At 45.8% G+C, this 71,887-nt stretch overlaps 2 protein-coding genes and 1 pseudogene across 3 annotated transcripts; all 3 read right to left on the bottom strand.

Annotated features, from left to right (window-relative positions):
- Window positions 1-34,780: 34,780 nt before the first annotated feature.
- Window positions 34,781-35,933, bottom strand: LOC121048239 (annotated as a pseudogene).
- A 16,064-nt stretch (window positions 35,934-51,997) lies between these two features.
- Window positions 51,998-61,260, bottom strand: LOC115311704. Its single transcript, XM_042289242.1, has 7 exons — window positions 60,584-61,260; window positions 59,684-59,912; window positions 57,343-57,409; window positions 56,078-56,240; window positions 52,578-52,701; window positions 52,408-52,469; window positions 51,998-52,088 (listed from the first exon to the last, which is right to left on the bottom strand). The coding sequence occupies exons 1-7, from the start codon at window positions 61,159-61,161 to the stop codon at window positions 52,046-52,048; spliced, it is 1,266 nt and encodes a 421-aa protein (XP_042145176.1). The 5' UTR covers window positions 61,162-61,260; the 3' UTR covers window positions 51,998-52,045.
- Window positions 61,261-63,450: 2,190 nt separating this feature from the next.
- LOC115322281 lies at window positions 63,451-65,282 on the bottom strand. Of its 2 annotated transcripts, XR_005717517.2 has the most exons (3): window positions 65,193-65,282; window positions 64,514-64,662; window positions 63,451-63,566 (listed from the first exon to the last, which is right to left on the bottom strand). XR_005717517.2 is itself a non-coding variant. In XM_040219871.1 (2 exons), exons 1-2 carry the CDS (start codon window positions 64,845-64,847, stop codon window positions 63,541-63,543), a joined length of 360 nt encoding a protein of 119 aa, XP_040075805.1. In that variant the 5' UTR covers window positions 64,848-64,874; the 3' UTR covers window positions 63,451-63,540. The 2 variants fall into 2 exon arrangements, 1 of the variants encoding a protein (XP_040075805.1); XM_040219871.1 differs by lacking the exon at window positions 65,193-65,282 and having other exon boundaries at window positions 64,514-64,874.
- Between the last annotated feature and the right edge of the window lie 6,605 nt (window positions 65,283-71,887).

Here is a 71,887-nt window from a genome sequence, read left to right as displayed (position 1 = left end):
TTATCAATGCACGTCCAGACATGGGCTCTTGATGGGCGTTGGCATCGCTTCGACACAAAAAGTGAGCCTAAACAAATAGTGGAAGGTGGTTCCAAATGCGATTGAAATTCTGCTCAGTTTGTATACGATATCTCACAAGCGAAAAATACTTTTCGGTATTAAATTAATCTACGCAGAACCCAGAAAAACATAAGTGTTGACTAAGAAGGCTGGGATAATGAGCGACTAATTTAGCAAAATTGATTCATAGTAGTGCCTTGCAGAAAGGTTTTTGGGCACGTTTTCGCCGATGTACCTTCATGAGCCGCACCAAGAGACCGTACTGGGTGACTCGGTCATAAGCAGACTTAGGAAGTAATCCGTTACAACTAACGGATTACTTGTAATCTGTTACTTTTTATGTAATTTTTTTTTGGCCACGTTACTTTTCGGGGAAGTAATTTGTAAAGTCATTTCGTTACATTGGTAAAGGATTACTTTAACTACTCGTTACTTTTTGAAAAAATATATGAGCAGTGCAGCAATACGAGCAGAACATTTAGCAGTATAAAAAGAGCAAGTTTAACAAAATAGACATCATCAGGAAGGAAACAAAACCGAAAAGAAAACACTTTTTTTTTGTATTGTCGGTCACTAGAACCACTAGAAAAACGGTCAGGGTATGTACAAATATACGAAAGACAAAGATCAAGTAAGACTACGCCAAGTAGGCTTTCCGTCGCCTTCCATCGTATTTTCTTCTTCTCCCGGGCAGGAAAAAACTCTTTGTGTTTATTTGTTTTTGTCCTTTACACCGGCTCACCCTCTCCAACTTCTTCGACGTCTCCCGCCACCTGCACAGACGTCAAACGCGGGTCTGTACCCCCTCGATTCGCAGGTTCACGATTTGTGTAACAGGCGATGTAGCCTCGCGCGAGGATGTCTAATTCTCTTCGTTTTGGATGTGCGCTACTGTGTTCTAGCACGTTCTTGAGGCACGGCACGGCTGAAAAGCGCCCGGCGCGAGGCTAAGAGCATCGTCTTCGACCGTATGGATGATACTTCTTTCAGTTTGCTTATCTGAGCATGGTGGTCGAGACCATTCCTTACTTTACAGCCAACTGTCAACATAAAGGAAGAGGGTCGGGGGGGGGGGGGGGGTTAGCTCATCTAAGGAGTGCTGACAGAGAGAGAGGGAGAACGCGTAAAAATTGTGTGATCTTCTATTGCTTTGTGAGACCGATGGCCACCTCTTCTCTCGCTCTCTATTCCTTCCCTTCCCCGGTCCTCCACGAATATTGGTATGAAAGTGAGAACCGATCAACGATTGATAACTCGTAAGCGCCACTATGGTCGTACTGGTCAAGTTTTGTGTCATCGAGTGTTTGTCGTCTTCAGGGCCATCTCTTAATGAGATGTTTCAAAATCAGGCCATTAAGGAGAACGGAAACCTAGTGTTCCAGTGCATAGTTTGCTTGCCAAAAAGCACAAGAAAAAAAAACATTTGTTATAAACATTAACAACAAACTCTAATTTACGGAAACACATCAAGGTAAGGTGGGGCACCTGCGTTCTGCATTGGGCTATACATTGGAACATTAGAACAGGGTTTGTCTTTTCTTGTGAATAACAGACGAAACACCCGAGTCAAACGGGAGCTTTCGTAGATCACTTCTTTAGCTCCGAATCTCGTAGGGGAGGGAGACGCTGCTACTGAGCATGCGCACCGCTAGCTTTGTCTACAAAATTCCAGAGATCATTTCCGGAGGCCTTAAGCTAGCGGGATGGCGGGTATGGTTGCAGTTTTCGGTGCCTTCTCTACTTACAGGTGAATGGAGTGCACCTACACCGTAACTCTTAAATACAATATTTTATATTTTCAACGACTACCATAATACGGGAGTATGAGATGTGAAAAGTAGTGTTGCAAAACGTCTTTCGAAAATTATGAAAACGTTTTCTGTTGCTTTCTGGATAAGTGTACGGAAAAAGCAACGTGAAAATAATTTGTAACGTAACGAGTAAAATAATCCGGTACTTTCCAGCGAAAGTAATTTATAACGGTAATCAATTACGCCTCAGGCTCGGTAATTTGTAATTGTAATTTATTACATTTTTCAAGAACGAACACAAGTCTGGCCATAAGCAAGGTTTATGTTCCTCACACACACAGTTTGCCGTGTGGCGCAGTGGGATTCTGCTTCTGCTCTCGCACGAGCTGGTCGCAGGGTGACAAGCTCTTCCGGAGCGGTGACAGCGGCCCTCGTCGGCCTTGGCACAGGATTTTTCGACACCAATGAAAGGCCGATCAGGCGTGCCTGAAGTCGGTGCTCCTTCACTGTAACCCCAAGCGGCGCCCATACCTCATCGAGGATTTCAGGCATGAATTGAAGCGCCTCGCTGTTGCTGTTGGACGTCGCGGCGTTAGGGGCGTGTCAGATGAGTTACGTCTGGCTCGCAACTCTTCGAACTCCCAAAGCGAAGGAGCAACTACTCGCCGACAAATAATTTGCCGTCAAAAACTTTAGGTGCGCAATCATCGACGCCAGGTGCATGGATATTCGAGTCCGCCTGCACTGGGTGCCCCTACACGTTTCGGACGACGCTGTCTGTTGACTTTTGGAAGCGTACGGCAAGGTTCACGAAGTCGGACGGAGGGCTTTGAGGGCGTCGAATCCACCACCCGATTCGTACGCATGACGCGCAAGACCGGCGTCATCCCTGAAGACGTCTCCCACCGCCCAACTACGGCTGCCCTGTGCTAACACCCTCGACGTAATGCCAGGAAGGGCGCCGGTCTTTTTGCGCTGAAAAATAACGGGGCATATTCGTCGCGTCTGCCGTGTCCCCCAGTGCACCCAGTGCTACCGCTTAGGCCACGACAAAGAGGAGTGCGTGAACACTTACGCTAAGCCACCGGCGCAGCCGCGGCGCTCGACTTTTCGCCGCTGACCATGGAGGTTCACGAAGCTGAGCTCGCTGCCAGGGGATTAGAGCGCGACGAACAGCCGCCCCTGAACCAAGCGCTGAGTGCCGCCGGCGGTTCAGCTCAGGAAGGCACGCCAGCGGTCCAGGACAAGTCGGCCACCCCTATTATAGAACAAGCTCAAGCTCTTCCTGCCACCTTGCACTCTTAGAAAAAAAGGGTATCGATAGTCCTCCCTAAGGGGAGGTACGGTCTGGCAACCTATGTTCCTTTGGAAAGGGAGAACCATTCGTCCCTGAAGCAGGGGAGCAAATAGTTCCTCCGTCGCCTGTATCTCATTATGGCGGCCCTGAATCGAGCAAATCGAGCTCAATAAGACTTAGCGAGGACGCTACGTCTCTTGTAGGGGACAAGACGAGCAGCGAATAAAAGCGTAACACGAGCTTACCGCGAACTGTGTTTATCTCCGAAGCCAGATTCCCCCCGCAGGTACAGAAACTTGCGTTTCGAAACCAGTTGCTCAGTCTTCTCGTTGTCAACACTGCGATGTTAAACGAAGAAAACTAATACCCAGTTACTTCGCGCACTTTACGTCTTACCTTTGCTGTTCCTTAAGTCACAATTCCTTCGTCAACCGCACATCACGGACGAATGGTAATGATGGCAAGCTAATCGGTTAAACCAAAAGCCGTTCTCAAAAGAAAAAAAAATCCAAGCACCTGTTTATCGCGTAGTGTGAAAGAAGGTTAAATCGCTTGCCACCAGATGGCAGGGTCAAGCAGGAAAGCTAGTTAATACAAGTATCGAGGAGTATGGATATATGATGGTGCAGAATATCTCAGTGAGCATGGAAAGTATATAACAAGTAAGGGCAACAGAAATGCAGCTGTAATGAAAAATAGAGCGTTTGGAATTACAACAGATATGAGGTGGTGAGAGAGATTTGGAAAGGGGGTCATGGTGCCTGGGCTTGTCTTTTGGAAACGCAGTGCTATGCATGAAATCCGAAGTGCATGCAAGACTAGAAATAAAACAGCGCGGAGTAGGTAGGCTGGCTTTGGGGGCACATTGCAAAATGCCAAACCAGGGAGTGCAAGGAGACATGGGATGGGCGTCATTTGAGAGCAGGGAAGCAGTAAGCAAGATTGAATTTGAGGATCGGTTGAGGCAAATGGATGGGGAGCAATGGGCACGAAAGGTTTTCAGATATTTATACATGAGGAGCATAGACACAAAGTGAAGACAGCGCTTTAGGAAATTAAGAGGGAAGTTTTTGGGCTATAGTGGAGTTAGGGAAGAGCAGGTCTCAGTTAAGAAAAACGTTAAGGCCACAGAAAGAGATCGGTGGCTAGAGGGAATGCAGGCAAAGACGGCTCTGGAAAGCTATAGATAAAACAAAACAGTTACTGCCAAAGAAAGCATTTATGACAATTCAAGGGGAAGCCCATTGTTGTTTGAGGCGAGGACGGGTGTTCTGCGAACCAGAACATACAGAGCGAAGAACCAGGAAATGGATACAGTGTGCACTGCTTGTGGAGAGGAGGACGAGACGGCTGAGCACTTGATACTCTGCCGTAAAGGGCTTGACCCTATGCCTACCGAAGACAACATCGATTTAATAAAGTCATTAGGTTTTAGAGACAGCGAAGAAAGAGTGGATTTCAAGACAGTAGAGATTATCAAGCAAAGAATAATAGATGGAGGCAGAAAGCGAAAGAGAACTAGGTACTTCCTTATTAACTGATGACAAGGGGGTTTTAGAGCCTCACTTTCTTTGCAGTGCGGAGTGAATATAGTTTTCACATTTAAATATTCTGAGCTTAAATATTAAAACAAAATGGCAAGGTGGCGTAAGCTACCGCCCGATCCAAAGGGCTCAGCCGGATTCATCCATCCATGCATCCATTGCAAGTAGCTAGGCTAGGTAGCGCTAGCTACCGCCCGATTTATCTTCTGGAAAATATTTCTATTTTCTCAGGCCGTTATTGCACTTCGGGCATCGCTACTATAGACACATTCAGACACATTACGCTTACTACAACCATCAGCTGAACATACATTGAGCGCATACACATACATGGCACATACAGTCATCAATGCAACGGCACGCTAACCGGAACACTACACCCGAGCTCTGCGTTTTCGTCTTTTATACTGGTCGTTTTGAACGTACGGAATTTCTCGGTGACTGCCTATGCAGTAAAAAACATTCCCAGCATGTTGATTTTTTTCCAGCAATGTAATACCTCTGAGAGTATTTTGACTGGCTCAGGGGATGAATCTCCCATAAAAAAAGTAAACGCTCGATCATGCCGAAATCATTTGAAAGCCAATAAATCAAGCCCCTCCAATGCGGTTCGGAGCCATGAGTTTGTTTCCCCGCACGGCACGTCGTAGCCTATATTTCTATTGTAGTGTTAGTTTTCTATTTGTGCTGTTCGCGCACGGCTGTAATTGCCGTCTTGAATTAATATCTGTAGAGCGGATATTCACTCGCTCGAAGTGATACTTCAGGAGCAAAGAAATCGCTTTTCGATCAACTTGAATGCAGTCAAAGCCGCGACTTGCGGCAGGTGTTAAGTGTACGGAGCTACGCCGTGGCGAGCTCGAAAACTTTTTGCGCTCACCCCAGCGCGCCACTTGGAGGTAGTTTCTCCAGAAACCGTAGTAGACTATGGGGGGAGGGGGGGGGGGGGGGCCGAGGCCCCCCCCACCGGGTTCGGGCCATGATCCTTACCGAGACGCTGTTTACAAGCCATGTAACGAGCTTCTAGTAGCGGCATGTAAACAAAATAACGCGCACGTTGCCTTTATTGACAAAATACATGGGAAAAGGAATTCCAGCGTGTTTTCGTTAGCTTCAATCTCCAGTTCTGGCAAAAAATTAACGCGAACCCCCCCCCCCCCCCCCCCCCCCCGGGAAAATTGAAAGTCTACGCCGCTGGTAGCATATTTAAACAGCAAAATAAAGTGTAGCTTTTTTTTCTATATCTCCTACTATTATTTTTTATGATAAAATTCCACACTGTAATTATATGTACTTTCCGCCATAATTTCGTACTGGTCAGTCCTCTCCCCAAAGCGCAATCGCTCTCGGGGAGGAGACAAACCTCAGTCACATTGGCCACTGTACGATAGGAGCTTACTCTTCAGACCAGCGTTCCAACATGACTATTCGCACGTCAATCGGTTGCACCTAATCTCTCAAGTAATCTTAAACATTTTATTGTAAAGCGGAATGCCAACCTGTGACACCCCGCCCCCTCCGATCACGGCCCGACCAGCGGAATCAATGCCCGACCAGTTTACGTCATCTCATCCTGTTGTTACACCACTGATACGCGAACACACGGTCACATCGGCGATAATTCCAGTCTTCAGTTCACAACACACAACACTGCCATCACGATGTTGCTGCTATGTTGGTGACACGCAGAAATACAGAACCACGTTGATTGCCGGTTGGCACTCGGCATCGGAAAACAGAACGGAACTCAGCACGGAAGGCACCCAGGTAGCCGGCAGCAAACCCTGCCTGTCTTGGACGCAGTTTCTGCGATTTCCATAACGTCGAAAATGTCGACACAGTTCCGCGTGGTTCCGCTACTGTAGTTCCGTGTGGGTCGCGCAATCCGAAGATGGCCATCTTACCCAGTGTACGTAGCTCTGCTGGCACTGCTCCGGAACTTCGCTGTTAATTGCGGCTTCGTTTGCTCCTTCCATAAAATTAGTGATAAAACCGTCAAAGCAACCGAAATGTTCTGCACGTTTGGACTAGAAGACAGAATTACAGGCGGCCTTTCCTGCCGCTGAAGCTCAATCAACTCAACAACATTTATTAAACAACTTGCGCGACGTGGTCCATAAACGAAACCGAAAGAAGATGAGTCCGGACGGCGAAAGCTTTCTCCCGTCTGCCTGGAGAAGGAGAAAAACCTTTCGTTCCTCCCTTTTTCTCGTGTCCGCTTGGGGGCGCGTCAGTAGAAGGGAGGAAGAGGCACCGTTGCTACCTTTTTCCTTCATTTTTTCTTAAAGTGTGACGTATTCGCTTGAAGGCGGCGGAGTCCCGCCCAGCCACAGACCCGCGTCAAGCGGCAAGGCGCGTTTCAAGTCCCCTGAAGGCGTAAACGAGAGCACGGACTCCCCAAGCAACCCCTCGTCGAGACGCACCTGATGACGGGGATGACTTTCAATCTCAACCCGTGGTTGAGGATGAAGAAGCGCGGCAAGTACAAGCGGTTAGCGAACGTTCCCCGTGCTACATCACGCCCTGCATGATTTGTACGCCCGACAGAGCCATCAAGGTCGCAAGGCTGAGCGTGCGAGGTTTAGTCGCGCGGAAAAGAACACTACCAAGTACAACGCCTGCTAATTAATGAAAGACCCGATTTCTTAGCGTTGCAGGAGACCAAGATGGCTGAGGGGGCGAAGGTAGCCAGCGCGCTGAGAGACCCTTTTTGACATGGTACGGAGTTTCTGTCACGCCTGCTGTCGGTGCTTCGGGAAGGGGAAAGGGGGGGGGGGGGGTGGTTGTTGTTTTTATTATTTGAATAAATCTTTTCCCTTCTTTTTGTTGGCTGTCAGCACCAAACGGTAGGTCGCCTTATTTTGTGCGATATGTTTTGTTTTCAGCAGCTCACTGTCGGCTTATTTGTACACACGTCATCATTTCGGTGAAAGACCAGGTTTGTTGTTGTTGTTTTTTTCCCTTGCGTTCGCCGTTTTTTAGTTCGCAACAGAACCGTCTTGTTGTTTGGGGATCTGAATTGCGCAGTTCGAGGGACAGGCAGATCGATGACTAGTCATCGTACTGATGGAAGTGTGACAGTTTTAGAGGAGTTGCTCAGCGATTTTGACTTGGTTGAGGCAGAGACCCTTTGAACTGACACGTCCGAGATGCACTTCACATATTTTCGAGCTTCATCTCACACCTGCCTGGGTAGGATTTACGCTTCAGCTTGTGCGGCAGCACTGTTCTACAAGTACCGTGTTACGCCAGTCCTTTTTTCCATTTGATCACTGCTTGGTTTCGACAACGATCAGTGATAAAGCGCAGCCGAAGGCGAAATTCGATGGGAGGCTTTTGGAAGCTTAACACTATTCTGCTTGACGATAAAGTTTTCCTTGGAGTAGTAAACAGCACTTTCAGAACGTGTTTTGAAGATGAGAGGAAGGATATTTTTACGAAGTGGGAAATTGCCAAGCGGGAAGTGAAGATGCTAGCGATGGAAAAATCGCCTTGAGGTGCGTGGCGTCGAGCGCTGTTTAAGCGCAGACCGCATGGCGCGTTTTTGCTCGCGATTCAGGCACGTCGGCGTCAAACTGATGTCATTTCCTGCGCGCGGCCGCGCGTTTTCGCGAGAGCGTTGGTTTCTAGCCGACCCTGAACAAGACGCGCGCGCCGAGGCGTCGAAGAGGCTCTCGCCCAATGAGGGTCGGTCGAACCGTCACGTGATCCTGCACAGTAAGCTGTTTCGTATTCAGCACATTTCAAAGTGTTCAGAAGCATTTTTATTTTTCATATAAAAATTGAAAAGGTGTTTCTTTTGACACAGAAACCCGTTATATTTACTTATTTGTTCATTTCATTCTCGTTTTGTAGTATTTGCGTTAACATTTACATCGCGTGTTGAGAATTCTGTTATCTGGCAACGCTGATAACGCGCGGCCGGCGGTGCTTGGCTCTGTCTGCATGCGTGTGCCCCCGCGTCAGCTTCCGCGCGAGCGTTCATACCGCGTCGCGTTTTCGCGTGCAGAAAAACGCGCCATGCGGTCTGCGCTTTAAACGCCAATAGGCGTGCTCTCGACAGCGCAGAGCATGTAACTGTGCCTAGAGGATCTAGATAGCGGTAGAGCAGCTTCATTTGAAGCGCTACTGCGGCGCCGTGTTATAAGTGCGGGCGAACAGGTGTTGGTCGACCAACCGGCTAAGAAGTCTCTGGCAGACGAGAAGCGACACGCGCTTGGGGGTAAAATAGCCGAAATCGAGGTAATGGCATCACCACAACATCTACGAAAATGCTCGAGCAAGCGCTTGTTGCGCATTATAAGCTACTTTTTGGGTCACAAAGTTCAGAAAGGAAGGATCTTATACGTGGAAAGCTTCACGAAGCGCAGCCGCAGTTATCGGGGGATGAGAAAGGAAATATTTCTCAGCTAATAACAATTTGAGAGACTGTTAAAGCAATCTATAATTTGCCAACCTCAGAAACACTGGGACGTGATGGTCTGTGTGCCGAATTTTATAATAAGTTTAAACCCGTTGACGCTAACGTTTTGGTTGTAGTTATCAGTGTCCCGTACTAAAGGCAAGCTTTGCCGTAACATGACGAGAAACTGCGTCATGTTACGGACTTCCGCCCAATTACTCTTTGTAACGTAGGCTACAAGATTTTGGAAAAGGTTCTAGCACGCCGGTTACAGAGTGTCGCGTCTTGATTAGCTGGATAACACTAAACATCCGGGAACCAAAGGAGATAAATTGTGACCAACGTACATGTCGCGTGCAGTGTATTAGAAACATGCTATGGAGGCATCGACAAAACGTTTCGTCGTGTCGGGCACGTTGTTCTTTTTGATGTTTTAATGTAAGCAAACGTAGGTGTTGCCATTTTGGGCGACGTCAATATGGCACATAAATAATGCACTACGAAGCTTGTAGACAACAAAGAGTTCACCAAAGAAAATTGAAGTGCAAGTTTCTGTGAGGAAAGGAGTCATGGCTTTCGTTCAGAAATTTATGAGGTTATGATCCTGAGCTATTTCGAAGACGTATCAGTGTTTTGTGTTGATAAAGCAAGTGTCAGTGCGGTGGTTAGTTTGTAAAATATTTTTGGGAACGCCACTGGCGCAGCAACTAACTGAACTGGGACAAGTTCCGAGGGCTTTGGCACGGGGCATGAGCCATAGCGCCATCAGTGTTTGAAGACGTTCGCTGGGATTACGTTCTCAGCACATTCCTCGGTGTGTCACTCAAGTGTTATTGCGATAACGAAAATTATTAGTCGGGGGTCGCCACCCACCTGGACAACCGTGCTTCCTAATGGAAGTCTCGTCACCTGTCCATCGTTGCAAGGACGACAGTTCGTAATAATGTTTGAGCTTCAAACAGTTGGTATGTTTTGCAAGCAATATGCTGTTCCCGATTGAATGTCTAGAAGTTTTATCGTATGTTTGTTTTGTTTATCTCGAGGTCAAGCTGGGAACGCATGAGGCGTCATAACTTCTTGCATCGGGGCGTCATGGAAGACTAAGGCTATCACACCTGTTTTGTTAAGGAACTTGTGTCTCGTTCATTTGTTTCTGTGAGAACAGCACCACCCTGTGATGCGTGTGTCTATTCAAACCAAGCTGCCACCCCATTTATCTTTTTTCTTTGTTTCTTCTTGTGGAGCGAGCCGACCAGGCTACTTAGCTTTTAAAAAGACGCCGTAGATGCAGTGAAGTTTTTGTCTGCCCGTTTTTCTTTCGAGTATTTGTCTTCATTGAGCACGGACGCGCTAACAAGGAAGTTTGTGGTCAGTTTGTTCCCGACACCGATTTATCGAACCTTTTTTTCTGTATTGGAGGCCAAGATATACTTCTGAGAGTGAAGCGTATGGGTGAACCACTCTCGTTGAAAACCTTTTTCTTTTTTAAGTCACATACTAATACTTTGCCCGTTCAGGTGTGGCTGCAATAAAAGTGTATTGATGTGCTTTGGAGTGTTGACTGTGTATTGTGTAACGTGCCTGAGAGAGTGAAGCATGTTTTTATATTTTGTGCAGATGCCATGTTTTCCATGGACGTGTTCAAACGCACACTGGAAAAAGTATTGTTTTACCCCTTCGGGCATACGTTTTTTGAACGTTAAGAAGAATGAATTTGTTCATCACGATATGTTTTTTTAGAGCGCAGCTCTTAGGCGCCCGTTTCCGGCTTGAGCGGTGTCGGCGTCGGCGTAACCGCAAGGTCACGTAACCCCCCCCCCCCCCAAGTCACGTGACCCCTAAGGTCACGTGACCCTTCCAGGTCACGTTGTGACGTTGCTAGCCGTCACAACACTTGAGTGTGTGTATGTTATAGAGGGTCGTTTCAAATTAGGAGACCTTGTGAATATGAACAAGTTTAACTTTGGGAATGAGAATAAAATTAAGAAATCGGGAAGAAAACCTAGGAAAAATAAGAAAGTAAACTGGAATAAATGAAGAAGGAAAACTATCTGCATGAAGCGAGAGTAAATGTCCGTAGATATCCAGAGATCAACGTAGGTGACTCAGTCAGTGTTCGTCTGCATCCCTCACAGTCAGCCGTCTTCCTTCTGTCTGTGTTCGTCGTCGGGAAGAATGGAGATCGACGTCGATCGGGACCCCTTCGCCAAGTCCCAGGGTCGATGACGGCGCCTGTTCAGACTTCCGAAGGTCGGCTTCCACCGCCTGCCCAACCGGCCTCTTTCGCTCTTTTTCTTCCTTTTTCTCCGCTTCTTCTTTCTTCTCTACCACCACCACCGCACCATTCCCGCGCACCACACACGCTCAACGTAAAAAAAAGATCCCTTCTAGAAAATTAAAAAAAATTGTATTTACTGTTCCAGAAACAAGAATCCCCTTTGTACTTTCAACTAACCGCCTAAGTATTCAATTAAAGCGGCCCTGCAATAACGTTTTGACTGGTTTTTAATTTGGACCGAACCTGAGCGCACTGAACGTAGTACCCCGAAGAAACTTTTCTTTTCTAAAATTTCGCTTTATTTTAAAAGTTATAGGCAAATTAGAATTACAAAAACAAGCAAAAAATAACCTCCTTCATGACGTCGTAGGTCCTGGCTTGCGTGGCCGTGAAGTAGTGAGCTCATCGAGCGCTCACGGCTGCCGCACGCAGTGTCGAAGGCTCGAGAGGGCGCCACTAAAGCACGTGTTGACTAGGCTGTATGAAGCGGGCGGCCAGGGTGGCTCTCATTAGATTTGCCGCGCAATTAAAGACAAATTTGGCATAACACTCCATTGGCCACAAACGACATCAAAAAGAGGGTAAATATCAGTTCAGAACAGGAGCCACTTCGCGCGGCCATACCGCCAAATGGCCAAATCGCCAATCAAGCCCGCTCCGAAAGCCTTCGGAACGCTCAGAATTGGTCGGATCCTCGAGCCGGTATACGACTGCAGCGCCGCCGCGTACACCCGGGACCTTTCTACGCCCGCCGTTCGTCGGAGCCTCATCCCACTAGGCCTTTCTAGTATGCGCTGTTTTTTGCGCCGCTTGGTGGCGGGTTTGTCGACGGGTCTTTTCTGGTTTCCGTGCTTTATAAAATGCATTTGCTTCTTTTCAGATCTAAAATACTGAACAAAAACTACTTTCATTCATTATTGAAACAGTCCGCGACACTTACATTTTGTATCTCGACTAAAAAAAAGCTTTTAGCGGCTCTGACCAGTAGTAAGCCCAGGACCAAAGACGTCACATGTTGCGCGTTTTCGGCAACGCGGGTCGGCCTCGTAGGCGGAGGAGGTTTCCGCGTCGTACGGTTAAAATATGACTCACTGATATTTAGTTATTCTCTCCGTGCCCACTGGCTTGCCCGAACCCAGAGAGACGTGGAAACCGCAAAAGAGGTAGACGCTTAAATGTGATTCCAGGGCCCTCTAAGTTCTGCAGGAAATCAACTTTCACACTCAGAACTCAACACTATGTTGCGCCCTAAAACAACCACCAGTATGAGAGAACTCTGTTCACACTGGTCCCCGACTGCGGAGGGCATAAAAATGGGGCATTCCAGAAGGTTCTGGGGGTGCCAATGGCAACTCTTCTATACGTTCAACCGAAGGCATTGAGGGCATTGACTGCTGTACATTTGTCGCCATTCTCCCGGCCACCTCGAGCTCTTCGAAAATCCACGGTGCGATCAGCCCTCTATCTGGGCACCCTACCGTTGTCTCTTCGTTTCCGGCAGGTCCCCGTGGCGCCAAATTGTGAGGTAAGGATAAGAAAGAGTATCCCTCGTCTGGAGAGGGTTTGTGGTGGTTGTCTGGTAACTCCGGGGTTCGAGTTTCGCCTGCAGTCGCTTTCCTCATCCTGTTCACGTGGAGCACTTTCCGCCCCCCAGTGCGGGCATTCTTGACACAATACGTAACATCAGATAGCTTTTTAATCGCGTGGTGCGGGCCTTCCCACTTAGGAAACAGCTTCTTTGATATTCCTCGTTTAACGGCCTTTACTTCAACGTACACGAGATCGCCTATGTTGTAAGATGCCATTTGCGAATTCCGATCGTACAGTTCTTTTCGGCGTTCAGCTGATTTGGCTAGTTTTTCTCGTGCTGTTTCATGAGTCATTGTAAGTCTGTGACGTAGTTTCATGGCAGTAATTCTGAGGTGTATCGTAATTGACAGGTGGCGGCTCATATGGGAGATCCGGCAAGTCAGCGTTACGTCCGTATAGTAAGTAGAAAGGTGTCTCATCTGTACTCTCATGTTTGGCTGTGTTGTATGCGAACATACAATATGGAATCCATTGGTCTCAGTCTTTTTGGTCAGCGCCCACATAGGGGGATAGCATTGAGACCAAGGTTTGGTTAAGTCGCTCTACGGCTCCGTTGCATTGGGATGATATGCTGTTGTTTGTAGCTTCCGTATCCTTAGCAATGTGCATACATCCTGGACCAATCTTGATGTAAAATTGGGGCTTTGATCTGTCAAGATTTGATGAGGCGCCCCATGGCGAAGGATTACGAGTTCCATAAACTTTTTAGCAACAGTTTCGGCTTTCTGGTTTGGCATCGCGACGACTTCTGCATATTTCGTAAGATGGTCTACAAACACCAGAAGATAACGATTTCCTTCCGTCGTACTTGGAAATGGCCCCACAATGTCCATTCCTGCCCTTTAAAATGGTTGTGCAACCTCTTCGAATACTTGCAGAGGTGCTCGCTTTCTGTTGGGGGACGCTTTGTGACGTATGCACGACACACACTGGGCACAGTAGATCTGTATCTTCTTTTGCATTCCGTGCCAGAAGTACTTCTCTCGAACCCTTTCACTTGTGTTACCCGTCCCTCGGTGTCCAGAGTAAGGTGTATCATGATACAGTTCTATCACGTAATTTTTAAGCGATTCGGGGACAACAATTTAGTTCTTCACAACGCGGTCTTGTTTCAACGTAGTGTGCTCTCTCCGACAAAGAAGGCCTCGAGAGTCGATAACATAGCATCCGGATGTCTTATCAGGTTGCTCTTCGCACTTGGAGATGAGCGTGATTAAATTTCGATCCTCTCGCTGTGCACCAATAAAACGATCGACATCACAATGTGGTTCATATTGAATACCTTTTCTGACTACAGCTCTGCTTAATGCGTCAGCCGTCTGATTCATTTTTCCCACCCGATGTTCCACTTCAAAGTTATATTCTTGCAGCAGTAAGTTCCAGCGTGATAAACGAGAACTGGGGTCACGGGCGTTCATCAGCCACTTGAGTGCACGACAGTCGGATAACACCTCGAACTTTCTTCCGTACAGGTAACACCGGAACTGCTTGACTGCCCAGACTACCGCATAGCATTCTTGTTCCTTTGTTGCATATCTTTGTTCGGCCGGATTCAACTTCCTGCTTGCATATGCAATGGGGTGCTCGTTTCCTTCAAACTCTTCCGTCAACACGGCTCCCAGTGCATTCTGAGAAGCGTCCGTTATCAGAATAAATAATTCGAAAAGTTCGGGAGCCTTAACAGAGGAGCTTGCGTCAGTTCATGCTTCAGAACATCAAAAGCCGCTTCAGCTTCAGTGCTCCAGCTGAAAGATACCTTCTTTGAAGTGAGCGCAGTCAAAGGTTTGGCTTTTTCGGCGAATTCTGGTATGTGACGCCTGTAATATCCAACGAGACGAAGAGATTGGCGAACTTCTTTGACTGTTGTTGGTCTTGGAAATTCATTAACACAGCGCGTATTTCCTGGATCTGGTCCAACCCCGCTCCTTGACAAAATGTGTCCGAGGTACTTCACTTCTTGTTTAAAAAATTGACATTTTGAGGGTTTCAGTTTCAGTCCTGCCGCTCGTAGTCTCCTCAGGACAGTCTCGATATCTTTAAGATGTTGGTCCAAGCTCTGGCTGAGGATGATGATATCATCTAGATAGACGTAGCATGTCTTCCCAAGAATGCCGGCCAAAATTGCATCCGCCGTACGCTAAAAAATTGCGGAACTATTAACCAATCCCATTGGCATCCTTTTCCACTGATAGTGCCCACTCGGTGTATTAAAAGCGGTCTTCTCTTCATCGCTCGGTTCCATCTCTATTTGCCAGTAACCGGCAACCATATCTACGACAGAGAAGTAGTGTTCAGACCCCGGAAGAGCAAGCGTTTCCTCAATATTGTGCAATGGGTAAGGATCAACACGAGTCACTTTGTTCAAATCTCTGTAGTCGGTCACAAACCTGAATGACTCATCTGCCTTCTGTACCAACAAAGCGGGAGCGCCCCACGGAGATGTGAAGTGTTCAATTATGTTCTTCTCCAGCATTTCTCTGACCTGCTGTTCCCTATCTTCTCGCTTTGCTTAAAGGATTCTATAGGCTCTTGTGAATACAGGTCCGTCTACTAAGGTTGGCACGCGGTGCTTTATCACGTCGCAACGTCCAAGGTCTAGTTTATGGAGAGAGAATGTGCTCTTGAACTTTGCAAGAAGATCTAGGACTGACGTTTTAGATGCGGAGAATCTCTTGCTCGGGTCTATGTCCCGCGGCGTCGGCGTCGTAGTCCGCACTCACACTACGCATGCGCAACTTCCTCCTTCCCTCTCTCCAACAGCTGCGCGTTACTCTCTCCGCTCTTTCTCTCTACCAGCTGCGTGCACTTCGCGTGCGTTCGCTTCTACTCACACCGCGCGCATGCGCAACTCTCCTCCTCTAGTCTCCTCACCTTCAAGTGTGAATATAAGCAGCGGTAGCGCGCTGCGCGCGTTCAGTTCACCGCTGTTGACTCCACTTCACTCCGTTCTTCCGATGAAGTGTGATGGAAGTAACAGTCCCGTCAGTTAGTGGGTTGGCGCAAGTAAGCTTCAGCACCACCCCACAAACTAACGTAATAACACGCAAGTTAACAACGTTACTAACAACTTTACTAACACCGTTAATAACACCGTTAATAACGATCCGCGATGCTCCGCATCACGCCATGGCTCCCCTCGTTAAGATGGTGTAATTTTTTTCTTCCTCTTGCAGGTGGTCAAGATCGAATTGCTCAGAAAAATGCCATTCTTCTCTTGCTTCTGCCTGTGCGCTGCAATGCAAGACGGACTCTCCAGTCAACCCTTCGTTCACAATACTTATGAGATATCTAACTAGCTGAATCTTGGCTACACGAAGTACCTGTGATGTCAGGTTGGCCATTCTCACCGGTACCTCGCCATCACTATTGATTCGAACGGCCACATCTGCTCCTAATAGTCCGTGTGTACCTATTTCACGCATCTCTACAACACCATCTCCTGAAATCGGCATCAAATAATTCACTCTGGCGAGTGCCATTGTCTCCGACATCGGTGGTATTACACATTCTCTCGTAAGAAATACAGGAGAACCTATACTTTCGGTTGACGGTACATCAGATAGTGCGTGGTGGTCATCGCGTTTTCTCCAGTTAAGAATAGGAACGCTTTGCCCTCCTATTCTAAGAATGCCCTCCGATGCCAGACTATCGATGCCATCCTTTCGCACAACATCTTGACCGAATATTCCAGCAACTGGAAGCATAACATCGTCCGCGCATGCAAAACAGGGATGTTAAAATGTAGTGGTTCCTATCTTGAAAGGAACGTCAAAACAACCGCTCGTTTTCAATGGCTTCCCCCTAATTCCATTCAGTTCGGTGTGGGCATGCGCTTCTGAAAGGCTGAAAGGGGCACCTCCTTTAAGATTTCGTAACACAGGCTCTTTCATGAGCGTTACCTTAGATCCAGTATCTATAATAAATACGGCCATTGTAGTTCCTACTTGGCACTGAACAAATGGACTGCTCTCACCACATAATCTAACTAACCCCGCTTTTGTATCGGCTTCCTTCTCGATGGGGTCATTTGAGAGGAGCCGTTCGAGTTTTCCTGACGTCTCCCAGTGACTTCCCCATCTTTCCTTTGACCCCGTCCTTTTCCCGTGTTTCCATCACTTCGAAAAATAAAGGCCTGACAATTTCATGCAATGTGGCCTAGTTGTCCACAGTTGAAACACCTGGGAGAGTAACTCCTCTGTGTATAGTTCGAAGTACTCTGGTCCCTAGTCTCCCGAGCTGCCGTTCCTTCTTGCAGCATTGCTTCGATTCGTTCAAGACGGCTTCGCACTTCTTTAAGTTCAGAGTCATTTGCAGTTTCTGTTCGTACCGCTTGGTTTGATGTAACCTGTTGGTCATTCCTCTCCTCCTTATGTGCTACGCTGACAGCCTCCTCAAAGGACTTAGGATCTCTAGAGAGAACAAACCGCCTCACTGGATCTCTTAGGCCATGCACATATTACGTGAGCATTTGTTCTTCCAACAATTCCCTAGCAGCGTCCTCCTTCTGTTTGGCCCGTTTACCTTCGTAAAGGACCAACGTTCACTGCCCCAGTCTTTGCACACGGGTCGCAAAGGCCCTGACATCCTCATCTGATTATTGACGAGCCCCCAGAAACTTCTCAAGTCGAGCGCTTCGTAATTCGCTATCGAATCGTCCAAGGAGCAACTTTTTGAAGTCCGTAAATGATGTGACGTATTTCATCCTCTCTTCATGCCACGCGAACTGGTATGCCCTCCCTGACATTTTGCACTTGGCGATTCCTATTTGCTGCGTATCGTTCCAGCCACCCATCTGTGCGACTTGTTCGAGCACTAAAACAAAATCGTTTACGGAGGTTCCGTTACCATCCCCGGAAAATATGGGCACCATTCTTCCCAAAGTCAGTACAGTTTCCCCCCAGAGATCCTGTCATGGCTTGTCCATTTCCTTCTTCAGGGCCTGAGGTGGCTTGAATCATTTTCACAAGGCTCGCAAATAGGAGGGTTGCTCCCACTACTTTAGGATGTCGAGATTATTCGAAGTATCTCACCGCTGCCACCATTCGTGACGTTACTAGCCGCCACAACACTTGAGTGTGTATATTGCCGCGCGTCAAGTAGGCACCGCGGCCGTAGCCTAACGGTTATCGCGCTTGCCTCCCACGCGGAGGGCCAGGGTTCGATTCCTGTCCGCGGCTACGCATTTTTGTTGACAGTGTAATGTGATGTTCTTGTGAATTCGAGAACCGTCTAGCTGATTCGAGGTTAGAAAGTTCTACGCGCCGAACCTTCTTCGCCGAACGCTCCAGAAGCCCACGCGGCTACAAAAACGGCTCCGCGTGGCAAGCCGGAGTCAGTTTCGCTCCAGCGTTCGACTCTGCTGCTACGCCGACTTCGACGCTCTGCTATTATCTTTTGTACCCCTTTTATTTTTGGCACAAGTTCGCCACATTAAGCGTTTATTTCTTCCTGTTTAGTCATTGTTTTTTTTTTTTGGTCACCACCCGTGACATTCTGGTGGAGGTGCTGGGTAACGCATGTCCCTGCACCGTACCCCTCTGAGGGCCCGCAGTGCAAGTCCGAGAGCAAGCCCCCGACGACCCGACGAAGGCACTACCAAGACCCGATCAAGTTGCCGCATTCAAGGCCTACACCCCGAATTGGGACGTTTGCCACCCAGGACCGAGCAGACAAACAGGACGACGATGAACAACCAGTCGCCGCAGACCTCGACCGCTCCATCCGTCGTCTTCATGCCTGTAGCCCCATGCAACCCGACGCCGTTCCATGGTGAGGCCCATGAGGATGTGGAGGATTGGCTACAGCATTACGAACGAGTGGCCCGCCATAACCAATGAACACCAGAGCAGTGCCTTCAGAACGTCTACTTCGCTCTGGAAGGTACGGCGCGCACCTGGTTCGAGAACCACGAAGCGTCAATTTCGACGTGGGAAGAGTTCCAGGCCGAGCTGCGACGAACCTTTGCCAACCAGCAGCGACGACAGCGTGCCGAAGAACTCCTCGAAGCAAGACACCAAGGGCCAAACGAGAGCGTCACAAGCTTCGTCGAAGACGTTCTCCGCCTCATGAACCGCGCCGACTCAAACGCCCAAACACTCCCGAAGAGAAAAATTTGCGGATCCTAATGCGCGGCGTGAAAGAAAACATCTTCGGGGGCCTCGAGCGGAGCCCGCTTGCCACCGTCTAGTGTTTCATTACTGAGGCCACCAAAATCGAACGTGCCCTTCACGCACGGGCCTCACACTACCAGAGACTTCCCGGCTTCGCTGCCCTCTCGCCGTCCAGCTGCAGCATCCCGGACATCCGCGACATCATCCGGGACGTCGTCCGGGAAGAACTCAGGAAGCTGCTGCCTGCTGCCAACCAGCCGGCTTCGCTGTCGATAGCCGAAGTGGTACGCGAAGAAGTTCAGCGGGCAATTAAACCGGAGACTCCTGCCAGCGTGGCCGTAGGCGATGAGCCGACGCTGACCTACGCCGCAGTGGCCCGACGACCGTCGCCAACTGCTCAACACTACCCGGAGGCGCCACGACGATACCCACCAACGCAGGCGTATCCCCGACGCAATGACGAAGTACGTCAGTACTGCCGCCGAGAACAGCAGGCGCCAAGGAAAACCGACGTGTGGAGGACAGCGGATCGACGGCCCATCTGCTACCACTGTGGGGAGGCCGACCATATCTACCGCCGTTGTCCCTACCGGCAAATGGGCCTGCGTGGGTTCCACCCGAACGATCCACGCCCGAGGTACGGCGAACGCCCTCGCGACGTCGAGGAGTACCTCCGACGCTCGCCCTCCCCAGTGTCGCCTTTCCGCCGCGAAGCCCGCTCCCCATCGCCACAACGTTCAGCCTCCCCCGCGCCACGATCCCGCCGAGAGAGCCTGTCTCCCCTGCGTCGACGGGAAAACTGAGTGCGGCAACGCCTGTGACGTTGCCGAAAACGACGGAAGCAAACAGCCTCCAAGAACGCCGGAGCGCTCCCACTCTCCCAAAGCCCCGCATTGCACCGACGCGCCTGCAACGGTGTCCAGCAACCTAAATGTTGCTATCGATGGTCAGAACGCATCGCCACTCGTTGACACCGGGGCAGACTACTCAGTATTGAGTGGGAAACTCTCCCGCCGCCTTCGAAAAGTCACCACGCCGTGGGATGGACCACAAATACGAACCGCCGGAGGGCACCTCATCACACCAGTCGGGAGATGCACTGCTCGCGTCGAGATCCACGGTAAGACATGCCCTGTGAAGTTCGTCGTTCTGCAAGACTGTTCGAGGGACGTTATCCTCGGAATGGACTTTCTCTGCGAGTATGGCGCCGTCATCGACCTTGGGGCAAACCAGCTGACGCTGCGAAAGCCTGTTTTACCGCCGGTGGAGACCAACACAACGCCAACCGCGATCCGAGTTATCGCCGACCATGTGAACTTACCGCAGCGGTCGAGTGTTTGCGTCACCGTCATAACCGACGCAGCCCTGCACAGTGAAGCTCTTCTGGAAGGCAGCGTCCAACTGCTCCTTGAGAAAGGAATGGGCGTCGCACGAGGCGTAACGGATCTCCAAGGAGGACCTACAACTGTTCTTGTGACAAACTTCCTAGAAGAGCCGCAGCACCTAACGAAGGGTACCACTGTGGGCCACATTGAGGAGCTTCAGGCGCCAGCCCTGGTCACCGCAATCTCCGAAGAAACCTCGTGGTCACAGCAAAACAGCGCGCCGCCGCCGCCGATCGACATCGACCCCGAGCTCCCAGCTCCTAAGCGCCGGCAACTGGTTGATGTCCTCGCCGAATACAGTAACTGTTTTGCCACGTCGTCGAAAGTTCGCCAAACACCAATGGCGAAACATCGCGTTATAACCGACGACGACGCGCTCCCTGTCCACCAGTCGCCGTATCGAGTCTCCTTAAAGGAAAGGAAGGTGATTCAGGATGAAGTCCAAGAAATGCTCGACGACGACATCATTCAATCCTCAAGAAGTCCATGGGCGTCCCCAGTCGTCCTTGTAAAGAAGAAGGACGGAACCCTGCGGTTCTGCGTGGACTATCGTCGACTGAACGCGGTGACGAAGAAGGGCGTCTATCCGCTCCCCCGCATCGACGATACGTTGGACCGACTGCGCCACTCCCGATATTTTCCGTCGACGGACCTGAAGAGTGGTTACAGGCAGATTGAAGTCGACGAACGCGACCGGGAGAAAACTGCCTTCGTCACTCCCTACGGACTGTACGATTTCAAAGTGATGCCGTTCAGGCTTTGTACTGCGCCAGCCACCTTCAGCGTGTCATGGAAACCGTGCTGGCAGGTCTGAAATGGCAGAGCTGCCTCGTCTACCTGGACGACGTCGTGGTATTTTCACGAGATTTCGACGAGCACCTGACACGACTTCGAGCCGTGCTTCAAGCCATCAAGACCGCCGGCCTGTCACTCAAGCCAACAAAGAGTCGATTCGCCTATGGTGAGCTTAAGTTCCTTGGCCACGTCGTGAGCAACAAAGGTGTCCTCCCTGACCCCGAGAAGACCCGCGCCGAAGCTGCATTTACGCCGCCGTCTGACAAGAAGGCCGTGAGAAGATTCCTCGGACTTTGTGCCTACTACAGACGATTTGTTCGGGACTTCGCCAAGCTGTCCGCACCGCTGACGCACCTCGCGAAGGACGCCGTAAAGTTCGAATGGACAAACGAACACCAGCGGTCATTCGATGAGCTGAAACGAAGACCCCAGACGCCCCCGATTCTTGGCCATTTCGACCAGTTCGCTGATAGAGAGATCCACACGGACGCCAGTAACACCGGACTTGGCGCGGTGCTAGTTCAAAGGCAGGACGGGGCAGAGCGAGTCATCGCATACGCGAGTCGGACGCTGTCTAAGGGAGAGGAACTACTCTACAACTGAAAAGGAGTGCCTTGCTGTCGTCTGTTCAATAACAAAGTTTCGCCCATATCTGTATGGAAGTCCTTTTCGCGTGGTCACTGACCACCACTCGCTCTGCTGGCTTGAGAATCTGAAAGATCCCTCCGGACGCCTCGCCCGGTGGAGCCTACGACTGCAGGAGTTCGACATGACCGTTGTGTACAAGTCCGGCCGGAAGCACCATGACGCCGACTGCCTGTCAAGAGCTCCTGTCGAGGCCGGTCCTGCCTGTATCGAAGACGACGACGATGAGTGTTTCCTCGGCGCTTTGGACGTCAGCGACATGGCAGCACTCCAACGAGACGACCCTGAACTGCGAGCGCTCATCGAGCACTTAGAGGGAAAAGCGAGTTCGGTTCCCCGAGCTTTCTTAAGAATCCTACATACATTCTCCATGCGGCAAGGGGTTCTGTACAAGGAGAACTTCGTCAACAACAATACAGCATGGCTGTTGGTTGTTCCTGCCAGCCTTCGAGACGAAATATTCCAAGGATGCCTTGACGACCCAACGGCTGGACACCTTGGCTACAGCAGAACGCTCGCCAGTATTCGACAAAAGTACTACCGAAGACCGTTCACCTATACATTCGATCATGCCACGAGTGTCATCGACGCAAGAAACCGCCGACGAAGCCGTCAGGAGTTGTGCATCCGAATTCTCCCCCGTCTATGCCGTTCCAGCAGATCGGAAAGGATATACTTGGCCCTTTCCCGCCGTCAACGTCGGTAAACCACTGGATTATCGTCGCCACCGATTTTCTCACACGGTACGCCGACACGAAAGCCCTTGCAGCAGACACGGCTGTTGAAGTCTCCAAGTTTTTCATCGAGTCCATTGCCCTCCGGCACGGCGCCTAAGAAGTTTTCATCACAGACCGTGGATCTTCGTTCATGGCCCAGCTGACGCAAGAGATCCTTCGTCTCAGTTAGAGCCACTAAATAAGCTGCGCTTAGAGTATCGGCACTCCGTTCCCCGACATTGTTGTGGGCGCCGCCATTTTGGCTCGTATGCAGAACAGACGCAACGGCCGATCGTCATGATTCAAAAGTGCGACTTCCTCAGCATTAGATTCGGTGTTAGGAAGGTCAAGTAATATTGCTTTGGTCTGTCGCGAACGGTTTAAACATTTGTGGAGGGCGGAAAAGCATTTCCTGTGATGTCAGATAAAGCTTCAGATAACTGGCAACCATGATTTTAAGCCACAATATGGCCAAGTGTCGTTACTCTGAAGCGTAGCTTATTTAGTGACACTAGTCTCAGTGGCACCGGCCATCGTCGAACCACTGCATACCAAACGCAGACTAACGCGCTGACCGAGCGACTCAACAAGACAATCGCCGATATGATCTCTATGTACTGTACGTCGAGGTAGAGCACAAGATGTGGGACGAGGTGTTGCCCTACGTCACGTTCGCCTACAATACGGCGGTTCAGGAGACCACTGGATTCACCCATTTCCAGCTGGTACATGGTCGGAAGGTAACGACCATGCTGGACGCAATGCTGCCCCATAAGCCATCTGACAATGAGAGCGACGACGCCCAGGCGGTTGCTCAACGCGCCGAAGAAGTCCGCCAGCTCGCCCGTCTCATGATTCAAGACCAGCAACGCGTCGACGCGCGCCGCTACAACCTTCGTCGCAGGGACGTTCAGTTCCAGCCCGGAGACAGGGTATGGGTGTGGACGCCCATTCGTCGCCGCGGCCTCAGTGAGAAACTGCTGAAATGGTACTTTGGACCATACAAGGTACTTTGTCGCCTCGGCGAGCTGAACTACGAGGTGATGCCCGACGGAACAAGAACATCATCACGCCGCCCACCACGACCTGAAGTTGTCCACGTCGTGCGCCTGAAACCGTATTACGCTCGATAGGACTGTGGATCTTAGGTGTTTAAGATGAATCTTTAGTTTGCCGTTCTTTTCATGTGCTTCGTTTTGTTTTATGTTGCATCGGGGCGATGCAATTTTTAACGGGGGAGTAATGCCGCGCGCCAAGTAGGCAGCGCGGCCGTAGCCTAACGGTTATCGCGATTGCCTCCCACGCGAAGGGCCAGGGTTCGATTCCTGGCCGCGGCTACGCATTTTTGTTGACAGTGTAATGTGATGTTCTGGTGAATTCGAGAACCGTCTAGCTGATTCGAGGTTAGAAAGTTCTACGCGCCGACCCTTCTACGTCGAACGCTCCAGAAGCCCACGCGGCGACAAAAGCGGCTCCGCGTGGCAGCGTTCGACTCTGCTGCTACGCCGACTTCGACGCCCGCGACGCTCTGTTATTATCTTTTGTACCCCTTTTATTTTTGGCACAAGTTCGCCACATTAAACGTTTATTTCTTCCTGTTTAGTTATTGTTTTTTTTTTTTGGTCACCACCCGTGACAACATGTTATAGAGGCTCGTTTCAAATTAGGAAACATTGTGAATATGAACAAGCTTTACTTTTGGAATTAGAATAAAATTAAGAAATCGGAAAGAAAACGTAGGAAAAATAAGAAAGTAAACTGGAATAAATGAAGAAGGAAAACTATCTGCACGAAGCAAGAGTAATTGTCATAGTGCGTAGATATCCAGAGATCAACGTAGGTGACTCAGTGAGTGTTCGTCTGCATCACTCACAGTCAGCCGTTCGGGACCCTTTCGCCAAGTCCCAGGGTCGATGACGGCGCCTGTTCAGACTTCCGAAGGACGGCTTCCACCGCCTGTTCAACCGGCCTCTTTTCGCTCTTCTTCTTTCTTTTTCTCCTCTTCTTTCTTCTCTACCACCACTGCCGCACCATTCTCGCGCACCACAACATGGCCCCCAAGCCACGTAACCTCCTTCTGAGGTCACGTAATTCCCCAGGTCACGTAGCCCCAGGTCACGTGGCCCTCCAGCTAGTCACATGACCCCCCCTGAGGTCACATGACCTCCCTCCCAGGTCACGTGACCCCCCCCCCCTCCGCGGGGGGGGGGGGGGGGGGTCACGTGAAAGCCGTTTACAACAGGGAGTTGTAAACGGCTTTCATTTTTTTTTTATTCTTGGCTCTTGTATTATCTGGAGTTCACGTGTGGCTGTCAGGCATGACAACCCCCATACCAAAAAGATGCGCTTCTATATATTGTTTCTGTTTATTAAACAGGTTTAAAATGTGTTTGTCCTCCATGAGACCAAAGCCTCAGTGGCTGGGCCTCTGTAAAGCTCTGTTCGAGAAGCAAGTATTTCAATATGTGCTGCAAAAGTGTTGCAGTTTGTTTTAAATGTGAAGTGGCATTTCGTGTTGTCCTGCCATAAAGAAAGAAAAGAAAAAGCGGCGTTGCGCCACGGCTATCGCATTCTGCTTCGGGCGCTCGCAGCGTATGGGGGCAGAATGGCTAGTTCCTTCGAAGAAATAATATAAGCAGAGTCTGGCAGCGGCTTATATGTTTTTGAAGCTACTGATGGGTCTACCGCGTAGTTCTTCCCACTATGCCATCTAAAGTTTTCGCTGCAAATATATTCTTCCTCCGCTGCGCGTTGACCGGCCAACCTTACCGGGTAGACCACTTAGGGCCGAGCTGGAACGACTGGATCTCAAGACAGAAACCGCTGCAATTAAAGCATACCAAATTAATCATTTGTGGAGCTGCGCCTACCAAAAAACAGAGAGTGTGTACGAACCGCTCCGCGTTCTGCACGGCCCTCTCTCGTCCTCCCTCCCCGACCGCGCGCAGTTTCCCTCGCTGCCACGACACGGCTTTGGGGCAAGTTGAACAGCGGGCGCCCGAGTGGCGACGGTGGCGCTGCTGACAAAAAAAAGGTCGAGACGAAGCGCGGACGAAGCAAGATTCTGAGACATTCGGGATTTCGAGGAGTGGGGCGAATCTCGAAGGTCTGGCTGACGGGCGGCCCCGCTGACGCAGGCTCCCAATGTCCCGGGTTTGATGAGAAACCCCGAGGAAGACCGAACGACGCCTCTCCTGGACGGAGGAATCTCCAGAACATTGGTGGAGAATGGCCGGCCGTGTGGGCATTGGTGGCGCAGACCACCACCGGCGGCCCTTCGGACCAGCTTGGCGGCGACGACATCGGGACAAGCGAACGCCGGCCACAGCTCGGCGGTTGACAGCATCCCCCGCACGGACGGGAGACGCAATTAAACAGTTGAACCGAAAGTTGCGTAGCGTGGTCCATTCAGGGACAGAGGGCCGGGAATGATAAACAACCCTTAAGGGGACGCACAAGAACCCTGCGTGAAAGACAGTAAGTGCATTGTGCACGACCCAGACAACTCTGAGGTTCAACTGGAAGTCCACTGGGTGCCTTTAGAGGTTCCCAACGACGCCCTGCGGAGCAGTACGGAAACTGCAAAGAATCGCCCGCAACCCATGGAGGGCGGACGGCTTTCAAGGAATATAGTCATTCACGAGACTGGTTTTTCTTGGCATCAATCATCTTCCACTATAACTAAAAGTATCTGGCGGAAGCGTCGTAGTTGTGGCTCCTCGGTAAGCACCGCTGTGCCTGCGCTCCCAAAAGACTAGTCATATCCCAAAGTATTGTAAAATACCCCGCTGCCAGCAGTGCCGCAGGTTTTGGCAAGTAACCAAGGACTGCATCCGCACTTATGCCGCCGTCACCCAGGGAGCTCCCAGGAATGACCCGTAGGACCTCGACATGAATGAAGACGAGGCCGATGCCACGGCGCCAGGCGTAATTCAGGAATAACCTCCGACTTCCACTGTTAACGAGCAATGAAGCCCTGCAGCCGCCACCCCTGTGCCCCACGCTGAGCGAGACGACGTCGTTCCGCTCCTGTCCGAGCCGGGAACCAAGGGTGCGCCTCACAGAGCAGCAGTCGAGTCGTCTGCTCGGCTGGTTGAAAATCGCGAAGTTCTGATGGTAAGTAAGCACACAAAGAAAGATCGGACAGCGACAACGACAGCCTTCTCACGCCCGACGACTTCCCCGATAATCTACCCTCTGGTTCACCCACGGACTGGCTAAACAGGCCCTTCAAAATCGAACACAAGTTTAGAGGCTTTTCGATATACCTGGAGTGGAAGTCAAAAACAAAAATAGCTGGATTTGCGCGGTGGAAGCGATTCGTCACTGAGAGTCGTTTAAAGTCGTGTATGTATGCGACCTCACTGATCCAGCCGAGCGTAAGCTTTTTTTTCCACTAACCTAAAGTAGTATAGTACCTTGATACGCCTTCAGGGGCCATTGTTGCAGGTGACTTCAACTGCGTTTTAATTATGCAAGACTGCCCTCGCGCTCTTCACTCTGACTTAAGCCGGTCGGGGCTAAAAAAAAAAACTGTGGCGGGACTTCGACCTTGCAGATGGTACCGAAGTGTGATGATGCCCCCTCCTGGATGCACACATTGGCAGGGTAGATGTCATGCACCAGCTGCACTACATGTCCAGCTAGCGCACTCGTGCCGCCACCGCCTATGCGTATCTTTGGTATTTTTCTCCGACCACGCACTGGTCGCAATGCGTCTGAAAAGGGCGGTCAAGCAAAACAAAATCAATTTTGTTGGGGCTCGCGGGTGCTTAACGAAAGTTTGCTGTTATGACGAGGCCTTCTATTCTCGTATAAAACATCCTACAGACGAAACAGCGCTGGAACGGGACGCTGATGCAATAGTTTGGCAAGTCAATAAAGAAATTGTTAAAATTATGTGCTTTGAATACAGCAAAAGAAAGGCTAGAACGAAACAAAAAGAAAATCACGCTTCGATACAAGCCCTCCGAACGCTCATTGCCGAAGAGACCGAAACGCCAGGTATTTTCACTGAGAAATTCGTGACTGTATGTAGCGCTTACTTGCTCTCATGGAACTCGAATACAAAGGTTCCATGATAAGATGCGGGCGTCAAGCACTAGAGAAGGCGGAAGACCCCTGCAAAATCTTTAAATTTAGTGAGCGACTGCGACATCAGTACAACAGAATAGGCATGCTCCACGCGGGCTTGAGGAATGGCTTAACGAGCTTCCCAAAATTCCTGCAAGTGTTAAAAAAACATATGAACAAAGAAATAACTCAATCAAAAATTGCGAGAGCGATCAAAGAGCTACCTTCGAGGAAATCTGGAGATCATGGCCTAGGCTTAGCCTTCAATATAATGTTTCCGGACGTTCTAACTTCCATATTAAAAGTGTGATTGCTGACATTCTCAAATGGAAACTATTACCACCTACGACCCGACATTCAATGACCGTACTAATTCCGAACAAAAAGACAAACTACAGCTTCTTCATATAAAACAGTTTAAGGCCAATTACTTTCATGGCTACAGATTATAAGCTACTTTTCAGAATTAAAACGAATGGAGATTGGAACTAAGTTCGTAGTAGGCGAGCACCAGGCCTACTGGTTCAAAGGGAGGTCTATCACTCCTAACGTCCACACCCTGCGAATACTTTCCAAAGCTGCTGAAGCAGCAGGCATTTCCGCAGTTGTGCTGCACACAGACTTGAGGAATTCTATTGGCAGGTTGTCGCACGCTTTTTTCTTTAACTTGCGTTCTGCCTGCGACGTCGGCGCACGGATTGCTAAAAATGCCAAACTGTGGTGCAAGGACAAACCCACACGCGTTATAAATAGTAAAAGCGTAACTGAAAAACAAATATATATATATATATATATATATATAGACGTGCAATCTTCCGTTAGAAAAGAATGCTTGCCCTCGCTAATACATTTTTGTTTATCGCGAACCTGTGTGCTGAATAATCTTAAAATATTCTAGGATTCAGGTTATCGCTCGTGCTAGAGCTTCTGCAAAGATATTGGAGTATGCCGATGACCTCTCTCTTGTCGCCGCTTCTTGACTAGAAACTGCCATAGCAGTACAGCATTTCGTTTACTTCTGTAATGTATTTAGGGCCCAACTGAGGCCACGCGAAGTCTGTAGGGGGATGGCTTGGGAACTGGTCTGTCAAGCCAGAGAGCTTCATCAACACTACATGGAGCACAACGATTTCTGACCACCTTTGCTTCAGCTTAGAACCTCAATGCGTAAGAACTGGGAGAGGACGCATTCAACTCAACATTTTAAATGCTGAAGTACCCCATACAACTCCGTTTTTATTTTTGTTTTTTTTGCATCCCATGTGGTACGCCGCACAACTTGTAGCGTGCCATTCTAAGGAAATTCATAAGGTGCATTAGTTTTGTGCAACGTTTGTTTAGAACTTTAGTTGTGAGCGCATGAGACATGAAAATATATTCATTGGCCAAGCGAAAGAAGGGTTTGGGGTAGCAAACCTTGAAATTCAACGGAGATTACAGAGGTTTTTATATTTTCGCTATCAGCGGAATTTTCTAATCATGCGGTCATTCATCAATCTTGATGCACGGCTGCTCGCTACCCTGACATGTCGTAGCTCAAGAAGCAGCAACGTCAGAGGATATATTATGGTTCTATAGAAAGAGCGCCGCTGCCATTAAGTGTTTTGAAGCCCGTTTTTTCGCGAATAACTCGGAAGGGTGAAAATAATATCCCTCTACTGGCACACTATAGATACCGTTTTATTTGCCACCCCTTATATGGGACTAATATTCTCTCGACTGTTTCCAAGCACCTGCAAACATATCCTGTCCGGAAAGCCGCAATAGATTTCTTTATATATGTTTTCACGCCGAGGTACTACCAGTAGAGACGTGGCAGGAGAAGAAAGGCGTTTTGTTCCGTGGAATCTGAACTGTGTGTTGTGCCCGACGCCGGAAACTCTCCAGCATGTTATTCTCTTCGGCCCCAACGCGGAAGTTTTATGGGCGTTTTACGATGTAGATTTTATGTACAAGTACATGAACTGGTATAGGGCGAAGTTACTTTAGTTTGGAACACGCCAGAAAAAGTAAATGTTTGGAATTGTTGGCACTGCTTGGGCGGCATCTGATATTGAAGTTCGGCACATATTACCTTCTGACTCTTGAAGCAAATTGGCGTCATTTTAAAAAGAAAATACTCGCAGCTTTCTGAAAATACTAAATATGTTACGATACTTTAAATAGGTCACAGGGAATAGCTGGTCAAACTTTGACAAATATTGTCAAAGGGACACACACTTTGACAATATTCAAAACAAAAGTGAAGATAAATAATTGGAATAAAATTATTCGCCATAAATAATCGCTATTCTGGGAGTGGTCGAAAAAGTTATATTACACTACAAAGAAAAGGCAAAACGTTGAAAGGAATGAAAGATGACACTTTCGACAGGCGAGAGCAAGGTCAGTTTGCGCCTCGGCTGCTTAAAATGTCCGTAACTCGAGAACAGAAAATCGCCTGAACTCGCGGTTTGCACTCCCTGTCACAGAAGGCTTTTCCCTAAAACATAAATGTTTTTTTGTCAAAATTAAGATATCGACCCTAAATTCATGCCTGAATTGTTTGATTTGCTGTTTTGGTTTGAAAACGAGCTTACGTACAATACGAACCTCGTGAAATGCTTTTTTCTCAAATCTAACCTTGCGCAAATCTGAATAATAATTAAAAAAAAATGAAAGTCGTTTACAACTCCCTGTAACGTCGGATTAGAGCACAGCTCTTGAGGAGAAGGAGGGGAAGGGTACTGAGGGGAAGGTATATCCTTCCTCCCTCCTCCTCACCTTCTCATCCTGTCTGCTACTCATCTGTCCCAGCGGCGTCGCCGTCGTCTCACGAGGGTCACATGACGTCACCGGGGACACACGACCTCACGGGCGTCTCATGACCCCTATGAGCTCACGCGACGATGACGATGCCGACGCCGATGACGTCATCAGTGACGATGACGATGACGATGCGGATGCCTATGACGTCATCAGTGACGTCACTGATGACGTCATGAGGGACAATGACGATGCGGATGTCGATGACGTCATCAGTGACGTCACTGATGACGTCACCAGGGGCGATGACGATGACTATGCGGATGGCAATGACGTCATCAGTGACGTTACTGATGACGACGCCAATGACGTTACTGATGGTGTCCCTGATGGCGTCACTGATGACGTCATCAGTGACGTCACGCGTCCCATAATGCACTGCGCGGTTACGCCGACGGCGACGGCGACGCCGACGCCGCTCAAGCCGGGAACGGTCGCCTAAAAGCTGCGCTCTAAAACCTATAGTTTGCTTGTCGGCCGCACACATTGGGCGGCTAACAGGTACAAGGTACACAACAAGCTAACAACTAAAGTTATCGTGGGGTGCCCCATTTTAACTGCCCTACCGTATGCTCCTTTTTGTCACGAATAATCGGCGAAGCCGGCAAAACCAGCTGGAAATAAGAGAAACTTTCTGAAAACGCATGTACACCCGCCAGCAATATGAAGGTGAACACCTTACCTGGTTTCTTGCCTCTTTTACGGCTCCCTAAAGCTAAATCAACTCTCAACGTCTCAAATGGTACGTGGCTTGGGGGTCTAAACGTTGCGTTCTAGCCCTCTTCTGGAACAGAGCTTGTTCGCAAACGTGCAGGAGCTTCAAAAACAAGAAGAAAGCTGTTCACCTTCATATCGCTCACGGGTGTACCTATGAACATAGCAAAAGGAATTCTTCCCATTGTCTTAACAACATTTTGTAGGCGTTTGTGCACAAAACTTTCCGAATATTGTCGTTTAATCTTGGTACTTTTCCTAAACTTAATCCCAGGTATAATTTAAAAAAAAATCATAAACAACCAAACGCATGTAAAAGAAGCATCAGCATTTATGTTCAATATCTAAAATACATTTTCTGGACAAAATGACTTTTATAAAAAGCCCACCTTCTAGTCGAAAGAAGATAAGATATATATTCTGGGCGGGTTAATTCGTAGTTAGAAAAATGTAGAAATCGCATAAAAATCGAAGATGGAAATTAAATAACTGGTCGGATGCCTGTAGTGTTCAGTTGATTATTCTATATCCTCGTTCGTTGCGCCCTCTTCTACTCGAAGTAAAAGGCACAAACGGTATAGATTAAATTTGAAACCCGAACAAAATCTCGCATATTCACCCCCTCTAATCATCTTTCGTAGTGTCTGAGGAGTGCAACGATATTAATTCGCGGTCCTCAGCGCATGTTTTCTACATTCCACCCATCACCTCCAACCCCATTGTGTATAGTCCTGGATTAGAATGCAAGATGCAGTGGCCTTTATCAATACCTCCTAGACAACTTTCAAGCCTGCTTGTCACGTGATTTGACGTCAGCAACCTCACAGCGCGCCGGCCGACCTTGGCGCGGCCGGCCGGCTCGAGTGCGCGCTGTAGCTCTCGTCGCTCGAGCATTTCGTTCGCGTATGGCGGTAACATGTGCCGTAAATTAAACTTGATCGATCACCATGGCTGCATGAATTACCACAGTTATGAAAAGTATACTCGTTATGAAACCAAAAATACATATTACAGCGAAGATGTTTATGGCTAGGGTTCCGGTGGATTTGCTGTGTGCGCGGCCAAAAACTGTACGCTCGCACCGTACCCGCGCGCCGCACTAGCCGGCGTCTGCAGCAGTAACTGCTCTAAAGCAAAAGCCTAAAACAAATGGCACCTTGCATGCACGTTCGTCAACGCTTTATTTTGGTTATTTACTTCGAATCTTTCATACGGGGAAGGCGTGCGCGTGCTACGCGTGGAACACCATACCCTGTGTTCTCCTTGAAGGCAGCGGGCGGCACGTATGTGTGCGTACCATTTCGTCACACCTTTGTTCAAAATTCTGTGTCACATCTGTGTCCTGTGTTAAACAGCCTCGCTGAGTCATCCACCATCACAGAGTGGAATGGCCCCCAATTTTTTGTATCATAGTTATGGAGCAAATAATACATATTGCACACTAATTGTGAAGCAAATAATACATATTTATTTATCATATTAGACACCGGGCATCAATTGAATGGCACAAAACAGAACACTGTAAAGGCAAAGTATGCAAAATAATCACAACAGACAAAACAGATCACCAAATAACTTGTACACAATAGACCATAAGAGGTAACACAGACAGATATTACATGTATTACACTGCCCCAGACAGAAACATGTTAGAAAATCATAACGAACAGACACATCATATCATACAATATCTGTGCGAAAATTGCACAAAACGCAATTATTAGAGTACAATGTACCACCACCGCTACCACCCAAGAATACAAGAAATCATTTTTTGAGAAAGATTTCAGCCTTCCTCTTCTTTGCATTTGTATCTTTTTCTGCACGCAGAAGATCATTTCTTTGTTTGCACAAATTATTCAGGACTATGTTTGCTGCACAGTTCGCAACCAGCCCGACAAGCAGCTCAAAGTTGTGCCCGTTCTCACACGTCGAAATGTCTTCAAGCCTTGACAGAGAGCGTAGTGTCAGTTCTCTAACAACATTCCTTTGGTTGGACCCATGGAAAAACTGTGTGCAGCTGTTTTGTGCGACAAGCTTTTTTACCACAACCTCCGTGTGCATGACCACTGAAATTACTAGGGCTGAGGGAAACTTAAAACCACCTCGGTCTAACTGCTTGATTAGCGAATGAGTGTCTTCTTCGGAGTCGGCGTCATGTCCATTAAAAACTAGGTGATCTCGGCAGCTTTCGCACTTCAGAACTTTTAAAGCAGCATGGGCACAATACCCACCGACATAGGCAATGACTGGCATTCGTGCTCTCAGTTCATCAAGGTCAACATCATTAATAGGAATGCAAAGGGAGCTGCCCACACCTTCGACAGTGTTTGTGTCTTCAATGCCCTTGAGGTCATTGGCACTCATCATTGGTAGAGCACTTTGAAGGCGAATCCTGCCCTCTGTTTCACACAGCTGCCGAACAGATATATGGTACTGTCCACCAGCCATTTGTCTGTACTGTCCAAAACGACTCTCTAGAGGATCCGTCTGGACTTTTCCTAACAGAATGTAGTTGAAGTGAAGCTCATCTATGCAATACTTTGCCAGCGCCAAAAGAGACTGAGCAGACAGCCTCAGGGCGCTCAACGTTTCCGGGGTGAGCACACCAGTGTCATGCCCGTAGAATTCCCAAACGTCGAGCCATGTGATCAATGAACTAAGAAAGGCCAGTTTTGGGTCATCAGTAAGGCATGCCATCGGCTCTTCATAAACATTACGATGGTGGAAGCCTTTCTTTGGTGTTTTCACGTTGACAATACTCCACCAACGTAGAATGATTTTGATGAAGTCTGCTGTTGCTTTAGCATGCTGAAAATCAACTTCACCACTACGGGTTGCCAGGGCTTCGGCTACATGTGGATTAAAAACCTGCAGTACCAGTTTAACATTCTGGCGCTCCAAGCTGCTAGGATTAAGCGCTTTTGATGTCAAACCATAACCAGACTTCAGCAGTTGACCCGACTCCTCTTTATGCAAATCTCTCAAGTGCTTAAATGATGCAGTCATCTTGCACTCAGGACGAACGTTGTTGTCTGAAAGCTCAAAGCATGGGTAGAAAAAGCACGTCCCTGAGTTTTTCTGGTTAATCCAGTTGTTTCTAATGCACTTAAGGAGATCTCGACCACGTAATACAGTGGTCGAGATGGGTCTGCTGGGTGTGGAAAAACAGGGCTGAGTTTCGGCTTTTGCAAAAACGCTTTCATTGCTTTCCTGTTGAGTGCATTATTGTCACAGACGATTGCCACAACTCTGTACCCGATTTCCTCTAAGCGCAAGATAACCTTCAGGATGGTGTGAAGCTCATCGCCATGTAGGGTGTTTACTGGAAGAATGTGCGCCACTTCCTTGAACGAGCTTAATAGACTTTGTATCATGAAAACGTGTACCGACGTTGCTGCCTCGTTGGAATTGACTGCAGTGCCACATATGTTTCCACCTTTATAATCAAGACAAGGCTTGATATGAATTTCATCCAGCATCAATGTCACAGTGTGTTCATGAGGTTCTAGATGCTTGAACCTCTGTGCAATATACTGCAGGAAAGTGAAATCTGAGGACTGGATTTCTGGGCACATTTGAAAAGACGAACATACACTTCTGATCGTGCTTGGATGAGGCAAAGTGAGCGTACTTGTCTTCCTCAAAAACTTATAGGCGTGTGGTGATATGGTGTACAGAATGCATGCAAATACCATCACCTGAGTGCTGTAACGAATGCATCCTTTGCAAAGCAGCAGCAGCTGCTCCTTCAAAAATTTCACGGCCTCTTTCTTGCCTTCACTAACGCTTCCTTCCAGTTTGTCTAGAAGGGCAGTTACCGCACCCAGCAAGTGACGAAAGCTGCAACCCTCATCCGAAAGCATACACAGGTTGTCCAAAATATTCAGCAAGGAACTTACGTCACGCACTGAGTCTGGTACAACACTGCTTGCAAACCTCTTGACCGGTGCTCCTTGATAGCAGGCAGAGACTTGAAGGTTCTCAAACACTGTCAAAGATGCCTTCAGCCAAGGTTCACACTCGTCGACTATGTTTAAAAACATTGTGCACTTTTCTTGATGTATAACAGTCCACTTCACCGACACCGATGCTACTTGCAGGCACGCCTTTAGTTCTTCGAGCGTCGAAAAGCGGTGTCTCTCCTGTTCCACTTCAAAGGACGCCGCTGATTCTTCAAGAGCACGAGCGAGTTGGGATGCTTCTTGTCGGCTCTTTTTGGTATCGGGCGCATCTCTCGTGTTGGTTACGGGCTTCGAAAGATACGAAGGACAGGCGGGAAATATTTTCGGTACAGATCCAGGACGCAAGCGAGGCACTGGCAATGCCGCCTCAAGTACTTTTCCTGTCCTCGGATCCGTGTACGATGTGGTCCGCTCGATGCACGACGGGTCGAAGTGAACCACGCACACCTGCACAAATGTGGAAAACGTTCGTAAACGGCTGAGCACCTAGTTCGTTGGAAAAATACAATGCACTCCCTTTTGTACAGCCATAGTTACCATACGCGTTCGTATACGATAAACACTGCTACGCTTCGGAAGCATAAAAAGAAAGGCGCGGCACAAATATAATACCTAGCAGCATAAGAATATCAGCATAGAGGAAGCATTACCTTGGTGTATGAAGTTGGTACGAAGTCCTTCCTGGGAATAGCACGAATCCATTTCTTCAAAGTGTCGTCGCCTTTCGGAAAAGAGAACACTTGCTCCTTCTTCCCTGTTTTGTAGTTACTGGTGCACCTTGGCACACAACACTTGTTTGGCATCGTAATTTCAGCTCTGCATCACGCACAAGAATGAAATTGCCGCAAAAACAACGACGGCAAACGATACGCGACGACGCGACCACGCCGTTTCCCAGGAGCGATTAGGGCTAGCTGACGTTGGGTCGCTGTCACTGCGGCGTCCTCCTCCGGCCTCCGGTGTCGGCCGGGCGGATGTGACGTCAAAATTATGGGCGCAGGCTTGAAAGCTGTCTAGGAGGTATTGCCTTTATTCTCAGGACCGCTGAAAGGGCACAAACAAGAGTGACTAAAAAATGGATCGCGCTTTTCTTTTAATTTTCTTTGCGATCTCAAATATTGGTTATAATTAAGATGAATTTGAGTAGGATAATGAAATCTTACTTTTGAGTGTTTAAATTATTTTTAGTCAACTTTAACGGAAAACCATGTACACGACTTCTTAGTACCTGAATCCATCAAAAATCGAAAATAGAATGATCCATATAATTTTTAATTTGAAGGAGGAGAAAGAACGTTTTGGGCCGTTTGCTTTTTCTGATACCGTCAAACGCATCGTTAGACAGTACTTGGGATAAAGCCCATAAAGTTGAATTAAGTGTTATCTCGTGCGCATTGAAATGTTCCTTCCCCCTTGCCTGAGAAACCGTGTTTAGCTGGATTTGGAATCATTCCGAGCACGAAACGCATTTGCACGAAGCAATCGCACACACACACACAAAAAGTAATTTACCTCGTTGTTTTTTTTGTTGTTTTTTTTTTTTTAAGCTCTTTCTTATCTTTTAGTTTCAGGCTCCGAGAGAACATGAAAATACGGACGTATTCGTTTTCATCACGTCTGCGAGTTGAGTTCTGTGTTAAAAAGTTATTCGCAAAAGCTAAAACCGTGAAGCGTATAATAAAATCTTCAATGTCTCCTTGTTCTGGTATAACACTTTATTTGTCTAATTTTTCTTTGAGATAAATTTTCTAAATTATTTGAATTTAGTATTTTAATTATTTTGTTCCGACTTGTTTAATGAGCAATGCCCAGGAAAGGAAAAGCGACAAAAAGGCAGACATGGTAATTAGTCTTGGGTAAGTTACTTTTGAAAAGTAATCAGTTACAGTTACACACTTTGTCAAAAATACATTTGAGTTACAGTTACAGTTACTTAAAAAAGTTAAAGGCGTTCACAAATCTCTGTAATTCAAAATTAGGGGCCAGCTCGTGAGGAGGAGGAGGATGGGAGGGTACGGAGAGGCGGGTATGCCCCTCCTCCTCCTTCGTACCGTCCCCTCCTTCTCTCCTCCTCCCCTTCTTCTCACCCTCCTCCCCCTCCTCCTCCAGTTCAGTTTTCGTGCTAAATTTAGCGGAGAAAATGATGTCATATGGCTTGGTGTCACTTCCCCTATGAACAAACTCAGTTTCTCCGCTAGATTTAGGGGGAAAATGTCGCCACGTGACGTGAACACCAACTCATTTCCCTGCTAATTTTAGGGGGAATTGAATTGGTGTTGAAGGTACGTGACGTCAATTTTCCCGCGAAATCTATTGGAGAAACTGAATTTCTCCGCAAAATCTTGCGGAGAAACTGAATTTGTCCGGTAAATTTAGCTGAGAAACTGAATTTCTCCGCTGAATTTAGCGGGGAATTGAATTGGCGTTGATGTCACGTGACGTCAATTTTCCCGCTTTATCTAGCGCGGCTACACCGACGCCGATGCAGCGAAACTCGGAAATGGGCACGTAAGAGCTGTGCTCTAAAATAAAAGTAAGGCCTCGCAGTTACAGTTACTTCGTCATAGTAGCTGACATACTTTCATGATACTTTCGTTTCAGATCGCAGCTTTTAGTCGCCCGTTTCCGGAATAAACGGCGCCGCCGTCCACGTCAGCGTAACTGCGCTAAACTTAGCTGGAAAATTGACGTCGCGCTACATGAACAGCCATTCAATTCCCCCCAAATTTAGCGGGAAAATTGACGTCACGTGACCTCAACACAAATTCAGTTTCACGTTAAATTTAGCGCGGAAAATCACGTCCATCTTGGTGTCCTGTCACCTGTGAACAAGTTTAGTTTCTCCACTAGATTTAGCAGGAAAATCTACGTCACGTGATCTGAACACCAATTCAGTTTCTCCGCTAAATTTCAAGGGGAAAATGACGTCATATAACTTGGTGCCACGTCACCTATGAAGAAGTTCAGTTCCTCCGCATGATGTAGCGGAAGAATGGACGTCACGTAAAATTGACAGCAATTCGATCCCCCTCTAAATTTAGCGGGAAAATTGACGTCACGGGACCTTAACACCAATTCAGTTTTCCCTCTAAATTTGGCGGGGAAAAAGACGTCACATGACTTGGTGTTACGTCACCTATGAACAAATTCAGTTTCTCCGATAGATTTGAGTCACGTGCGGGGGGGGAGGGGAAGGTACGGAGGAGGAGCAGGGGAGAAGGAAAAGAGGCGGAGGAGGAGGAGGAGTACAGCGGAGTACAAGGAGCAGAGGAGGATGTGCATACCCTGCCCTCCGTACCCTCCCCATCTCCTCTTCAAGAGCCGCGCTCCAATTTCGCGTTAAAGAGGTTTGTTAGCGTCGTTATTTTTTGTACTTAATTTACAGCTGAAGACATTGATGATAACACGCAAGGACTACGATTTATATTTATTTTGGAACTCTGAGAAAACACTCCTTTCACTTTCTTGAGAATATATACTTTTTTTGTTTTTTTAAGCTTTACCTTTTTATTTAAAACAGCAGTGGAAGTTACACTGAAGCGGTTGGTGCATGCGAGTTATACGGCCAGGTGGAGATTGTGCGGGCGGCTAATATTTGTGCTAAGTTTGCTAATTAAATAAAATTCGTTAATTAACTTCAAACCTAATGAAACTAGCCATATGGTTCGAATGAAATATTTACTGAGCGTCATCGAAAACCATTAAATCAACTCTTATTAGAACGACTTGAAGCTCGGTGGAAACTCGAGGGCACACCAAAGTTGCCACTCGTGCAGCAGGCGCAGCGCTAACAGTGGCAAAAACCGGATAATTGGATTATCATCGCGTTCCGACACTGCAAGCTTTGCGGGTGCTTAACGAGTGATAACTTTGGCGCTTCTGAGTTTCCTACGATCTTCAAGTTGTTCTAAAAAGCGGTTGAGTTAGTGGTTTTCGATGACGCTCAGTAAGTTTCTAATTGGAACCATATGTATATTTTCACTAAGTAAAAAGTTAATTTATGAGTTTGAATTAATTAGCTGACTTATCGCAAAGGTTAGTCTAGCCGCTTACGTAATATCTCCCTCGCCGCATAATTCACCTGCACAAACCGCATAGGTGTAACCTTCACGCCTTTTTTTTAAACAAATGCGTAAAGCTCATAAAAACACCCTTTTTTTTATTACCGTTGCACGACTTTATTCAGTCAAAGCGTTTGCTGCTTCGATACAAGATTGATCAATCAATCTTGTGTACTACCTGGGAAATGAAAATTTGCCAGGTGTGCTACCTGGCAAATGAAAATAAACTCCAGTAAACCAGGATATTGAAAATGTACCACTATATAAGTACTTAGGTGTCCATTTCACTAACAATTTGTCTGGGAAAACACATATAGAGAGCACAGTCGCCAATGCATCAAGGAAACTGGGTTTCTTGAAACGCCACATTCATTCCGCCCCAAAATCGACAAAACTTCTTGCTTACAAAACTATTATCCTTCCGAAGCTAGAATATGCTAGTGTAATATGGAATCCTCACCAAAACTACTTAACGCTACAATTAGAAGGTCTACAGAATAAAGCTGCGCGCTTTATCAGTCATGAGTATTCGCCCCTAACAAGTGCCACTGGTCTAAAAAGAAATTTGGGTTTATACCCGTTATAAACGCGGCGAAAAATTGCTCGTTTATGTTTTTTTCATCAAATGTATTACGACGAAACACTATTTAGCAAATTCTTATGTTCACCGGAACAGTTCACGTCTGCTAGGCTTGATCACTCGTGCAAAGTGGTACCCATTAAGTCACGCACCAACTTGTCCATGTTTTCTTCACTCGCATTATCTATAAAAGACTGGAATAGTCTTCCTAACGACGTTGTAATTTTATCTGACCCGAATCGATTTAAGCAGAGGTGTGAAGGACTGTTTTGTTAATTTGTTGCTCCCCGATGTCCTTTTGTATTCATAATAATCGCCTTCTATCCCATTGTTATTTTTGTTTTATTTCAGAGTACGGAATTCGCTTATGTTCAACTGGTGGTTTACATTCTGTGTGTATGGCGTTTGCTGTGTTTTCTATGTGAAAACTAGTCCAAGATCATTCTTTATTCATGAAATGTGTGTATCGCGACTTTTCCCCATTTTTTTGCTATCCCCCCTCATGTAATGCATCGCCGGATGCCTTTGAGGACAATAAATGAAATGAAATGAAAAAAATCAATCAATCAATCAATTAATCAATTAATCAATCAATCAATATTTATTTTTCTTTGTGCTAACCCACAACTTGAAAGTCTACTAGGTTAAAGACACACACACACACACTTGAAATACACAATAAACAGCACGCGGAAACTTTTGAGACTCAAACTACAAATACGTATGTAAAATATCACCGTAGAGAGTTGTGTAAGACAGTCATAGACAATCATGTCTATACACCGACTAAAACATGCATAAGAATTACCGTTCCCAAAAAGACAGGCTTGTACTAAAAAAAAGTTCAGCCTTTCCACTCTGGTGAAGAAGGAAGACCAGCGAATCTGTACTATGTTGGGAATGAAGTAATGGCCGGGCCGCAAGTCGACAAGCCAGAGTGGAAAGGCTGGAAAGGTTGCCGCCGTCGTTCATAGATGGCGGTAGCTGTCAAGAGTTTAGGGTCGACATTGGTTTGCCAGCGGACACGATACTGGGGAAACTAGCCCTCAAGAGCCCCGCTGTAAGATCGATGTCATTAAATTGGGGGAGTAAAACATGTTGGATACGGGAAGCCAGTGATATATCTCAAATGACGTCTGGGTAAAATATTTTCAAATTTCTAGATTTCGTTCAAACTGAAATGCGAATGTTAACAGAGGAAAGGAGAGCAGGACTGTTTATTTCATCATGAATTCACCTGTTTAAAAACTGAGCATCCCGAACACACCTTGTTTTACATAACGCGCACAAGGTTAGTTTGGCTCAAATAGAATTATATTCATAAACACATTTTCTACCAAAATATCCGTCGTTAATCATGTGCAGAAATTGCTTTTTAATATGTTATATACTTTCACTTGCTGATATAGAGATGGAGTTTCACACAAAAGGTGCGAATTCTAGCTTCGAGTGCACATGAGTACTCTATCGTCTCAAAAGAGAGTGATAAGCGATAAATGCTCTAGTTAAACAAGACATTATTCCTAGCGTACTTAAAACCTGTCTAGGAATTGAATTTCTATACAAAAGGAAGAAGAGGGGCTCATCCAAATGAACCCCTAAATCCCGCATCAGCGTGGTCCGACTGATAGTTGAACTTTCTAGAACGTATGCATACGATAAATTGATGCGCTTTTTCGACAGGGACATAACTTTTGTTTTTCGAGGATTTAAAAAAGAAGTTGTTAGAACTGGGGAATCGTAGCACTGAACAAAGATCGTCATGCAGCAAAGTACGGTCAGTGATGAGTGACCTGCCGAAAAGCTTGACGTGAACTGCAAACAAAAGTACATCTGATTCTCTTATCATTTATGATCTGATTCCCTTATCATTTATGAAAACAGAGACAACAAAGGTTCAAGCTTTGAGTCCCGAGGCACTCCTGACATGAAAATAAAAGGACGAGACAAGCATCCGAATACCTTTAAGCCGTTCTGTTTTTTTTTAATCTAACTTATGCATCAGGTATTGTACTCAGGAGTCAGGCCATAGTCCCTGAGTTACAGCAATAACAGCTCATGATTGACCTTATCAAAGGCCTTGGTCATATACAGATATATTGTTTCTACTTGACCCCGACTCTAAACAACTGGCAAAGCAATATTGAAAAATATGCACAAATCAGTCTCAACGGATTTGCCTGTAAAAAAAAGTGCTGTAGAGGAAAATTTTTTTATATATATAGTTATATAAACGATTGTACATTACCTTCTCAAACACCTTTGAAAATGCCTTGAGAAGAGATACTGGGCGACAATTACTATCACCACGTGAATCACTTGATTTAAGAATCAAGACGAGTATCCAATAGTTTAATTTATCTGGAATGACATCATTCTGTCTCGATTAGTTAAACACTTTTTCAAGAACAGGTGCAAAGCATTCGCCCCATCCGTTTTACAATAAAGCTGGGAATACCATCTGAACGCTTGGATAGCTTAGAATTCAGCTTTGGAACAGCTAAAAGCACTTGATCAGCCGTAATACTAGTAAGCGGTAAATAGTCATAGAAAGTAATGTTGCATTTCAGGGGTAAGGGGTTGTTGATATTGGAAAAGCATGAACTGAAATGATGCGAAAACAACTAACACTAACAAACAGATTTTGGAAACGTTTCGATAGATGACCTGTTGCGCAACGTTATACTATTAGACTCGTTCGTTTTGTGCTTTTTCACATATCGCCCGAATCCTTCGGGTCATTTGTCTAGATTACGCTCCACCTGTCTGCGTTAGTGATACTGGTCGCTAGCGAGCAGCGTTTTTGCTAGATCTCAACAAATGCTACATGTCAGGGGTGGCCAAGCTGCGGCCGCGTTTTTTTTTTATATATATACCGTGATAAAGTATTTTTAATCTTAAGTAATATCGTAAATCTTTGAAAAACATCTTAGAGATCATCTACGGATTGTTGAGACATCAGTGTATTATAAGACACCAGCCCAGTCATATCGCTCAATATATTTATATAAACCAAAGTAATTGTCAGCGCCGTAAGAGTACCGTAGTGCACAAGACAAGACCCTTGATAAAAAAAAAAGAAAATGAGACTGAAGTGGAGGTTGATAAGCGTCAGCAGTCACCAGCGGGTCGTCCTGACAAGCCACTTCCGAAATAGGAATGGTAGACAAAACCAGATATAAAATATAACCGGAACAGTTCGCGAACATATTGTATTGAGGAAAGCGTTGAAATATATAATGTTTATTATACAAGACGTTTTAGTCGTGTGCAGGAGCTTTCGCTTTTAATACGACCGGAAATCCAGTCAAAGTTCCGTAGATCGAAATGACTGTATAGCTTGTGGGGATTGTGATCCCTCAACATTCTGTCGCGTCAGCATTTTGGCGTGCCATGGCGGCCGCGCTGACGTAGCGAGAGGTGGCGCTGCTTACCACTGTGAGTGGCTTCCTCCTTTCCCCCTTTGGGGCGATTTTCGTAACGAACACCCGCAGAGAGGAAATCGACGTGTCGCTTTTCGATTGGCCACTTCGCCCCCGCCGTTATCTTAAAACCAGCGAACAGCAGTATCTCGCTCGCTCTTCTTCCTGGGATTCGGCGGCGGCGGCGACAACGGGGAACCGTCCGGCGCACCGGTGAACGTTTACCCTGTCCTTTGTACCTTTGTGAACGACCGTTCGGCCGTGGGCGATCTCCACACCGACGGCGTTCACCAGCTTATAGCCGCTGTTTTCTTCTTTTTGTTTCATTGTAAATAAACAGAGTTTATCACCGTTACCAACGTGACTGGTGTCTGTTTGCGCTCAACGAGCAGCATGCCACGCGAGTACGAACCCGCCTTCGCGGTAGAGCGTCTCGCCGCGAACGTGGTACTCCCAAAGGCAGTGGCCCTAAGGAGAACCACAAGCTGCACACGATATTTGGTCGTGTCTATTTCATTTTCAAGAACACTAAAGTGGTCTAAAACGTGAGCAGCATCTGATGCAGGGGGGAAATAATATGCTCCAAATATAAAATTTAACCCATCACCAGACAGCATCTCACCCCGAACGGATTCTTGATACGTGTCCAAATCACTTCGCCTTTGAGCATTCAGTGACAGTTCGCAGGCTATTATTACACCATCTCCATATTTTATGTAAGGAGTATAATAACGATCTCTACGAAACACTGTAAAGTAGGAGGTAAGATATTCACTATTTGCAGTGCCGTCGTGACGCCAAGTTTCTGCACAATATGAGAATTTAATATTTAACGCATAGTAAGTTAGACATAAATTCATCCGATTTTGTTCTAAGTCCACGGACATTTTGATAATACATCTTAAGGTTTCGAGCCATGGGTACCTTGGTTTAAAATTTCCGCTGAAGCCATGCAATGCCGGGAACTTGGCATTTATACCCCAAAAAATGGAGCGAAAAAGAGAGCCATCCGGCGATACATCTGAGTTGTTCAGCCCTTCCAAGGATTCCTCGTCAACACTAAGATGGAAGGAGGGTTACGACGTGCATTTCGTCTTCAGTCGCGTGTAAATCACCGGCTTGTCCCCGTGGTGAACACTTGATACGATAGATTCGACGTCCCTGACTGTGGTGGCTGGCTCTAGACGGGACACAAACAAGCCTTCGGATGGCTGTGGGCGAGGCACCGCTCTGACGGCGGAATTTATGGCTTGATCAAATGAAGCCTAAGGCCTTGGACGGCGTTCCTCGTTAGGGCGCGGGACAGCCGCGTTGTGGACCATGTTGGTAGACTTACAGTTGTCTAGATGTGCCAATGAGAACAGTGTCCTCTGAGTTATGGCATTCGCAGGACCATCACGGGATTGCCATCGGAGCGGGACCTGGGGCCGGGGAGACGAGGCCACATAATAATAAAACGGTTCGGCCGGTGGCGAGCTGGTGGGTGCCGCGTTTGACTACCGCTTGGCGTAGCTCGGCGACTTCCACCCTAAGCGCACTGTTCGCGCGAAACAAAAGGCTCATCAATAAACCTTAAACATCGGACGAAACGGCAGTTTGTGAAGCTATGTCCGATGTGTCCCCTCCGCTGGTGCCGAATCCCGTCTCGCCATAGGAATGCATCGCTACGCTGTCATCGGCATGTTCGCGAATAAGCCTTGTCGACGAAAGATCGCAGCGCCTGGAACAGTCATTGCATTCCTGGCTGTTCTTCTCCGGACTTCAGGAAGACATCGTATTCCTCGGCCTGCTCATTGAGGCACTTGCAGTGGAACCGCGCACCACAGGGACCAGAGCAACGTAGATATGGCTGCCGTCCAAAGAAGGATACGGAGCAGTTGCGGCACATGTCTTTGCTGCCTCCATAGCTGCCGTGAAGTTAATCGGCTAGTACCGATGACGTAGCGAAACCACGGTGGTTGATTTCGTCGACATCCAAATCAGGTCCTGACGAGGGTAGCAACGGAGCGCGTGAGTATGCCATTCCCCTCATTTAGAGCGCAGCTCTGAATATGGGCTGTCGCATGCTCTAGGTAATACATGCTGGGGTTGCAACGCAGCAGCCCAATTGCTTTTCAAAAATCACTTCACTTTCCCCTTCCTTTTGAGGCTAAGCACATTTCGCCCCTTGCTAAAGAGGCGCTCAACGGGTCCGTGGACGGCAGGGCAGTATCCCGTCGTAGGAAAACTTTTCTAGTGGTGGGAAAGCCGTTGAGGTTTCAGCCGTCCATCGTTTAGTCTCCCTGCCCAGCGGTAGTGTCTAGAAATGAAAGTCGAAACTCATCCCGAGGTGCTTCCGAAAGTTGGAGGAAGAGAACATCTCGGCTGCTTATACTTTTCGCAGTTTTTGCAGCGAGCAGTAACGTTGTTGCCGCTACATTATACAAGGTCAAAGAGCAGTCCATAGCCGGGTCATGGTAACACCTGTCTTTCGTCACTTATGAAAGCCTCTCGTTTGGGTTATAATTCAATTATTTGCATTCAACTATTTTCCTTCTTTCTTGAGGCTTTCTCTCTCCCTTCTTTTAAGAGCTGTACTAATTTTCCTTACTCAGGTGACAGGAGAGGAAAATATCGATGAACAGACGGGTACATTACAATAATAGGGAGGGGAGCAGAAGGCTAACCCCTTTGTACAGGGTAAAACAAGGAGACGCCAGGTTCTTTAAATCGACCGGAAAATTCGGTTTCTTCACCTATTGCGCTACGACTTTGTGCAGCTTTGCCAACAGATGGTGCATTTCTTTGTAAAATTTGCGAAGAGCGAGCTTACCTGAGGAAAAAGTAAAGAAAGAAAAAAGGCTTAGCTCCTATGGAAACGCAGCGACGCCACCGGTCTGCGAACAACACGGCGCCGTTTCGCACGGGCGCAAGCGGTTGCGATGCGAACTGCCGCCAACGAACGAGCAGACGACGCCGAAAGCCGGCCCTTTTGCAGACAAGGAATTGCAGTTCCTTGCTGATACCACGCCTGTCTTTTTTGTTTCTGCGACTGTCGCCGCCTGCGGAACGCGCGCCGCTTTTTAGTCGAAAAGATCGTCTGCTAAAAAAGCCTGCTCTCGGTGCCGTATGCTCGTTCGTCGGCGGCGTTTGTTGCGCCATCTCTTGTCTCCCGTGCGAAACGGCGCCGTGTTGTTTGCAGACCGGTAGCGTCGCTACGTTTCCATAGGAGCTAAGCCTTTCTCTTTCTTTACTTTTCCCTCAGGTAAGTTCGCTCTTCGCAAATTTTACAAAAAAAAAAAAAATCACCATTTGTGGGCAACGCTGCACAAAGTCGTACCGCGATAGGTTAAGAAACCGAATTTTCCGGTCGATTTAAAGAGCCTGGCGTCTGCTTGTTTCACCCTGTAGTTGAAATAATTCCGAGAACAATCACGCACGTATTTTGAGTTTTGAATGCGAAAGCATAATTGTCGTTCTTTCGCTCCTTTAGTTGCCCTACTGAAAATAACCATTATAAATGCAAACGGGTGGCAAACTGGTCGACCCGTTTGAATTAAACGGGTGGCAAACTTGTCGATCTGTTTTGATCAAATATGATTATGGGATACGGGTACCCGTTTGAAACGGTTGCCCGTTTGATACGGGTGCCCGTTTCATACGGGTACTCGTTCGATACGAGTGCCCGTTCAACCAGCCACGTGACCACACATTTGAACGCGCCATTCGGATAGGCAGATCATTTGCTAGCCCTAAATGGGTATAGTCCGGAAGGTTGCCCTACTGAAAAAAGCCATTTGAAATTCAAACGGGTGGCAAACTGGTAAATCAAACGGGTGCAAACTTGTCGACCCGTTTGGATCAAACGTGATTATGGGATACGGGTAGCCGTTTGAAACGGTACCCGCTCGAAACGGTACCCATTTGAAACAGGTGCCCGTTCGACCTTGCACGTGACCACACGTTTGAACGTGCCATTCGAATCGGGAAATTATGCGCTAGCCCTAAACAGGGTTGCCAGGTTGTTTCTAGCACAAACCGCCAACTGCCAGACGGTGTAGCCCAAAAGTAGCCAAATGCAAGAGATTTATGTAGCCCAAAAGTAGCCATATTCTGCAGAACCCAAAATATTGTGCGCTGGAATGTGCAAGCTCAATTCGAAGGCACTGAGTCTGTATATCTGGGGTTTAGGGGAAGCTTGCAAGATCTATGACATCTTTAAATGTACTGAACGCTTTATTTCAAGCACAACAGTACAAAAAATATTCCACACGCGTTTTTGCAGTCACATAGTTATGAAGCACTCGCTCGCGCCTCATACACGATTTCCGTCTTAAAACGGGCAAAAACTTCTTTAGGAGAGTTTCTGTCCTTACAGCACTCGTTCTTTCCAAAGAAAGCAAACTTTACATAGAGGACGTTTTGAAGAGTTGGAAGGGACATGTTCTTCCTTAGGCCTGACTTCGTGAGGGATACATGACTGAATACTCTCTCCACGGTGGCATTCGACAGTGTCGGGAGCGCAATGGCAAGCTCGGATAGCAACGGAAACAGGGCTGCTCCTGCGCATCGATCTTGGCCTTGTTCGGAATATACATTGTCCAAAATCTGTTGTCTTTTGTTATGGCTCATTGTGCTATAAGAAACTTCCACGTTTCACGGAAAAGCCTCCTTTGTTATATCCGGTACAGCACGCGTTACCAGGCGACATCACGTTTTGAGTTGCCTTTAGTATAATTTTTCCTCGGATGAGGTGCCTCCTGTTGGAGGATTTTGGGAAACTTAAGAAAATAAGAGACGCCAGTAGGTAGCAGAAAGAACTGGGGAGCATAAAATAAGCCACAATTAATACAAAAGCGATGTCATCGGAGCTGAATCTAGGTCACGGTAGCTCACGCCCAGGAATCTCCACGCAGAAAAACCCTAAAAGCGGGAATCTAGAATGGGTGGACTGTCGCTTTGTGTACGCGCTGAGGGGTTTTTGTACATCTACCCTATTCGCGACTCCAGCAAAACGAACGCCACCAAGCGGGAAAACCGGGAACCAGCCGGAACAGGTCGCTCCGCGCCCCTCCGCGTCTCCGGTGGCTTTCGCGAACAAGTGTTGTCGGCGCGGTGGCGAACAATGTAAATTGACGAGGGTCCGGAAATTTTTTTAACTTTGCCTGAGTGTTCATTAGTGTGGTGAAGCCTCAGTAGATCCTTCCATCACGTGTTTGAAAGCCCGTTTACTCCACAACAGACGGTCGCGTGCTTTCGATTTCTTGGATGGGGAGGAATCACGGAAAAACATTTTGATTTCTTGTCTGTCTCGAATCACATTCAAAGTGACGACTGCTTGGTAACTGATGAATGGTTTCTTTGTAAGGATGTAGAACAGTGGACTGAGGACGACAGACGAGGCACTTCACTGGAGGGAACACCAATGTTGCAGTCAAGTGAATGGGAACGTTCGATAGCTGCTTTTCTTGAGTTTGGTTGTATTCGGTTAGCTTTAAGTTTGAGCCACCCACGCCGGTCGGTGCGTTGGCTATTCATCTTGCCTGCTTTTCGCCGAAAAAGTCTCTGAACCACACAGAAGGAGTTGGGCTGATTTCGCAATTACTTGATTCAGGAAAACCTGCTCGCTGCAAATGATTAATGAGGGAAATTATCTGTTTTCAAAAGGTGGGGGACGAGCCTCGTAACGTTAGAAGCTGTCACGACATTTTGATCTATCGCGCCTCCAATATTCATATTATACCCCCGTCGAAGCCAGCAGCAATATACGTCTACATTGCTCAGATTTTCCGGCCACAAAAAATACTAATTTTCTCCGTTCAGGATTCGAAGCAAAGTTCAATGCCGGAGAGGTTCTGCGTGAATCTCCGATGAAGACTCTCTTCAGTTTGTCTGTGATGCCGGCTAGAACCATTTGGCTAAGTTTAAGTAGTATCTCTTTGTCTGTCAAATATACTTTTATTTAGCAGTTCACATAATAGCTAGTCAATTAAGCCATATTTCAACCCGAAGAATATACTAATATCGCTTTAGTGGGACCATAGTACGTAATTTAATACACAACCCGCTCGTCAAAATGACTTCTCGATTGCTACTAAAACCTGAATTGAAATACGAGTATCAGCTGCTTAGTGGGACGCCGGCGGATTTACGTGCTCCTTGGCTCAAGAAGCGCTTGCTTAATTTTAGTAATTTTCCTGCAGCCTGTGTTGTTGACCGAGCAGACGACTGGAGCTGTTTCTTAAACGCGAATACGCACAAAAGCTCGATTTCGCAGACAGATAAGCCGCATGGTCGAGGCATGCGTGTTAGCTGAAAATTACTCTCGGTTGAACAATTCTGTAGTCATCGCCGTTTTCCTTAGATGACCAAAACTGATTAGTATATCACCGTCTCTCCGGAGCCCATAATTTCGGTTTTGAACAAAATCGCTGAAAGTTTGACATGAAAAGAAAAAAAAAAACACCGGGAAAACAAAACTATGCTTTGCAAGTTTATGTGCACCGGCTACACTTAACCGCCTTAGTTCAAATACCTATAAAATTGGGCATTAAACAAAAGAATATCAGTTAAATTGAACGCGCCACCCGTTCAGGCGGCCCGGCCGAGCCGACGCGACCTGGACTCAGCCGCCATGTTTGTTTGGTGGTGGCGCCCCCTATAGGTCGCTGAAATCGCGAATATCAAGCAAAAAAAAAAAAAAAAAACGAGTTTGCATTAGGATTTAAAATAGCCCAAAAATAGCCACATAGCCATCCTCCAAATTTCGACGCCAAATGCATGACAAAGTAGCCCAATTTGGCTATTAATAGCCCAACCTGGCGACCCTGGCCCTAAATAGGAATCGTCTGGTAGGTTGGTTATCTTAAACTTATTTAAGACGTTCCGAAACTCATAAACTTATTTATAACATGGAGGAAACACGTAGAACAAATGTGCTCACGTAGGTGCTTGCAAATGGACAGGAAAACAGAAACGAAAGATTGTTGTCAATTCTCCTCAAAGTTTATTACGTCTTCTGTAGACAAGTACAAACGTGCAAGTGATCTGTGAAATGTGAGAGGCACTCTAAGCTTTTATACAACTGAGAAGATAGCAAACCAAACAAGAACCGAGGTGATTCTAGACTATGAAGGTAGACTTTCGGGAAATTATTCGCCCGGCTGCCGCGAGAATAGCGGCTGCATAATTATATAGATAATCTGGAAGAGTACGAGTAGAAGAACGGTCAATCGTTGCCAAGAAGTAGGCTGCAGTGCACTTACCATAAAAATTGCGGACTTGAAAGATGTAATCAGTGATATTTGTCGACACGGTCAAAGCAGGACATCACACAAACACAAACGAGAAGGAACGGCTCCTTGGAAGTTTCAACACGATGTGGCGCACAAGCTGTCATTTGCCGAACCCAACCAAACCGCAAGAATTCCTGACTTCTTTGAAGAATCGCTTGTTGCCGATATAGGCGTAGGACTTTTCGAACACTGAGAGCTTTGGTGCACATCAAATACGTTGTCGAGAGACATCCTAATAAGACGGCAGGGTTAGGCGACAGATCGAAGCAGGTGGACGCGTGAAGTTCAAGCTGGAAATGACAACAAGCAGACAAAGAAAAAAGCGGCTGTCAGGCGCACCCTTCCGGATCTCGATTCTTATCAGCGTGTAGCTCGCGCGCGGCTGTGGGTCACGTGACGGGTGACAAAAGAGGAGGGAGGGGGCGAGGACCACAGGGACAGCCCCTCTCCCTCTCCCCAAGCATTCCAGTGAGATGTGCTTTTGTAACCTCGAAAAAGAAACACGCGTGCGCTCGGGCGCATTTTAGCGCGCTCGAACCTTGGAGATGGCTGCGGGGCGGCCAGAAGCTCGGCTTGCGCCCGAGCGAAGAAAGTACTCAGCGCGAGCTCGTAGCTTGACTGCTGCAACGGCGGGCGTGCTCTCGCAATGCTCGATGTTCCTGCAGGCGCGTGTATGCGTGCTACCTTTGCTGCGTCTTGAATTAAAGTGAAACGGACTCTAGACGTACATTCTTTCACGCGGTCGCGTCTTCTGCGAGAGAGATTCAAGCTGAATAAGTAAATTGAGGCAACAAAGATGGACAAGGTTTTAAAGTTCTGTCAAAAATATCGGCTCACCAACGTCGCGCGTTTACGTAAAACAGCAACAAAAATGGGGTTAGTTTTAGTTGCAGTATAATCGAACATCAGCGCAATTGAAATATAAATATACACTGTTAAAAAAAGTGCCGTTATATTACAGAACCGTACTGCGCTAACTCATGATGCCAGACGTTATCTGTAACCCTCCGTAATACCACCAAAGCCGTAGCTGACAGTTTACATTATCATTTCTGTACAGCAGACATACAGCAATAGAAGCGCAGTACGCAAGTACAGGACTAAAGCCGCAAACTTAGCTCGAGGTATCCAAGCCGTCGAGTGTTCAGACGGTATTGAAAGCGTAAGGGAAGGGTACGGTTTCAGTCCCGTATTTTCATACTGCACTTCCATTGCCGTATTGTAACGGTAACAGTTCAGTTACCGTACCCTTCCCTTACGCCTTCAATACTGTCGGAACGCTTGACGGCTTGCATACCTCAAGTTTACTTTGCAGCTTTAATCCCGTACTTGCGTACTGCACTTCTATCGCTGTGTGCTCGCTGTACGGTAACAATAATGTGAACTCTCAGTTACGGCCCTGGTAGTATTACGGAGGGTTACAGATAACGTCTGGCATCATGAGTTAGCGCAGTACAGTTCCGTAATATAACGACAAATCCTTATAAACAAGTGTAGTGTGTCTGAAAAAAGGGACACGACAAAACGGAGGCAGTTTTGAAATTGAAGAACTATATTGTAAACCGTAAAAGAACATAATTATAAAGAAACCTTCATGGCATCCGATCGATCATCAGATGAGCTGAAAATAAAACAAATTCATATTCAGATGATTGAAAAGGCTACGGGAGGACCACAACCACTTGCACAAATTGCAGAGGCGCACGCACATAAAGTCACAAAAACCTGTACAGCGGGGCTCCCAAGCTCACAGAGCGATGCTCTAAGCCTCTGGTAGCAGCGCGCAAAAACACAAGGACAAAGGGAGGAAATGCACAAGGCGAGCGCTGAACTTCAACTAAATGTTTAATGAAAAGGAAACACCGAAGTCCTGTGCATTCGTCCCTTTGTCCGTGCGTTTTTTGCATGCTGCTACCAGTTGTAATCATACACCAACTCGCCTGTGCATTGCCACATTGAGCCACTCAGCACCATGACAGATCAAGGTTGCTGCCCTCGACCCCTGTGAATGCAGTGTCGTGCCGCTATTTGCTTTTCTTTTTAATACAAAACAAGACTGGAAACCTTTTGATACCACATCGTACACATGCCAAATCAAATATGTACTCACACTGTTCCATTTTTTCTCAAAAGCAGCAAGATCTGTGGCGGCTTTGATTGCTCTTGCCCGAGCTCCTTTCGACCTCCCGGCCTCCTGTCGTGACCCATCATGTTGTTTGATACCAACTTGGTATCTGAAACAAATAGCAGATTGGCCCATAAGTATTTGGTCAGAAACCAGACAAGTGAAAAAAAATTGCAGTGAAGGATTTGGGATCAGTACTTGCTGATATTTTACATGCACAACTAATGTCGAAAGCCCCAAGCTTTGCCACCAAAGTCACATAGGTGCACAGTTCAAAAGTATAAGTGTGTTGAAGGTTCCTAAAATAACAATTAAGCCATAACAAGCTGAGCAAAACCTACATTTAGGCCAGCAGACTGTGCACTTAAAGAAAATATGTCAAGGTACAAATTCATGCCTAGATTTTGAGGAAAATAGAACAATGAGGGAACAACAAAAAAAAAAATATTGTAATAAGGTGTCATTTTTCTGCAAGAGGAGAAAATCTGGCACTCAAGGTTTCCCTCACTCAGATGCGATGGGGATACAGAACTCGGAATATTTCAGAAGTTATAAGCCCCATGTGGCACATCTTAAGGGGTAGGATTCATATAATGTAACTTTTAGAACTACAAAACACTAAAAACATGTTGATTTAAAAAGATATTGAACAGACAGCGATGTAATTGATTTGAGTCATTTGGGAGAAGCTTTGGAAGCAAACAAAAGTAAATTTTATAGCAGCGACATAATCAGAAGAACAAGTACATACTTCGCGCCAGGGATGGGCAGTATTTCAAATACAAGTATTTGAACTACGTATTTCAAATACTTTGTGTATTCTGCATTTGTATTTAATTAAAAATTCTGTAATGTATTTGACGTGTGTATTTAAATACTAAAACGTGTGTATTTCAAATACAATTGTAATTAAATACAATTTTGTGGGCGAAAATACATCCCTCAAATTTATTGTCACTGTCCAGAGCAGGAAGAAAACTACGTTCTGCACCGAATGCAGTGTCTCTCAATCAAGCACAAGCGTTTAGTGACTTTGTAATTACGGTGCTAGTCCAGGGAAAGAATAGTGACGAAATCGACGTTCACAGGCAGACTGGCTAAATAAGTGACGGTGACAACTTGTGATGCTTTCCAGCCTGATTTCCATCCATACCTTTGCCTCGAACATTCTAAATGCGCGGGTCATCCAGATGTTTGTAACTGGTGCGAGTTGCAACAATAAAAAAATCTGTAGCTAGAGCTGCGCGTCTTGGTCGTCTCGGTTCTTTGATTGTCTATACCAAAATGTAATCAACAAAAAAAAACTGCTTGAAGCTCTGTACTTTTTTCACCTATTACGTCCAAGCTGATTACATTTGTTTTTTGTGATAATATTTGTATTACGTTACTAGAGCCTCGAGCACTAACTCCCGAGTGTGCGATGCAAAATTAAAATGAGATACCCAGAAACCTGTTGCAGGTGCCCTGAAGTCGTTGACGCAAATTTTAAGGAATGTATTTGGAAAAGTATTTGGAAGAGACCAACTACTTTTCTGTCTGTATTTGTATCTTGTACTTAAATACTTTTTTGAAAAAGTAATTAGATTTGTAATTAAATACATTTTTGACTAAGCATTTCGTATTTGTATTTCGATACATATTTGCATGTATTTTGCCCATCCCTGCTTCGTGCTTATTTCTTTTATTACAATACAGCATTAAAATTTGTCTGTTGTCCTACACAGTCACAAAGCAATTCCTCCTCTGCATTTCTACTCGTAATTAAGCAAGCAGTCATTTGCATAATTAGTATTGCAGACAGTTGAATGACCTAAAATACTCAACTAGCTGTTAATGATTGCTTAAAAGCACCAGACATGGCAAAAGGAATGTTGTAAGAGAATCATTCTCTTTTTTTAGGAAGCCACATTTTGGCCAGCCACTGTCGAAAGAACATACGATTGATAAACATGTATAAAGACGAGAAAAAGGTATTCAGGTACAAAATCAAACATGAACCACATGCTACTAAAACATGCAGAAATAAAGCTTCAAAAAGTTGTGAAAAGGTTGTATATCAGTCAAATTTAGTTATGAATTAGAGATCATCTGCACATATCACTTCTAGACACTTTTAGAGTGATACAGAATAGTGTGGTGCAGTAAAGAAACTCTTAAATAAATAATTAGCTGAGTATATTAAACATATTTTGAAGCTCCAATTTGTTTCCAGCCAAAAATAATTTAATGATGTATACTGCTTATGACTCTGCCTTCTAACTGAATGCCAAATAGAATTATAAGTAAATGACACATTCAGTAAAGATAAAACAATAGGAATAGTAGATATATTGACATATTTATTTGTGATTTCTGGGATAGGATCAAACATAGTCACATTGTAACATTAGGTGAAATTTTTAAATCGAATTATTATGCAAGATATAACAACCTTTAAAGTAACTGAAGAGTGTGTTGGTAAAATTCACAGACCACAGAAAGAACAAAACATACCCGGACGAAGGACGACAAACATTTCTTTTAATTAACAACATGAATGAGCTTAAAAGCACTTCCTTCAATTCAGACCGCCAAGGAAATTGAGAGAAAGGGAGGCAGAAAGAGAGAAAGGTAAGTGTCAAAAATTGTAAGGAAGGAAATAAGAAAAAGAGTGAAGTAACAGCATGAGTTACAATTCTAACTTTACACTTTCCTTTTCATCTTCCTGCCTCCCTTTCTCTCCATTTTCTTGGCAGTCTGAATTGCACGGAGTGCTCTTAAGTTCATTCCTGTTGTTCTTAGTTGAAAGAAATGTTTGTCGTCTCCTTCGTCCCGAGCACGTTTTATTCATTCTGTGGTCCAAGAATGCAACACCCTATTGCGGTTTAATAATGGACTTTGAAATTGAGCTTGGAAATGTGGGTAGCCAGTGACAAATTAAAGGGCAACTCTACTCAATTTAGAAAATTTCAAGATAGTGGATGACCTTACTTTGAAAAGCACACATGAACAACTCTACATTGTTTCACGAAAAGTAGAATATTGTGTGTGCAACTTTGCTATTTATAACTCAAGTCGCAAATTGAAACCGAAACTTCAGCAAAGGGTGAGCAGCGACGTCAGTTGCATGCCCACTCATGTCCATGGCAGATGCATGATTACGTGATTTATCCCACTCACTGGGTCAACTCTAGGCAGTGTTGTCTGAACTGACTGGACATGTGATGGCGTTGAAAGAGAAAAAAGCCGGTGTATACAACAGATATCAACATGACGTCACATCTGAAGGAAGTGCCAAAGTTGGCTAGCCTGCACATCGCTCGCTAAAATTAGCAGATTAGCACTTGTCAAACTTTGAGGGTCCAATTTTATATACAGAAAGATTTCAGTTGTAGCCTTCCTAGATGATTATAAAGAGAACTAATCGTTTTCTCAGCCAAAATTCAGCAGAGTTGCTCTTTATTGCCTCTCATGAGGCTCAAAATTATGAAGGAAATAAACCATACCTCTGAATGAACTCAAGTGTGGTTCCCGCACCTTTGGCATACTGGATGTTTAAACAATAATAAAGGGCGAAAAGGAGCTCCACAGCTTGGAGAAAGCCCACATCTTCCACCATCACCTCATGGTCCACAAACAGCTGGCAGCTGCATTCGAAAAGTGAGCGGCCTAGGAAAGAAACAAGCAATTAATGTAATTAATGCGGAGAAAATGTGTTAGTATCAGATGTATCGACCTATCTAGTCAAGTGACCAGAAAAGTCATGCGACCGACACCACTACGCCGGCTTTTTCTCTAATAGGGCTTTTAACGCTCACGCATTAAATGAAGAAAAAAATACCATTGTCATATTCACATCTGGAAACTTCTATAGAGGTATTACCAGCAGGGACACTGAATAGGTAGGCACACTGATATAGGATTGTGACGCATATCTGAGATCTGAGACTGAGATGCATCACAATCACAGATAAGGCACACCTTATATGCCAAGCCAAATAAGGGTCACACTAAATAGTGTTGAGCTACCATACCCAGTAATGACATTAAGTTATGCAAAGTGCTCCTGAAGGCTTGAACAAAACAAAAAATTTGTATATGAGCATGTAGAATTAAACACTTTTTGTTGAGTTTGTGAACAGAATCAGTAGCATGGAAGTCTCATGCCAACGTGCAATGCCAGTCGTCGGTTTCGTTTAAATTGCTTTAGCTAGAAATTAAATGACCGGAGACCGCATGCGACCACACATTCTACGAGCAGAAAATTTGGCTGTTCGGGTTGGACAAGACACAGAATGCAGGCCCAAACAATCAAATGCCTCACAGGCACCTGCTGTTTGGGCTGTATGCCGTTTTGTGGCACCTGCACTCACAAACCAAAATAAAAACTTCTCTTTTTCTTGCTAGATCAATCAAACATTGATTGTCGAAGTATGGTATAATACCAGGACATGTGCTTTACATTGGTGCTTGATAAGGCTGCCGAAACCAAACAATCTGGTTGTCTATCTAGCTCTGGTCCAAATCGGCACACCACCCTTTGGTTACACCACTGCAGTATTCCAGCACTCTGGTTACACCACTACAGTATTCCACTACAATTGAGTCACTAGGAGTCATCTGCACTGACCCCTCTTCTCTCTCTCACTCTCAAAATGGCACTACCCACGATAAAACGGTCTAGGTTGTTGTTCCAAAATTCAACACAAATTAAAAAAGAAAGCACCTTCAAAAATTCAAAGCATGCAAGGAAAAGACACATGAAGCTCACCCAGTGCAACAATTACAGGAGAAGCAGGCAGACTGTTACGAAACTCCTCTGTGATTTCTGTTGTCACCTAAGAAAAGTCAGAAAACATGTGTGGTTAATTGAGAAATGCACGAAATGCTAGTGAAGGTACCATACATCTATGGGTCTATATTTATTCCCACAGAATGTAGAACTGTGGGACACAAGCAAGACGACGTAAGGCGGATCGCAAAGAATGATGCCCGAAGAACTTATCGTGGCCGGCGACTTTACCGCAGATGCACGAATATGGGGATACAAGCGAGACAATGACAGAGAGTGCAATGTCTTCACACCCGCCAAGCAGGCCAATCTATGAATTCTCAAAGAAAAACAGACTGCCATTCGCATTGGCAAACGTCGCACTGAGAACGACACCACAAGACTTGACATGGGCCATACACAACATCCAAGCCCGAGTGCAAACTGCTCCTACGCCTTGGGAAGCAAGCACCTACCCGTCGAAATAGAATTAATGACAGAAAGACACCCCAACACTAAATGACAGATCAGCTTCATTAACCTAGCACCTGAAAAAGTGGCTAGGTGAGCGAATAATGAAAGCCACATCCACTCAGAAGTACCAAGTTAAACAAGACGACCCAGACCCCGACCTTCATCTCCTCAAGTTGTGTGCTATCAGACTGCAAGCCCAACAATGCTACAGGAGAAATAAGGACTGAAAACTCCAAGCCAATTTCAATGCAACCACGGTGAAGATAAAAAATACACCCAGAAGCTCCGTAAACAACTGAGGTGCAAGCTCCAAGATAACACACGACGAGTGTAAGGCACATTCAAAGGACTCTGGCAGGAAGGCCGACAACTTTAAATCCACTGCTTCCTGGTACACCAAACCATTCCCAAGTAAATAAAACAGTGTCTGCCGCCGCATGCGAGTTCCTGTCTTCCCTTATCCTTACTATCCTTGGTGACAACAGCGCCACCTTCATTGAAAAAGACACAAAGGATCCCCCATTCTCCCAGGAAGCCAAACAACACAACAGGCCCACTGAAAACACCTCACGGCTCTACTCAAACAAGACTTAGACCCACTCCCAGATGGTAATTATACCAGGTGGGAAGAGGTGCGCCTGAAAAGACAACGGACCCACACCACTATGGTTTCCAAGGAAACAGCAAAATGTAACACCCACAAGAACATGGTGCATAAGCCGCCATACACAGGATAAAGACAAGAGCCTATGCACCCACTGCGAGGTCACAGTCTCAGAAGCGCACTCCTGGTACTGCCCACACATGCAAGAACCCCAAACCTTGAAAGAGTCTGTTAATCCCATGGGTATTCGGGAATACCAAAAGGCTATTCTCCATTCACCCCTCACTTATGTGAAAGAGGTTCGTCTCACCCACTTTATTTTCATCTCACCCTTATTTCCTTTAACCCTTCATCCCACCTACAGGAAAGGATGCGGTTCCTGTTATTTTCTCACTAATAAGGACATTTTTAACTACAAACATTTGTTGTCCTAACGCTCAATAACAACTAAAAAACAACGTTAAATAAGCAGCAATGTATCTGCTGATATCTGTCACAAAGCCTCATTGTTACACCTGCGGGACAAGGAAGTTGCTAATATTAAAAACAAATGATCCTAACTTAGGAGTCGAAGTGCCAGTACAAACGTTTGTCACTAGTTAATTCTCTAGCATAATTTTTGTGTTAACTCTAACACTCGATCCCAAAAATGCAAAACATCATGTGAACCCATTAGAAGCAAGTGGTACAAGAGTGGGTGCCCACCGCCGCTCCCCCTTTGGTTTAGTGAAATATTTATGTAGAACATACTATAAGATGACCCAGCCTAGAGTTGCATATCTTCCCATTGCACTCTAATGTGAAGTATAATAAGTTGAGCCACCTCAGCCAGGAAAAGATTAAGGAAGGTTTGGCTCCTCGTAGAGCAATAGTAATATCACTTTTTACGTGCTCATTATCAGCATTGTCGTCAGATACCAAGAAAGCGTTCACAAAGATTTTGCAGACAATTCTGAAAAAGTGGGGGGATGGTCGCTCAGAAAGCGAAACTGCAGAAAGAGTACAAGGCATTGCTCTGATGGTTAAAAATCACTAGGTAGGCGCCTATTCGGACATAGGTGCATGACCGGTATGTTACGGTATACAGGAAGACTGATATAGCTGAAAATTTCAAAAAATGAAGAAAAGTTTAGTATTTCCAGATGCATAGTTTCTCAGTGGAATGCTGACTGCCTGTGTGAGACTTCCAGGAAGTTATTTTCAACAAGGTCATGAGGATGTGTCTTTGGAAACAAATAGCCTGGTTATTATGAATGCTCCTACCTGATGTAACTGGAAGAGCTCTCCGAGGTTTTCTTGAAAGTAGGATGCAAGCAATGGGAGGAGGCAGACAGCTGCTGCGTTTTGATCTTTGAACTCTGCCTCGGCCTTGTTGATTTTGAGGCTCCACTCGAGCACAGCATCATTTTTGGGGCTTGAACGTAGGAATGTCACGAGGAGGAGGACATCTTTGGGCAGGCTCAATTTTCCGTCCAAACAGACACCTGTAAGCCTTAAAAAAATCATGTTATCACTGACTCCTCATATCCAAAATCTTTGTAATCAAGATACCTTTTTGCGAAAAGCAAAAGATTGAAGGAAAGAAATCTGCAAGGACCACTGTATGGTGAAAGTAGCAATCGTATTCGTCGTTTAAAGCACCTTTTTATGAGCATAATAGTGTATATTTGTTTTAGGAGTGAGTGACTCTTGCAAAGAACTGAACATATTCTGCCTTTTTAAAAAGGTATATTTGTGCAAAAAGATTTTCAAGCACACATGCCAGGAAAAACTTTGAAACTGCTGCAAGTTTCCAATTTGCCTTCTTTTTATATTCACTCAGTTATGTGTGCCTCCATGCTGCAGTGCTGAAATGTTTCTTGCCCTCTACCACATGCTATTGTGACCGCTCTACCAGAACATTGAAGCCATAGTTACATTTATAGTTAATGATATTCCCCACATTCTAATTGCTTACTCACGCTGCCCTAGTCCATATGCAACTAAAACAGTGGCCACCAAGCCCGAGCATTATAATGGTTAATAATAAAAGGAACACTTTTTTGTCAAATTTGCAGCTCCCATTGCCGTCAATTTTATAACTATAGCTTTGCATTTTTCGACACCCTGTAAATAACTCTAAACCTGAGTAAACTCATGGACAAATATTTATGAAAATTATACCTATGGAAGTGATCAAGGAGGTGCTCCCTCACAAACAGAAGTGGCCACGCTCGTTTGACATCCAATGCTGAATATGGAGGCTCTGACGAATTTATGAACGTCCTGATGTGGGGGTAGCACTCAGCCATGGCCTTTGTTTGAAGGCAAACGTCTTGTTCACATGTCGACTTCAATGCCTCGTCCAATAGAAACTTTCTTGAGGCTTCCACTTCATGAAGTGAAGAACTCGTAGTAGCTGGCTGCCAGTTCACACAACCGTAAGCTGATCGAGATGTCTGCTTCTTTAGCTTGATGGTTCCACCACTGAGCGCTTCCACAAGGCGCTTGCATCCTCTTCTGTTGTTTTCTATTCTGTTCTCTATTTTGTAGGCCAGGCCTACAGAAGAAACTGACGTAGCTGAGCAGGAAGTGGGGTCCCCAAGTGCCCCAGGGTACTTGTCAACAAGGTAACTGGCAGCACTCCTTATTTCACGTGCAGATGGTCTAGCCTTGACTTTTTGACAGGCCGCGGCAGCCATGCGCACAACTTCCTGTCGGTCAGTCGGATTAAGTTGAGTCCCCTCTTGCAATGCTTTCATGACGTCTTTGCTAAGGCTGCTCCAGGGAAACTGAACTTGTGAACCAAAAGGCACATCGACACCTTCATGTTGTGTTGATGTTACATCCCCCTGCTGACCTGAAACGAAGAGCAAAACATCATTCCAAAAGAGGCAGACAAAGAAAAGAATAGTGATAATAAAATAACAGTGCAGCACCATATTCAGTTTAAACTTAGGGGAACATTTCTTTTGGCTGTGGTATTTCAAAATACAATGCGACAGTAACTGAAGGAGGTCGACATCGAAACTTCGGGCCACCAAGATGCTCTACCACAGAGCAACGATGCAAAGCAATGGAGCTTGAGGGAGGTACACATAAAAGACATGGTACTTATGTAATCATACCAAAAGTAGGAAATTGGCTTTATCATAACAACCGCCATCCCGCCTCATCCGATTGCAAAGACATACTTTTGTAAAGTATCTCCTTGCAACATCATATCAGATGGTGTCAGCTAGCTGTACAAGCTGACGAAACGTTCGAGAACAAGTTAAAACAATGACTAGGCCAGCAAGGTTGACAAACACGTTTTAGCTCAAGCAAGTAATTTCTTTTTTCCTTTGGTCTTTTTGAAGGCCTAGAGATGATCAATCTTTGCCAGTAATTTGATATAAATGGCTTCCCTTAAAGAGCCTGCACCACCCGACTGTTTGATGTGCCCTTCAACAAGCTTGATCCACCGTTCGTATGAGACTACTGGCATGTGGACCTGTTTTTTGTGCTTCACAACAAAAAAGTGTGCTTTGCCACGACAAGCCTTAAAGGAAAACTAAAGTGGTTCTGTATTTTCGAAAAATTAAACACTTTAATTACCTTCTTTTGGCCCCCAAGACCACGAATATTGGAATTATTTTTCAATCGGATGCGAGGAGCAGTCGTAACAGTGCTTTGGAAATAGCGCCAAAGCCCTGTCATCTCTGAGCGTGACATTATACCCAGTTTTGTCGGAACTTCTGCTCTTGCGTGCCTACAATGCCCATCAAAGCTATGCACGTGCACTCTTGATATTGTCAGAAAGGCCAGACAAAAACGTCACAACCAGTGTCACATGCAGGGTAATATACCTGACAAGCTTGCAATTCCATGTGCTGCCCACATGAGCAAAACGCGCTTGGCGGCCGAAAAATCTGGATATGACGCAACGACCGCCTTAAGGTCTCTCGAGTTTTCTCGCATTTAGTTAATCTTCAGGATTCACGGGATAACATTATGCTGTAATCTGGCTCAAACTCAGTTTTCTTAAGAACCTCTTTATTTCCCTTTAAAGGCAGACGCACAGGGAGCACTTTCTGCATGGCTGAAATCCCTCCCGTAGTGTCCTCTCCCCTCCCTCTTGCACTCTTCTCTCCTCTTTCCCCGAAAACAGAATGTCCAAAAACTAGCCCCCACAGAGAGGAGGCAGTGTCTCTTCCTCTTTGGGGTGCAAACGAGGAAAGCGAGGGACAGCTTCCTAATCGTTTTGCATTCGTCAGCCTTTAAGAGTGTTGGCTATTCATTCCGGTAAATACAACCACTGGTGCCAGTGTCATTGCTTGTTTTGTTCTCTTCTTGTGCATCTGAGTTCTGTCAGAGAAGACCAATAAGCTAACTTTTTATGTCTTTCATGTGTTCGCTTACAAAACACGATGAGCACAGTACCTATAGGTTTTCCAATTTCTCGAAAGAGAATACCAGCTCACTTTTCTGCACAGTAGACATATTCTAGAATATTAATAAATATTGTTATTATATTGTGTAACTAAAATTCCAAGCAAAATAATCCAAGTGCATTTCTTTGTAGTTTGTGGTTACAGTCTTTGAAGCTTCTATGCCATTGAAGTGTTACGTTTGAAGCAAAAACTCTATACTGCACGTCTGTTGCTAATTGCCTGCATAATAAATAAAGACTAATTGGCAGAAACTTTGCTAGGGAACCTTTATCAATTAAATAAGTTCTTTTTTTCCGTTCTATGAAATTAGGTGTTTCGAAGTTATTTTTCATTTCTCATATTACGTTATAATTTGCTTCACATTTGCTTTTAACTGAAAAATTACTACTCCCCCATTCCTAAAGTAAATTCAAGCTTGGACTTGCCTGACACCCAAGAATCTGTTGTAGCAATGAAGGTGTAAGTAGCATCCTCAGATGACTGATTCAAACAATTGAAAGCTTCTTCGTCCACCTCCGTTCCATCCAGCATGTGCACCTGGAAACAGGGTATGTTATTTTGAGAATAGGAATGGCTAAGTACACAATTTCAACTGCTGAAATTATTTTACAAACCTTGATGTCTCCATTGCAGCATATACCGAACTCTATGGCCTTTTTCTTTATGGCGTCGAAAGTGGCAACCACTGCCAGTTTCTTTATTGTTTTATCAAGGCTCCAGATCTTGACTATCATCTGAAAAACAGTGAACGTACAAATGCAAAGTTTATGTTATATGCTACAAAACAATTGTAATTTAGAAAAAAAAATAAGGGTGCAAGTTAGCTGGTAAAGCATTGCTACAATTTAACAGGGTGTCTACAAAATTAGTGATCTTAAATTCCCCGACTTTTCCCAGTTTTTCCCTTGACTATTTTGATAAAATCCCGTGAGCATTTGCAGGTCAAAGGATCATATTTCAAAAACATTATTCGACATGGCTGTGCTCATGCGCAACCATCTAGCTTTGTTCCGCATTGCCGTTCCACTTTTACTGATCATTTTCCCTCGTGGGGCTAACGTTTTGACGATATTCCCTGATAATTTCACGACTTTTCCAAATGAAAACCTATTTACGTTACTCCCCACTACTGCAAATTAAAGTTATTAGACATTGCGGGTGTAAAAACTAGGGAGCCTTCATGTGCGCTTTGCTAGGGTGATGCCACCCTTTGTAATACCACTCACCGACAAACCAGCAGCCATTTTGGTCCTTGGCGATAATCCGTGGGCTTATAACCCTCCCGGAAACAAGCACCTTATCTCACAAGTTCGGAGCAGCGTTGTGGAACCCACGGAGGGAGGATTAGCATTTCCCCCCTCGGATGGGAGGACCGATGGACACAAAGGCCACTTTTCGGCGCACGGGGAAACAATTAGGAACAAAATGGCGATGGACGAGGGTGTGAGAAAGGGAAACAGGCAGTTGGCATCACCCTATGCGAAGCGCACATGAAGGCACCTTAGTAAAAACTTGCAACGAATGATATAATATATTTAAAAAAAACTAGAAAAGCCTGCCTAGAGGTTTTTTGTTTGGCCTACATTTTCCAATTGTCTGTGCTATACTGAAAAAGTGAGTTGCAGGGTGTCCCCCGTTTTTAAATCTAAGGTAATTTCCACACAAATCACTGGTATCATACCTTCAAAATCGTCGAACAATAGTGAACTCCGCAGCCTGATCACAAGACAGTTGAGGAGTCTGTACGGGACATATGCATGTATGTCCATCAGCTGAGAGGAAGACAACAACTGTAGCTCTTCCACTTCCAATTCCATCAACTTGTAGAGCCTGAAGTTTGGGAGGAATGCAGACGCTGCTTTTTTCACAAGAAGTAATGGAGTTGCCTCATGGCCAGACTCTACCACAATATGCAGAAGCTGGCCGAACTGCAGGTTGTACTGGTCCCCACCAAGCACTATGTAAGAACCTGGCTTGTAATGTGTGCCACATAGTGTCACTGACGAAGCAGTCATCAAGGTTTCATGACTAGTGGGCAAGTTTTTCTGAATGAAGCACCACAAGTTTTTGTCGCAACTGGCTATTTCAGATGCAGGAGTCAGGTCACTAAACGCCGCAGCTGGTCCAAACAAGCCTTCCTTTTGCAAGTAAGACTGCAGGAGCTGGTGTTTCTGAGCAAGTGACTTTGTAACATTAATAAAGTTGCCAGATGCTCTAATGCAACGTTTGAAGTAGCTGTGCTTACTTTCGAATCGGAGAGACCATACCTTCACGAGTGGTCCAAACTGTTTAATGAGATAAGGATAATGGAATAAATAATGATGCTTTGGACGAAGTGGAACAGCTGGAAACAACCTTACCCTCTCACAGATGTAATCACTGATCAAGAGTGCCAGATATGACACTTGGTCATCTGAAATGGCAGTTGCCATGACGAGTTCTACAATCTGTTGGAGAGTCAAAAGGAGACGCCACATTTCGTTAGTTGCATCCTGAACTTCGTCTCCCACCATTATTGGTAGAAGTAACAAAAGAGTGTAGTTTTGCAGTGCCTGGCCTCCAAGCTTTTTACCACTTATGTTCATTGGAGCTGGCTTGTTCCTTTGGTCACACGCGTTGTACTTAAATTTGAACTGTATTGTTGCATTAAGATGGTGGTAAGAGAACCATTTCAGTGTTTTTACGAAATATTTTATCATCAGTGCAACGTCGTAGTCAACAACACCTTCAAAAAGATCATGCCCAAGACATGGCGGGAGCCCAGGAAGACAGACGTGAAATGTTGAAAGCTTGTTGAATGGAGAGTCGTGTTTGACTCCCATAAAACCCTGTTCTTGGCTGTCCTTAGCACGGTTGACTGCTTCAGTGTATGATGAAACAGTTCGAAGCTCTGCTGGCTTGTTGTTCCTAAAATCTTGCATGGTTGTAACACAGTACCGGCATATGTAAGAGGCCCTGCTGAAATTCTCCACAAAGCCGCCAATGCTATGGCTTCCAAGGTTGTCACCGCATATAAAAGCAAGCTGCACAACGTAACGGTGCCCGTTCACTGTGATGCCATCTTCAAGATCTTGGAGGTCACTGATGAGTCGCTCGAAGAGCTTCCTACAACCAAAGTGTTTAAAGTCTTTATCATGGCAAAGTAAAACAAGCTGTTGAGGGTCAACTACGGTTCTGAGGTAAGCTGGTAGGTTTCCAAGCGTGAAGTATACCGCTAACATTTTAAACTTTCCACGGGCTGATCCAAGGGGATTGGCGACTTCGAAAGCATCTTGGTATAAGATTACCGATACAGTACTGCCATCGGATGATATCCGGCTTTGAAAAACTTTGCCGTCTGTGAATTCCCGATACACACCATCGTTGCCTCCCTGCGCGTTGAAAGAGAGTTTGCACAGTACATCTGGGTTAGAAAGCAGCGAATGAAGTGTCACCTTTATGGGCACATAGCTGTAATGTCGCATTTCGTTGGAATAGTCTAATCCAAGAGAGATTTCGACTGGTTTATTGTGATGAAGTTTGTTAGTGTAGTAAACATTTCTCATGTAGCTTGAGCGAAGAGCTCCATCACTTGAAAATGCAACAGACAAAGGACTCTTCCCAAAGGAGTGGTCAATTGCCTCAGTCATTTGGTCTCTTGACATCTTATCGGTTAGGTGAGCTTTCAAATCAGTCATAAGATGCTCCTGTGAAATGCCATGAAGACTTTTCACGTCAGCAACTATATCCTGGACGATTGAGGACGGGATCAAATACTTTGACTCAAGCTTCAAAGTAAAAAGGGCCATGCTTTCAAGGAAAGAGTCTTGATCTAAGTGAGGGGGATCCACATCATCAATGACTGAAGGCACTTCACTCTCAACGTCTGGTTTTTCCCTAATCTTCTCCAGACCATTGTCATCCTTGCTACAGCATGACGTCACTATTTTATCCTGCTCTACTGGCTCTGTTACCACTGATTTTTTTTTCCATTCCCATGGTATATGGAAAGATGGGTCTTGAGTGAACCCCATGTCCTAAGCTGGCTATCACACGCATCAATTGGACAAGTTACAACAGTTGGCGGGTTGCCGGTGAGATGTTTTTTGAGGTGCTCGATAAAAGCCTTTCCAGGGCTCACCTCTTCACTGCAGGAACTAACACTGCATGTCCGGCAGGATTGGAAGTTAGTTGCATTACGAGGTGCAAGCGGAGAATGACACCTTGTGATGTGGCTTCGCAATGAGTTGTAATTTTTGAATGCAGCCTCACAGCCGACAACGCTGCATGGAACACCTCTTGATGACGTTTCATGATATAATGTGTGCTTGAAGAACGTGTCCAATGATGTAAACTTTTTCTGGCATCTTTTGCAGTGATGTCTCATCTATAACCAAAAAGGAGTGCTTGGTTTATTTCAAGTTGATTTAATATTGAACATGTTTGTTTGGACCCTGAGAAATACAATATCCTAAGACGACATGAGAGCTGAACAACTTGGCTTTCTTTTTTCGGATTGAAGGTCTACTTTAAGTCCCAAGATCTGCAAAAAAAAAATTTTTCTCTCCACGATTTTGTACTTAAACACATGATCTTTGCATTTTTATAAAGGTACCTGAAACATTACCAATATTCGAAGCAATCATGGCGAAGTCCTAATCCAAAGATATTAATCCTTGACCCCAAATTTTTTTATTCCTGCCACAACTGAAGTCAGTGAACATTAAATCAACTGTGCTTGTGAAGATAATGACACACAGCATAAACATACACCTATCTAGAAATGAGCACAGTAAGGATTATAAAGCACTTAACGTGAGCTTTCAAGTTTCAAAACTAACATTGTGTTTAAACTGAAGTACAAAACAGCCATCCTCAATGTTATGTGTTAATCTGAAGGCAATGTTTCTATTTACACCAGAAAGATAGAACACCTGCACCTGCCTGTCTACACCTGCAGCGTGCGTGTCGTCTTGTCGTCCAGTCTTAACATACAAAACTATGTTTCCGTGTTCTTTTAAGTTGCCCGAGCCATGAGGAGCTACAGTCTAGCATGCTAACATTGGGCAGTGATATGAATGGCCGCAGTAATTGTCATGTGAAACGTTCGGCTAGGTTTTCGTTTCTGTGCATCTGGCTTGAGAGGTCCGGTGAACAGAGCTGGGCTGGAATGGTATAGCGCCTTGTCATTCATAGCTTGAGCAGTGCAATGAAAGCCAGGACGACGCAGCGCTATTTGATTTAAACTGCTGCCAAGGGCAAGGGAAAGGAACATGGAAAGGAGTAAGTAAACAACGCTGGCAAGGGAAGTTCCTCCTCTCCTTGCCAGCTATCCATCTGCTTCCTCCACTCCCACCTTCCTTTCCCTAGAATTTCGCGCTTGACTTACTGTTTTTTTTTTTTTCTTGCTCTTCCATTTTTTGTTTGCGTTGCAGTCTATCGCGAAAATGTTTCACGCTAACGCCCCGCAATTGCACAGTAATGTGACACATTTTTTTTACCACCTTTTGGGGCAGAAAATTGGTTTTCTAGATATGTGGGCCGGCTTGCATGAAGCAGAGTCTCGGTTGAGACTGCTCAAAGAAAGCGCTGTCAAGGCTAGTGCTAGAGCTTAAACCGAGTCCTAGACGCTCGCGCGCCCGAGCCTTGGCAGCGCTTTCTTTGAGCAGTCTCAACCGAGACGCTGTCTCTTGCAAGCCGGCCCAGGCATCTAGTTTGTTCTCCTTTCTACCTCAAATACTACAATAAGGCAGATGACTTAACTCCAACTATAAGGCAACATATCTCTTTTTTTTTTCCACTGCTGGCAGCCACTTATTACGGTGCAGTTACCAAATCATTTCTTGCCCAATTTCATTTTCTTTTTTTCTAAACACATGACGCGCTTCGTGCACCCTGCTGTGCTGAGACCGTTTCTTCTCTGAACAGAGCTGCGCCGCGGCAAAATGTTAAGGCTGAAACACATTTACAAGAAAAGAAACCGAATATAGAACGGAAATCGGAGGGTGCAAAAATTGTTGCAAGCAAATTTGGAAGACAAGTTACACGAGAAGACTGATCCCGCGCAAAAGGCAACGTCCTCCGCAGTAAAATTAACGCAAACAACACCAAACGTGCACTCTTGATATATATATATATATATATATATGACGCCGTGATTAGGACTTGACAGAATCATCGGATAAAAAGAGACTGGCTGTATCAGCTTTGGTTTTCGAAGCAACTGAGGCCTTCACGCACCGGTACAAAGACTGCTATTACAACAGATAAAGTAAACCGAAGCAACGTGCGGAAACCAGTGTACGTATGCCACCGGTCACGACATCCTTCTACAGCCACACGCTTGCCTCGTTCTTATTCACGAAGTTCCTGTTAGATTAATTCGTTCTTACATGCATGGAGTCAGCCACAATCGGCGCTCGATGTTTAGTTGAGATTGAGATGTGCACCGACACGAGTATCGGCCGACGTACAGTCGGGAGCAAAAGTTTGCGGGGCACGGGAGCGCCTGCCGAAAAGACTGGCTGCGCCTTCTCACGGCACGTTGCGGCTCCAAGACTCACGCTATGCGCACGCGCTTCCTTTCTTGTTCGCGCTCATGCTTTTTTCGCTCGCTTCCGTTCGACACGCACGATATATAACTGGGACTGGCGCAAGGTGCCGCGAAATGTTATCTGTAGGGATGTCGCGAACCACCCTAGGTTCGATTTCGAAAGGTTTCGATATTTGCGAAGCGAACTAAGGTTCGATTTCGAAAAATTTCGTTATTTTCGTACCGACCGAGGTTCGATTTCGAAAAATTCGCAACTTTTGTCCACAGCGGAGTTTCGAATTCGAAAATTTCGAAGCTTTCACGGTTTCTAAAATTTCGAATTCGAATATTTCGAATATTTTTTTACTTCAGGTTCGATAAATTCGAAGATTTCGAAATTCTTTGTAAAAAAAATTCGAAAACTTCGAACGCTTCGAATTTTTATTGACATGAAGTTCGAACAATTCGAATATTTCGAATTTCTTTTGGCTTAAAGTTCGAAAGTTTCGATTCTCTTTTAACGCTACATTAAAAAAAAAAAAAAAAAAAAAAAAACTTCGAAGATTTTGAATTTTTTTCTAATCCAAGTTTTCAAAGTTTGAAGTCCGATTTTCAAGTTTTTCTACAGTTTCAGTTTGAAATAACGTTTTCACGACTCGCTTGTTTTCAAAAGTCAAGTTTAGAAAAGTTAGGGTGTGATACCTAGATTCTGCGAAGTTGGTAAGGCAATTAAATGAGACGACGAGTGTCCCGGACGTGCTAGAATATTTGCCAGTGCAGAATTGTGACCGCCAGCCCCCCCCCCCCCCCCCCCCCCCGGGGGGGGGGGTCTTTATCACGCAGTAGTGATTGCACGAAAACACTGTTTTACGAGACTCATCCAGTTCGAAACGGCCAGGGGCGAGCAGGAGGTTGAGGCTCAGAAAAACCTTAAAGCGACCTGGCAAACTAGCTCGCCACCCCTTGCACGCTGGTAGTAATCCGATCCGGTGAAGTTTATAATTGTCCTGGAGGTTTATTTTCTGGGACGGAGGAATCGCCTCGCAAAAAGCACAAAAGCCGACACAACTCGAGGTCGAGGAGCGTTCTACCATACAAGTGGCGTCGGAAGAGGAAAAACGGGGGGAAAGAGGGTAGCGGGGGGGGGGGGCTTCAGCCTCCTTTTTTTCCTTGCAGGTATTTCGGACTGTTAAAGAAAACAATACGGGGAAAGAGGGCGTGGTCGAGCTTATTTTAATCTGAAATTATTTATGCATATGTATAGCTACTGTCGCTCTTCACTATACATAAAAGGTTGCGTAGATGGTCACTGTTACAAACTCGTTGTCAGAAGGCACTGCTCGTCACATGCTTAGTGGTTCGGAAGTTCAAAGCTGTCTTTTCGACCTAAACACCTCTGCCGATAGTAACAAAAGAAAAAAAAAAGAATAAATGCGGGAATAATAAGCAGGAGAAAAAAAAAAACTATCAAGAATTCGTCGGAAGTGTTCTATTCGTGCATATTCAGAGGTTCAGAACTTCGAAACAAGTTTCTTTTACCAAAATGTGTACAGGCTAAAAGAAACACGCCCCAGGAACGTGAAGCGAAAAAAAAAAAGTTTTCTTTTAATGACGTGCTGAACTTGAACACTACTAGAAATCTTCTGCAATTAGTTAATTTATTCCTTAACGTCAAAAAACAATAAATATATTATTTTGTATTCTGCAGATGGCAATGATATGTACTGTCTGTGGTGCTAATTTAAATGCGATACCTCAAACAACTTAGACGAAAATAAATATCAAGTTTAGGTCATAATTGCATGCAGATACATGTTTGGACATTTCTTCGAAACTCACGTTGAATAACAATAATCACATCTTAAGACGGCACTTACCTGTAGCTATACATAGATCATTCTTAAAAAAGTATAATATATCTACCATAAATAGCTCCGGCTGCAGCGTGCTTCAAATCTGGCACAAACGATAATCGTCAAAAACCCGTCGTGTCGTCCGTCCTCGCCCCTTCGGGGATTTATTTCTTTAAACCTAAGCATGCCAGAACATTGAAATAAATGACATTGTCTTTCGTAAGGAACGCAGCACCGCGTGTAAAAGTTCGAGAAAAAAAAATTACGAATGTACCCCACTCCTTGAAATCAAATGAAACCGGCCGCCGGTCTTTCGAAGTTCGACGAACGTCGAACTTTTACCCTAAAAGTTCGAAGTTCGTCGAACTTCTGACTTTTCAGAATTCGAAAGTTCGAAACTTTTCGAATTTTCTTGATAAATAAGTTCGAAAGTTCGAAATTCATCGAATTTTTTGGTCAGTCAAGTTCGAAAGTTCGACAAGCATCGAACCTTGCAGCGCAATAAGTTCGAAAGTTCGAAAAATATCGAATTTTTTAGCGTAATAAGTTCGACGGTTCTTAAAGCGTCGAACTTCTTAGCTTAACAAGTTCGAAAATTCGACCCCCGTCGAATTTTACGATATAGACAATTCGAAAAATCGAAATCTTTCGAACCTTTCAAACCGCTTGATTCGATCATCGAAACTTCGAT

The sequence above is a fragment of the Ixodes scapularis genome, unplaced genomic scaffold (genome assembly GCF_016920785.2).
Source record: "Ixodes scapularis isolate PalLabHiFi unplaced genomic scaffold, ASM1692078v2 PGA_scaffold0__279_contigs__length_252992795, whole genome shotgun sequence".
In the NCBI taxonomy this organism is placed as follows: Eukaryota; Metazoa; Arthropoda; class Arachnida; order Ixodida; family Ixodidae; genus Ixodes; species Ixodes scapularis.
Note: the sequence above shows the minus strand (reverse complement) of the source record. Positions and strands in the feature narration are given on the sequence as shown.

Bases quoted from the DNA above. Each gene is read 5' to 3' on its own strand.
- LOC115322281 (XM_040219871.1), bottom strand. From the start codon at position 64,847: ATGACTGCTTCGTCAGTGACACTATGTGGCACACATTACAAGCCAGGT. The intron at 63,567-64,513 runs GTATGATACCAG...ACTGTTTTTCAG, and splicing joins ATTGTTCGACGATTTTGAAG to ATGATAGTCAAGATCTGGAG.
- LOC115311704 (XM_042289242.1), bottom strand. From the start codon at position 61,161: ATGAAAGCATTGCAAGAGGGGACTCAACTTAATCCGACTGACCGACAG. The intron at 59,913-60,583 runs GTATAATTTTCA...GATTTTTTTAAG, and splicing joins CTCCTTGATCACTTCCATAG to GCTTACAGGTGTCTGTTTGG. The intron at 57,410-59,683 runs GTAGGAGCATTC...GACTTTTCTTAG, and splicing joins AGCTCTTCCAGTTACATCAG to GTGACAACAGAAATCACAGA.